Genomic DNA, 72,089 nt, shown 5'->3' on the forward strand with positions numbered 1-72,089 from the left:
TAATATAATAGCATGGAACAATCAAAAATTATAGATACGTTGGAGACGTATCAGCATCCCCAAGCTTAATTCCTGCTCATCCTCGAGTAGGTAAATGATAAAAAAGAATTTTTGATGTGGAATGCTTTCTAACATATTTCTCAATGTAATTTTTTCTTTATTGTGGCATGAATGTTCAGATCCGAAAGATTCAAGATAAAAGTTTAATATTGACATAAAAATAATAATACTTCAAGTATACTAACTAAGCAATCATGTCTACTCAAAATAACATGGCCAAAGAAAGTTATCCCTACAAAATTATATAGTCTGGCTATGCTCTATCTTCACCACACAAAATATTTAAATCATCCACAACCTCGATGACAAGCCAAGCAATTGTTTCATACTTTTTATGTTCTCAAACTTTTTCAATCTTCATGCAATATATGAGCATGAGCCATGTATATAGCACTATATGTGGAATAGAATGGTGGTTGTGGAGAGGACAAAAAGGAGAAGATAGTCTCACATCAACTAGGTGTATCAACGGGCTATGGAGATGCCCATCAATAGATATCAATGTGAGTGAGTAGGGATTGCCATGCAACGGATGCACTAGAGCTATAAGTGTATGAAAGCTCAACAAAAGAACTAAGTGGGTGTGCATCCAACTTGCTTGCTCATGAATACCTAGGGCAATTTTGAGGAAGCCCATGATTGGAATATACAAGCCAAGTTCTATAATGTAAACTTCCCACTAGTATATAAAAGTGATAACACAGGAGACTCTATCATGAAGATCATGGTGCTACTTTGAAGCACAAGCGTGGAAAAAGGATAGTTGTCCCTTCTCTCTTTTTCTCTCATTTTTTGGGCCTTTTTTCTTTTTCTTTTTGGCCTCTTTTTTTCGTCCGGAGTCTCATCCCGACTTGTGGGGTAATCATAGTCTCCATCATCCTTTCCTCACTGGGACAATGCTCTAATAATGATGATCATCACACTTTAATTTACTTACAACTCAAGAATTACAACTCAATTCTTAGAACAAAATATGACTCTATGTGAATGCCTCCGGCGGCGTGCCGGGATGTGCAATGATGCATGAGTGACATGTATGAAGAATTATAAACGGTGGCTTTGCCACAAATACGATGTCAACTACATGATCATGCAAGCAATATGACAATGATGAAGCGTGTCATAATAACGGAACAGTGGAAAGTTACATGGCAATATATCTCGGAATCGCTATGGAAATGCCATAATAGGTAGGTATGGTGGCTGTTTTGAGGAAGGTATATGGTGGGTTTATGGTACCGGCGAAAGTTGCGCGATACTAGAGAGGCTAGAAATTGTGGAAGGGTGAGAGTGCGTATAATCCATGGACTCAACATTAGTCATAAAGAACTCACATACTTATTGCAAAAATCTATTATTTATTGAAACAAAGTATTACGGGCATGCTCCTAGGGGGATAGATTGGTAGGAGAAGACCATCGCTCGTCCCCAACCACCACTCATAAGGAAGACAATCAATAAATAAATCATGCTCCGACATCATCACATAACGGTTCACCATACGTGCATGCTACGGGAATCACAAACTTCAACACAATTATTTCTCAAATTCACAACTACTCAACTAGCATGACTCTAATATCACCATCTCCATATCTCAAAACAATTATCAAGTATCAAACTTCTCATAGTATTCAATGCACTTCTATAAAAGTTTTTATATTATTCCTAAAAGAAAATTTCCATGTTGTTCTAAAGGACTCTCAAAATTATATAAGTGAAGCATGAGAGATCAATTATTTCTATAAAATAAAACCACCGCCGTGCTCTAAAATATATAAGTGAAGAACTAGAGCAAAAACTATATAGCTCAAAAGATATAAGTGAAGCACATAGAGTATTCTAATAAATTCTAATTCATGTGAGTCTCTCTCAAAAGGTGTGTATAGCAAGGATGATTGTGGTGAGCTAAAAATCAAAGACTCAATGCATACAAGACACTCCAAGCAAAACACATATCATGTGGTGAATAAAAATATAGCTCCAAGTAAAGTTACCGATAGACGAAGACAAAAGAGGGGATGCCTTCTGGGGCATCCCCAATCTTAGGCTTTTTGGTGTCATTGAATTTTACCTTGGGGTGCCATGGGCATCCCCAAGCTTGTGCTCTTGTCACTCCTTGTTCCATAATCCATCAAATATTTACCCAAAACTTGAAAACTTCACAACACAAAACTCAAAATAGAAAATCTCGTGAGCTCCGTTAGCGAAAGAAAACAAAACACCACTTCAAGGTACTGTAATGAACTCATTCTTGATTTATATTGGTGTAATATCTACTGTATTCCAACTTATCTATGCTTCATACCCTCCGATACTACTCATAGATTCATCAAAATAAGCAAACAACACATAGAAAACAGAATCTGTCAAAAACAGAACAGTCTGTAGTAATATGTATCAAACGTATACTTATGAACACATAAAATTCTCAAATAAATTGGTCGACCTGAGTAATTTTTCTATTAATCATCTTCAAAAATAATTAAATAAATAGCACTCTCCATTAAAAAATGGCAGCAAATCTCGTGAGCGCTAAAGTTTCTGTTTTTTTACAGCAATATCGCAAAGACTTTCCCCAATTCTTCCCAAAGGTTCTACTTGGCACAAACACTAATTAAAAGCATAAAATCACATCTAAACAGAGGCTAGATGAATTATTTATTACTAAACAGGAGCAAAAAGCAAGGAAAAAAATAAAATTGGTTGCCTCCCAACAAGCGCTATCGTTTAACGCCCCTAGCTAGGCATGATGATTTGAATGATGCTCACATAAAAGATAAGAATTGTAACATAAAGAGAGCATCATGAAGAATATGACTTGCACATTTAAGTCTAACCCACTTCCTATGCATAGGGATTTTGTGAGCAAACAACTTGTGGGAACCATAATCAACTAGCATAGGAGGGCAAAACAAGCATAACTTCAAAACTTTAAGCACATAGAGAGGAAACTTGATATTATTGCAAATCCTACAAGCATATATTCCTCCCTCATAATAATTTTTGAGTATCATCATGAATTAATTCAACAATATAACAATCACATAAAGCATTCTTTTCATGATCCACAAGCATAGAAATTTTATTACTCTCCACATAAGCATTCTCATTCGGAATAGTGGGAGTATCATAAGAAACTCGAATACTATAAAGTGTTTCCATATTAAAATAGTAATGTTCAGAAAAAGGGTAATCATAATCATGACAAGTTTTATAAATATAATCATCACTACTTTTTATAGCATAAGTATCATCCAATAATCATCATAAGTAGCAACTTTGTTCTCATCATAATCAATTGAAACCTCTTCCAAGATAGTGGAATCATTACTAAATAAAGTCATGACCTCTCCAAATCCACTTTCATAATTATCACAATAAGATTCAACACCCTCCAAAATAGCATCAATATAATCATCATAAGTAGGAGGCATGCTATCATCATAAAAAATTTGCATGTCAAAACTTGGGAGGCTAGAAATATCATCTTCATTAAACATAGCATCCCCAAGCTTGGGACAAACATTAATTGCAGAAAATATATTCTCAAACATGTCATTCTCATCAAACATAGCATCCCCAAGCTTGGGCCTTTTCATATCATAAGCATAATCACTCTCATCATTAATAGTATGGATAGCACCAATAGTATAACAATTATCATCATCACAATGAGTAATAGGAGCAACATTATTTGGGAGCGATACATTTTTACCTTTGCTTCTCCGTCTTTTCTTTTTCTTCCTCACATCATGTGTGGGTTTTATCCTCTTTCTGGAGCTCCTTATTAATGAGATTGGTTGAATAGGAGGCTCCTCCTCGTTACCTGATTCATCATAAGAAATAATAGGAGGATATTGGGAGGTCTCTTCCCTTTCATTAGTATTCTCTTCATCCTCTATTTGTTTTCTTTTCTTTATGTAATTGGCAATATAAGGATTTTCAATGCAATTCACCACACAATACATAAAAATTTCTTCTAGATCAATATAGAGGAATTTCTCAAGGTTATATTCTGGAATATGCTTAGTATTACGTTTCATTTCTTCATAACCCAAAAGCAAACTAAGTTCATTATGGTGTGCAAGGGAAATCAAATCATCACAATTTTTGGACACGATACGATCATGGAACAATTTGCATCGAAGATTTAAATGACCATGTTCATTGCAAAGTTCACAAGTATGGTGAAGAAATTTTAAATTTTCAGCACAATCATCTAGCCTCTCTTGCAACCACTTAGTTTCCAAATACTTATGCCTCTTGCAAAATCTATCTTCCCTATTTGGTGTGTACTTGCAAACTCTATGCACTCCACAAAAGTCGACATGGTTATAAGAGACATTTTCATCATGACTAGTCATTACTACTATGGATATTCAAGGAGTTCATACTAACAACATTGCAATGATGCTCATCATTCAAAGATTTAGTGCCAAACATTTTAGAGACTTCTTCTTCTAGCATTTGAGCACAATTTTCCTTTCCATCATTCTCACGAAAGATATTAAAAAGATGAAGCGTATGAGGCAAACTCAATTCCATTTTTTATAGTTTTATTTTATAAACTAAACTAGTGCTAAAACAAGAAACAAAAAGATTCGATTGCAAGATCTAAAGATATACCTTCAAGCGCTAACCTCCCCGGCAACGGCGCCAGAAAAGAACTTGATGTCTACTACACAACCTTCTTCTTGTAGACGTTGTTGGGCCTCCAAGTGCAGAAGTTTTTAGGACAGTAGCAAATTTCCCTCAAGTGGATGACCTAAGGTTTATCAATCCGTGGGAGGCGTAGGATGAAGATGGTCTCTCTCAAAGAACCTTGCAACCAAATAACAAAGAGTCTCTTGTGTCCCCAACACACCCATTACAATGGTAAATTGTATAGGTGCACTAGTTCGGCAAAGAGATGGTGATACAAGTGCAATATGTATGGTAGATATAGGTTTTTGTAATCTGGAAATATAAAAACAGCAAGGTAATTAATGATAAAAGTGAGTGAAACGGTATTGCAATGCGTTGAAACAAGGCCTAGGGTTCATACTTTCACTAGTGCAAGTCCTATCAACAATAATAACATAATTGGATCATATAACTATCCCTCAACATGCAACAAAGGGTCACTCCAAAGTCACTAATAGCGGAGAACAAACGAAGAGATTATGGTAGGGTACGAAACCACCTCAAAGTTATCCTTTCTGATCGATCTATTCAAGAGTCCGTAGTAAAATAACATGAAGCTATTCTTTCCGTTTGATCTAGCATAGAGTTCGTACTAGAATAACACCTTAAAACACAAATCAACCAAAACCCTAATGTCACCTAGATACTCCAATGTCACCTCAAGTATCCGTGGGTATGATTATACGATATGCATCACACAATCTCATATTCATCTATTCAACCAACACAAAGTACTTCAAAGAGTGCCCCAAAGTTTCTACCGGAGAGTCAAGATGAAAACGTGTGCCAACCCCTATGCATAAGTTCACGAGGTCATGGAACTCACAAGTTGATCACCCAAACATACATCAAGTGGATCACGTGATATCCCATTGTCACCACAGATAAGCACATGCAAGACATACATCAAGTGTTCTCAAATCCTTAAAGACTCAATCCGATAAGATAACTTCAAAGGGAAAAGTCAATCCATCACAAGAGAATAGAGGGGGAGGAACATCATAAGATCCAACTATAATAGCAAAGCTCGCGATACATCAAGATCGTACCACCTCAAGAACACGAGAAAGAGAGAGATCAAACACAGAGCTACTGGTACATACCCTCAGCCTCGAGGGTGAACTACTCCCTCCTCATCATGGAGAGCACCGAGATGATGAAGATAGCCACCGAAGAGGGATCCCCCCCTCCGGTAGGGTGCCAGAACGGGTCTAGATTGGTTTTCAGTGGCTACGAAGGCTTCTGGCGGCGGAACTCCCGATCTATTGTGTCCCCCGATGTTTTTAGGGTATATGGACATATATAGGCGAAAAAAGTCGGTCAGGGGAGCCACGAGGGGCCATGAGGGTGGGGGCATGCCCAGGGGGCAGGCGTGCCTCCCTGCATCATGGCCACCTCGAAGCTTCCCTCACGTCTACCCCAAGTCTCCTGGATTGCTTCTGTTCCAAAAATAACTCTCCCGAAGGTTTCATTCCGTTTGGACTCTGTTTGATATTCCTTTCCTTCGAAACACTGAAATAGGCAAGAAAACAACAATTTGGGCTGGGCCGCCGGTTAATAGGTTAGTCCCAAAAATAATATAAAAGTGTATAATAAAGCCCATAAACATCCAAAACAGATAATATAATAGCATGGAACAATCAAAAATTATAGATACGTTGGAGACGTATCAGAAGGTTATACATACATAGAGTCACGGGCCAGGTGCTGTGATTGCTGCTCTGCTCCCCGAAAGGATTAATGTCATCCGCGCTTAAACCAAACCATACGTTCCTTGGGTCAGCTGCAAACTCAGCCCAGTACTTTCTCTCGATTTTTCTCCACTGCGATCCGTCAGCGGGTGCTGTCAACTTCCCGTCTTTCTTATGGCCCTCTCCGTGCCATCGCATCAACTTGGGATGCTCTTCGTTTCTGAACAGACGTTTCAACCGTGGTATTATAGGAGCATACCACATCACCTTCGCAGGAACCCTCTTCCTGGGGGGGCTCGCCGTCAACATCACCAGGGTCATCTCATCTGATCTTATACCGCAATGAACCGCATACCGGGCATGCGTTCAAATCCTCGTACGCACCGCGGTACAGGATGCAGTCATTAGGGCATGCATGTATCTTCTGCACCTCCAATCCTAGAGGGAATACGGCCTTCTTTGCTGCGTACGTACTGTCGGGCAATTCGTTATCCTTTGGAAGCTTCTTCTTCAATATTTTCAGTAGCTTCTCAAATCCTTTGTCAGGCACAGCATTCTCTGCCCTCCACTGCAGCAATTCTAGTACGGTACCAAGCTTTGTGTTGTCATCTTCCAATTGGGGTACAACCCTTTTTTGTGATCCTCTAACATTTGATCGAACTTCAGCTTTTCCTTTTGACTTTCGCATTGTGTCCTTGCATCGACAATGACCCGGCGGAGATCATCATCATCGGGCACATCGTCTGGTTCCTCTTGATCTTCAGTAGCTTTCCCCGTTGCAGCATCACTGTATTCAGGGGGCACATAGTTGTCATCGTCCTCTTCTTCTTCGATGTCTTCCATCATAACCCTTATTTCTCCGTTCCTCGTCCAAACATTATAGTGTGGCATGAAACCCTTATAAAGCAGGTGAGTGTGAAGGATTTTCCGGTTAGAGTAAGACTTCGTATTCCCACAATTAGGGCATGGACAACACATAAAACCATTCTGCTTGTTTGCCTCAGCCACTTCGAGAAAATTATGCAGGCCCTTATTGTACTCGGAGGTGTGTCTGTCACCATACATCCATTGCCGGTTCATCTGCGTGCATTATATATAATTATGTGTTTCAAAAGTAAGAAAATTAGACAAGTATCTATCTAAAGTAAGATATTTTTCTTTTAGAAAGAAGATAAGAACAAGAAGCTCACCACGGTGGTACCGACGACGAGATCGGCGCGGGCGATCGACGGCGGTGAAGACAGGGACGAGGCATGACGGACCGCTAAACCTAGACAAATCTCGGGAAAATGGAGCTCGGAGGTCGAGTTTCGAGAGGAGAAAACTTAACTAGCGTGGCTCGGGCATTTCATCGAACACCTCATGTGCATAGGAGGTGAGCTAGAGCACCCAAATGCCCTCCCCTCGCCGGCCAAAAAAACAGAGCAGTGTGGACTGCTCTGCTCGCCGGCGAGGAGGTATATATAGGCAACTCATTTGTACCGGTTTGTGGCTGGAACCGGGACTAAAGGGCCCCCTTCTGTCCCGGTTCTAGGCATGAACCGGGACCACTGGCTGTGGGCCAGAGCGAGGCTCATTGGTCCCGGTTCATGCCTAGAACCGGGATAAATGGGTCCACATAAACTGGGATAAATGCCTCCTGAGGCCCGGCCGGGCCCCTGGGCGCACGAACCGGGACGTATGCCCCCCATGGGTCCTGGTTCGTGACTGAACCGGGACTAATAAGCTTGGCAGGCTCGAACCAAAGCCCTGTTTTCTACTAGTGTGCCCTACAATTGTACCCTCATCCTGTTCAAGCTGGAAATTTTCTTCTTTCTGTGTTTTTCATTTGCGATCATATGAAAAAACCGTGTATTGTCGTCCCCTTGGATGACCTACCACACTTTAGCTCTAAGTGTCCATTTCATCTCTTCTTCTTTGGGAAGTGTTTGTAATTTATGGCCATCTTCCATGTTAGATGCCGTTCTTCCGCATCTTATAAGATAGATTTAACCTTTAGATCAAGTTTTTTTTATAAGGTGGATAAGCCTATCTTTTTCCACCAGATATATCCCGCTTCATTTTTAGACCAGCCCCTTAGGAATTGTCTCAAATGCCTAATCTTATTTTACCATTGCTTAATATTTCAGTGACACAAAAAATGGCATGCTGTGATTCTGGGACACTTTGCAGGTGAATTCGGTTTATACTCCCTGTGATTCAGTTTATACTCCGGGACATGCAAGTTAAACAAGGAGTAGGTCCTTCACATGTTACTGTAAATTTACATGGTTTGGTTGACTTACAGCAACAGGGAAATCATCCATGTACATTGTAGATGGAGTACAATAGAGATAGGTTGATCCATGATTTCGTTAGCAGACCGTATAGAGCAGCATTGGGCCTGAATCTTCTCAAACTGTGACATATTTCATATTGACTGAGAAAAATTCAGTGCATGCAACATCATTGAGTTGACTTCCTCATAAAAGTTGTAAATAAGAGCCGAATCTGGAACCCTATATGTCCAAGGACGCGCTCACGGACGTTGACCGGACACACATTAAAAGTCCTTCACAAATCGTTAAATCCATAAAAGTTGTAGATAAGAGCCAAATTCGTCCATGGCATAGATCGCCCTCCTTTGCCCCTTCTAGACGATGCGGCCACGGAGGGCTTCCTCCTCCCTGTCTAAGTCGTGAGAATCCGCCGGCTCCTCCTCACATGCTGCCAAAGCCGTCTCCGCCTTGAGGGCTGTCACGACGTCCCGCGCCTATACCTTGCTCGGCGGTCACACCGCACCTCCTAGGCGTAAACCATAGTGGCATTGGCCTCTGTTTCGGCTCTCGATAACGCGGGAACGAGGTGCCACCGAAATGGTTCCACCACTTGAGCCGGGTTGCGCCGCCCTGCGTTGGTCACTGCTTTCAGCGAGGCTGCTATCACGCGCCTTGAGCCACCGGCCCCGACGGATCCTAGTTCTATTTGAGCAGAGGTAATGGATTCCTGTCGAATCAATTTCAACCGCAAACGGGCACACTCCGCCTAGGAGTGTCGGAGAGCCGTGCAGACGGCAATCTACTCGTAGAGACTACATGGCGTGAGGTCTCGATTAACAGATCCGGATCTCTCGGAGTCAGATCCATTGCCAGCCATGCTGGAGACGATCAAAGTTTGCTAGAGAAGAGCTAGGAGGCGGAGGACAGTAAAGTGAAGTGAAGTTGATTGGCTAGTGTTTGGTCCGGAGTGCAGATAGGATTAAATATATGTGGGGTCGTGTCAGGCCATAGTGAGTTGGATCCGACGTGGCGAACGCACCCGAGCGTGCCCGTGTGGGCTAGATACGGGGATTGCCAATTAGAGCATCTCTAGTAGATCCCCCTAACGGCCGGCCCATTAAACTCATTTGAGGCCTCCCACAAAAAAATATGGGACGGCGAGCCCTCCGGCGGAACAGTTCCCGTAAATCCGTCTCGCAAATGTTTTGCGGGATCTATTCCGCGCCGGAGGGCTCACGGTCCAGCAAATACAATAGGCAAATATTGTCAAGTTCATCATCACAAGTGCATAAAAACTAGTTCATCATCATACTAGTTCATCACATCCAAAGTCGTGCGCAATAAACAAGGTATCAAGTTTAGGCTCATGAATGCGTGATAAAACAAGGCAAAAGTTGCTCAAATGACATGGATCAATCAAGCAACATTCTCATTGTTGCGAAGAACGTCGCCACCAACACCGCCCCTAGCACCTCCATCGCCACGATCCACATTGACCGGAGGGCACACTGTGATTACAAAAATCAACGGCCAAAGCTCAAGCAAGTGTTCTGAATGACCGAAACATAGATGACCGGAGCAAAGCAAACAAAAGAATTTTTATTTACCTCAGATCGTTTCATCGAACACGTTGTAGGCGTGGCCAGCGGCTTCGCCGTCAATGTGGATGCCGGGGTCGGCCGAAGGAGGAGCCCGACCCCTGACGTGATTGCCTTCTTCCTCGGGGGCTTCATCTGCTCACTAGCAGGGCGGGTCGAGACGGTCTTCCTCCTCTTGGCCGGGGCGCGTGGAACCAGAGCTGGGCCCACACTAGGTGATGCTGCACCACCTTGAACGAGATGGCTCCCTTGCCTCTTTCTCTTGATGGTGGCGGTGGCGGTGGGAGGAGTTGGTGCCGTGGGAGGCCCGGGCGCACGGAGCGGCAGCGGTGGAGGCGGCGGCGACACATGGTGTGGCGCACCCGGGGGCGCCGAGTACTCCACATCCGGCTGAATTCCGGCGCCGCGTGGCTGGATGGTGGGTCCGAGGACGGATTGGCGGCGGCTACAGCGGGGCGGGAGGCAAGAAGTGAAACCGAAGGAAGTGGGTTCGCGTCAACCGAAACGGGATCTAACAAAATCAGGTGGAATCCCGCACATATGAAAGAATTGGGCTCGCAGATGCAAGATCCCATTTTTTTACGAGACGGCCGAATTTTCTCTGTTCAGACCGGATTTACGGGACCGATCCCGCAAATCGGTTAGCAAGCGGCCATTATTGTAGCAAATGGCCATGTTTGCGGGATCAGCTAGAGATGCTCTTAGAGCAACTCTAGCAGACCCCGCAAAATGCCCGGCCCTCAAAAATTCCGGCGAGTATGCGGGCTCGGGCCAATTTTGCGGCCAGAACAGAGCCCGCATACTCGCCCGGCACGCAAAAACTTTTGCTGCAGCCCGCAAACCGCACGCCCCGAGCACTATAAGTGCCGTTCCGCGACCCTTTTACGGGTCCAAACCCTATCCCCCCGCCGCCGCGAGCCACCCAATTCCCCTTTCTCCTCTCCCAATTTCTCGCCGCCGGCGACCCTCCGCCCCACCTCCAGCCGCCATGTGGGGGCGAATGTGGAGCTGCAGACGCAGCTCCGGCAGCCGATCCGGCCGTGAGAGGGACCCGGAGCGCGAGCGGCGCGTCCGGTCCGACGGCGCGAGGAAGCGCGGCACGCGGAAGTGGACGAACCGCGGGCTTTCGCCGCCGGCGAGCTTCGACCGCCGCAAGACGGTGGAGTACGACCGCCGGCGCGCGTCGTTCTCTTCCGTGCGTTCTTCATACGCCGGATCCTCCTCCTCCGCCGCAGGCTTCCTCCCCGTGAAGAGTGAGTGGTCGGGCGAGGAGGAGCCGGAGCCGCCAGCGCCGTTCCCCTTCGTGCCGGTGAAGGAGGAGCCCGAGGAGCCTGCTCCGCTCGGCCGCCGCGGGGTCGTTGGGCCCGACGACTATGTCGCGGAGTTCGACGCGGTCGCCGCCGCCATCGCCGGGCGGAGCGTGCGCGAGGAGGAGGAGCATCGCTGCCATGCCGAGGAGCTCGAAGCCCTCGAGTGGTGGCAGGCGGTCGCCGCCAACCTCGCCGCCAAGGAGAAGGCCGAGGAGTGGCGCCGCATCTACACGGAGCAGGCGGAGAAGTTCGTCAATCTCTGCAACTCCGGCGAGGAGTGAGCGTCCGGCTCCTCCACGCGTCGTCCAGTTGCCGCGACCTCGCCGCTGTTTAGATCCGACCCCCTAGTACTAGCTTAACGTAGTATGTATGCTTGTAGTGTGATGAACTATGTAGTATGCGATGAACAATGTAATATGTGATGAACTGTGTTTGTGCAATTTCTCCCGCGAAAGAAGTTTTTTAAATTATGCAGGTTCAAATACGAGTTCTGCTCGGACGCGTATGTTTTTGACCCGCAAAAGCGATTTTCGTGAACCCGCAAACGCGTTTTGCGGGTCGTATTTTTACGGGGTCTGGTAGAGTTGCTCTTAGGCCAGGTATTTGTGGTAATTTTGCGTTCAGAGAGTGACCAGGAAGGCCGCTTGGATGTTTGGGTACCCTTGATTGAAATCAATACTATTGACGATGAACTTGATAAGCGGCTCAGCAGTTCTCCGGAGCAGTTTCCCATGTATACAGAAGATGAACAAAAACGGCTCCAAGTTCAAAGCATTAAGCTGATAATCATAATGAGCTAATCAAGCGGCAGGACCAGCTTGGCGGCGTCGAGGCGCGGGTAATGCCGGAGCACGACGCCCTTCATCTCCTCCGCGCCGCTCTCGTACCCTGCCGCGGCGTGCTCGTCGAGCCGCCGCTTGTACTCCTCGGACCCCAGGAACTGCTGCACCGCCGTCGCCTTGGCGCTCTGCAGAGTTGCCCGCTTCACCGCCGCGAGCTCGGCCTTCGCCTTCTCCAGCTCCGCCTCGGTGGCCTGCCTCGCCGCCTTCTCCTTGTCCAGCTGCTCCAACAGGGCTACCTTGTCGCGCTCCCGCGCCACCAGCTTCTCGTCCAGGTCCAGCGCGTAGCCGGAGGAGAAGGACACGTAGTTCGCGGCCTGCGCACGCCACCGTCGCCGCCGCACGGCACACACAAACAATGTCATCCGGGTCCGGTCTGAACACACCTACGGGCGAACGATTTGGTTGGAAGAATACCTGGAGCATTGCTACATAGGTCGACGCGACGACGTCGGAGGGCTTCGACGCCGCGAACTTGTCGTCCCGCGACGGCGTGACGATGCACTCTAGTACCTTCTGCGAGACCTTCCAGTCGGCGCTGTCGCCGTCGTGTGCGTCTGGGACAGGCGAGTGCTGTGGCTTCGGGTCGAAAAAGCCCCGCCGGGCACACGGGTCGGACACCGCGGCCGAGCCGCCAGACAATCCCGGTGGGGAAGCAGGCGGCGGCGTGGTCAGCGCTGAGCGGCAAAGTTCGTCTTCTACAATAGCGGTCTCCCCCTGTTTCCTCTTCTTCCCAGACAACGGCGGCGTGTCGCCGTCCGGCTCCGTGTTCACCTTCTCGGTCTCTGCCGCCTTCTCTTCCGGTGGATTCATGCCTGGCGCATGAACCACAAGAATAAGGAGTATGTGCTAATTGGACAAGGGGAATTGTGTTGGGGGCGCGTTTACCTTTATCACCAGTAGTACGAGGAGAAGGCGGAGGTGGTGGTGGTGATGCGCCGGCGAGGTTGGAGGAGAAGGCCGCCGCTAGATCGGCCTCACGGAGGTAGGTCCGGATATCAACTGCGGCGCCGTGTTTGTACACCAAATCGGCCACCGATTTCTTATCCTGGCTCGATAGCTCCGGGCCTGCGGCGGAGACCTTAGCCGTCGGCGCGCCCCAGCGAACGGGGCACGGCCATTCCTCCGGCGCCGTCAGGAAGAAAAACCCCCTTTTCCACTCTCCGTCGGATTCGGAACTGCCCAGGCCAGTAACCAGCGCGCCGGCACCTTCCTTGCACCGGAAGCAGTACCAGCCCTTCCTGCTTCGGAGCGAGAAGAAATGGCGGAACACGGCGACCGACGGCGGGACGGAGGCGTCGTGGCAGAGCGCGAGGAAGCCGACCAGGACGCGCCACCCGTCGGGCGTGAGCTGGCCGGGCGCGAGGTCGAAGTGGGAGAGCGTCTGGCAGAAGAAGGCGGGGAGCGGGAAGCGCACCCCGGCCTCCAGCGCGTGCGCGTACACGCAGACGGCCCGCGCCGGGGGCGGCGAGCACGCGCGCCGGTCGCCGGCGGGGAGCGCGGCGAGCTTCCCCGGGACGCCGTGCTTCTCGCAGAGGGCCTGCACTTCGGCTTCGGTGGTCAGGGACGAGGTGAAGCGCTCGGCGGCGATCAGCAAGAGGGCGGCCGCGTCGTCGTCGTCGTCGCTGTTGCTGAGGATGATGACGGCGGACGAGGGCGGGGAAGGCATCGCGCTGGCTTACAGGAGAAGCAGAGCGGTCGTATCGTCCCGGCTCTGCTCCCTGCGGTGCGTCGTGCAGAGGGAACGAGATCCTCTGACGTTGGCGATTCCAAGTCAGAGGGACGTCCTTCGCTTGGCACCGTCCATCAACCATCAGACGGCAGCAAATTCCAGCTCTCTCTGATTTGCTCAGATCAGCACCAAAACCAGCGGCCCACTACGGCCCACTACGAACCGAGGGACGCAGGCGAGAGGAAAAAGGGCGCGAGGAGACAGAAAAAGACGCGAAGAATACCCAGACGGCGCCAGCCGACGAAAAAGAGATCGCCGGAGCTCGAAGGTGGACACCCTGCTCTGCTCGTCAATATCACGTAAGTCCTAATACTCTGCTCCTCTCATGTCATCTTTCACATGAATGAAAACACTACAACTGATCGAAGGTCCACCATCAGGTTGCTTTGGAACTCCATCAAGTTTCCATTTTTCTCATGGAAGAATCAGTTTGTTGAACTCGATCAAACATCTTTTCTCCCATGGAAGAAGCAACCGAGATGGACGAACATGCCAACACAATCCACCAGGATTCCGATTCCAATAGGTAATTTCTGCACATAGTCAGATTTACATAATTTCTCAATAGTTCAGTGATAGTTCTATTACATAATTTATGCACATATACAATTCTGCATATATTCAGATTTACATCATTTCTCAATAGTTTAAGTGATACTACTACATAATTACTGCACATATACAAGTCTGAACATATTCAGATTTACCAAATTTCTCGATAGTTCAGTCATACTTCTACAATCCCCTTACTCGTGGTGTTTTTACTTTGCAGAGTTGTATTGCCTAGTTTGGTACCTTATGTTGGCATGGAATTTAGAAGCTCAGACGAGGCTTGGTCATATTGGCTTAGCTACAGTGGGAAAAAAGGCTTTGAGGTTAGGAAAAGGTATACTAACAAAAGTTCAGCCGATGGCAAGGTTACATCATGTAAATTTGTTTGTGCAAATGAGGGTCAGCGAGCACAAGACAAAAGGGATCATTTGACAAAGTGCCCTCGAGCTGAAACTAGAACCAATTGTGAAGTAAACATGAAGCTTAAAATGGACCGGAAGAAGGGAAATCTCAAAGTGTTAGAGCTGGTTTTGGAACACAACCACACACTACACCTAGCAGAAACCTTACACTTAATGGTGTCACAAAGAAAAATTTCAGAGTTGCAAGCTTTTGAAATTGCAACAGCAGATGATGCAGGAATTGGGCCAAAAGCCGCACATGAGTTGGCTAGTCGACAAGTTGGTGGACCACTCAATCTTAGTTATACCCTCCGTGATCACAAGAACCATTTGCGGACCAAGCGCCAACGAGAAATGGCATATGGCCAAGCGGGTAGCATGCTTAAGTATTTTCAAGACAAAATTGCTGAAAACCCATCATTCCAATATGCATTGCAAATGGACTGTGAAGAACAAATAGCGACCATATTCTGGGTTGATGCTAGAATGATCATGGATTATGCACATTTTGCTGATGTTGTTAGTTTTGACACTACTTTTGGAACAAACAAGGAGAGTAGGCCCTTTGGTGTCTTTGTCGGATTCAATCACTTTAGGGAAACTGTAGTTTTTGGTGCTGCTCTCATGTATGATGAAACATTTGCATCCTTTAAGTGGTTGTTTGAGGCTTTTCTAACAACCCATAAAGGAAAGGGGCCAAGAACATTCTATACAGATCAAGATACTGCAATGGGAAATGCAGTTGAGGACGTGTTTGCGGAAGCACGACATGGTTTATGCACCTTTCACATTATGCAGAATGCTGTCAAACATCTACATGAAGAGGATGATGAAGAGAAAAATGGGGAGAAGAAAAAAGGGAAGAAAAAAGGGAAGAAAAAAGGGAAGAAGCAAAAGATGGATGAAGAGAAGGAAAAGAGGAGAATGAAGAAACAAGTATTCTATCAGATTTTAGCACGTGCATGTTTGAGTATGAAGACATGGCAGAATTTGAACAAAAATTTGACCTCATAAGGAAAAAGATGAGCAAGCAAACTTGGTTGGATAGTATATATAAGTTAAAGGAAAAATGGGCTGAATGTTATATGAAGGATGTCTTCACATTAGGAATGAGAAGTACACAATTGAGTGAGAGTTTGAATAATGACTTGAAAATCCATTTCAAATCTGATTTTGATATCATCCGGTTCTTTAAGCATTTTGAAAGGGTGGTGCAAGGGAAAAGGAACAATGAACTGAATTCAGAATTTGAATCAAGGAAAAAGTTGCCTAGAATATTTATGAGGAGACCACCACCTATGTTGGTGCAAGCTAGCAAGTTATATACACCTGGTATTTTTGAAGCTTTTCAAGGTGAATATGAAATATCTTTGTCAGCTTGCACCAAGGCATTAGATGGTTGTAATGAATATCTAGTAGGAGATTGTATCTTTGAGGAGGAGTATAAAGTTATAGGTGATCCTTTGAAGCAAACAGTTGTGTGCGGCTGCCGGCAATTTGATAGAATTGGGATATTGTATGGCCATGCTCTTAAAGTTCTCGATTTGATGAATATCAAGTCACTACCGCCACATTATGTGTTAAAGCGCTGGACAAAGGAAGCACGAAGTGGAACTGTACAAGACAAGGAAGGAAGAGATATCATCTTAAATCTGAATATGGATGCCATGCTTAGCTACAAATATATGTCCCATAAATTTCATAATTTGGTAGATCGAGCAGCCTACTTTCGGGAATGTGTCGTGTTAGTAGACAACACACTTGACATCCTTAGTAAGCAAATTGAAGTAAAAATTAATGCATGTGCAAGCACATTGGAGTATCCATGTACAATTCCGACAGATGCTAGCCCACCAAATGACTTGTTGACTAATGCACGTCTAAAGAAAAAGGAGGTCCAAACAAAGAGTTCAAAACGAAAACAAAATTGGCTCGATAAGAAGCACAAGGCTAGGAAAAGGAGAGAAAGCAGAGCTACATCACAGTTGGGTGAAGAGGTATGTTGCTAAACAATACAGTGCTTTCAGTGTTATCATTATGTCCATTAATTCTCACAGCCTCCAATTTTCTTTCACAACAAAGATGCGGGAGGTCGGGGAAGTGGCAGGTGGTGGTGGTGCACAAGTTGCAAATGATATAGTTTATAAGGATAATGCGGAGGTGCCTGAAGGTTACAAGACCAACCTTAGCTTCACTCAGTTGCTGATGGTATAATCTTGCTCCTGTAGTTTAAAAATCTAAAATGATCCAAGTAGAGATCGCAAAGTCTTGCTCATACGGTATTCTTATTTATTTAATTTTCAGGGGCCAATTACAGATGATCTTTTCACTGGGTCATGGTGAAGTACTGTTGTTTTTGGGCAAATGAATGAGAGAGCAAACAAGCAATGGTGGCCAAGTTCAGTTCTGGGCAACACTTGACATTGAGTTCAGTCCAAGTTCAGTTCTAGATAACATTTTGCCATTCGCTTCAGTCTAATTATGCACATGTACAAGTCGAACTTCTGTACAAGTAGAAATTAAAATGCTCAATCTCCAGCCATATCTCCCAGAGATATATTACCCTGTTTTGGCATCTATTTTGTTCGATGCACCTGCAAGTTATATATGCAAGACCTCGGTTGAAGTGTCACTTTCTATGATAATTGTACTTTCAACAGCCAAATCAAGCATTGTGACTTGCTGGTCTTTGTAGTCCTGGAATCGCTCAACTTCACTCTCAAATGAAACATTCAGTCAAATCAAACTCAACAGCCAAACAAAAATCCAGTCAAACTATTCACTCAACTCCACTCTCAAATGACATTGCAAACTGAATTTAAATTCAGTCACACTATTCATTACACATTACTTTTGATTTACACCAATTACAATCTCAATTTGTCCTTTGGCTTTGTCTCTGCTGCCATTGCTTCCTCTTTTCTGTCCATCTAAATAGCAGGGAAGTGGCAAGTAGCAGGGGAATTTCCAACAGAAGTCCAGAGCCTGAGTAGCCGACGGCGCGACGATGCTTGCTCCGGCGCGTCGCGGGGCAGTGGCTTGCTCCGCCCCCTCCACAGCTATGTGCGTCGCGGCCTGATGGAGACAGCGCGGGCTGCGTGGCCTCGATAGCTCGGCCGTGTCGATGTAGCCTGCTCCGCGGCTCTGGGGCGCAGCTAGGAGGCGTCCCGCCCTGAAGGAGCAGCGGCTGCTCTTCCCCGCCGGCCAGCGTCGCGCCTTGGAGGAGTAGCGGCTGCTCTTCCCTGTCGCGCCCTGAAGGAGCGAGGCCAGAGCGACCGGCCGAACAGATGCAGTGACGCGAGAGCGAGGAGTTCTGGGCGTACTGGGCCGTATGGGCTGCTTGTTTTCGTGTCCATGCGAGTGGAAGTGGCGCTGGTGGCGAGTGTCGTCGGATGGAGATCAACGGCCCTGGGCGTAGGACGTCCCTCGGCAGTACTTTCTTCTAAGTCAGAGGATCTCGTTCCGTGCAGAGGAGCAGCCGACCTACTAGTGGCGACCTTTTTGCTGTCCTGCTTGCTAATGTTCTCCTCTTGTGACTCGAGTCCATGCATCAACTTAATCTCATTTATCACCATACGACTTTAATATCGAATTGTTCACTCTCCTTGGGAGTACCATCACTAATTTGACCATGTTTGTGGAGTCAAGTCTTATTTTTATTGTCACCATCCCATATTCAGATTTCGAGATGCATTGAATCAATGGATGCAACAATTATGAGAAGACTCACCTATGCATGTAAAGTTCTTGATCGTTTATTGATTATGCATGCATGCATTGAAATTAATGCGTTGGTAAACACAACTTTTTTAAAAAAAATGACTCCATTAATTGACTATTTTTGCAAATTACTCTCTCCTTTTCGGTTTATAGAGCTCAATTCAAAAATTTCACCAACCAAGGTAGATAGTGAGTGGTGGAATACTTTTTGTAATTTGCAAAAGCACCAAATTAACGCTCTTGTTTTCCTCAAAAATTTATGTTTACCAATGTAGTAATTGCAATGCATGCATGCATAAAGTACATGCATTGGTTAATTTTCTCTTAATGCTTGCATGCAAAGATTTAATGCACCTTGAAATCTGAACTTGTGATGGGGAACAACCAAATTGAGGCTTATAAAATGAAAAAAGTAAGATTTTGAGATAAGCCCTATAAACCGAAAAGGAGGGAGTACAAATATTATTTCAGCATTCATCATCTATCTTGGTTTTTGAGATTTTTGAATTGAGGCCTTTAGACAGGAAGCGAGAGAGTAAAAGATAGGTACACGCAAAGTCCCCAACTCCTCTGGAGCACAAACAAGCTTGCAATAAGCAATAAATTCAGAAAAACTAAAAAAAGCAAACAAAAAAATTCAGTGCTTGCGAAATTTCATCATCAAGTGACATTCCTGGAAGTCGCTGCAAAAAAATCAGCACTTCAAAATGCTTTAGAAAATGACATTTTGGGAGCATCGATTTTTTTCTCCACGACTTTCACGAATGTAATTTCACGATCAAACTTCGTAAACACTCAAAACATGTGTCAATATTTGGCACAAAACAAATTCAGAATTTTTTTTAATTTTATTTTATTTTATTAGGATTTACTATTCACCCGGGCTCTTTTGAGCTCGAGCTAACAATAGAATTTTGGTGTTCCTTGTTTTACTTCATGCTCTCTCTTTAGAGCATTCGATGTCATGCATCAAAATTGATGCACCACATGTCTGCTAACATGTTCGGCCGTGTCCACAAACAGCTAGGGGGCGGCCATCAAACCCAATGCATCAAATGTATATCTCTGGGTTTTTTATATATCTGAAGCACTTAAAATATTTAAACATGAACACCGCAATCATGATGTGCATATTTTAAAATGCAACCAATAATTCAAATATAAATATTACAATCAAACATAAAGTTTTACAATAGAGTATATCATATTTGAATTCAAATTAATCGGACACATTTTTTACTTGTCCCTCAAAGCATCCACAAATACTTAATCAGATCATTCTGAACGTGCTCATGAGTTCCCCGATGGCGGATCTGTTGATGCATTTGAATAAAATTCTCAAATATCATCGTATTCTGCTTTGGAAGTTGGATATAATCACCCATGTGCTCAACTTCAGATTATGGTGAACCCCGTCACCCTCATCCTCAACAATCTTGTTGCGCATGATCACACAAGTTGTCATCACCTACCACACCGTCTCTACACTCATAGTTGCAGGTCCTCAAATAACCGCAAAACAGGCTTGAAGCACTTGAAATGCCCCTCTTGACATCTTTTTTAACTCCTTGTCTTTGGGCGAAGTGAGATCTTTTCTCACACCTTTGCTCAAAGATGGTATCCACGAAGATCGCCCACTAAGGATAGATACATGCAGAAAGATAATTGCCCATTTATAGTCATGATCATTGACGGCATAGTTGCATATAGGAGCTTCTCCCGCGCACAGCCTTGCAAACAATGGAGGCCACTACAACACTTTTATGTCATCGTGAGACTTGGGCATCCCCAAGAAAGAGTGTCAAATCCAAATGTGTTGGCTGTCGGTGTCAAAACCGGCGGATCTCGGGTAGAGGGTCCCGAACTATGCGTCTAAGGTTGATGGTAACAGGAGACAGGGGACACGATGTTTTACCCAAGTTCGGGCCCTCTTGATGGAGGTAATACCCTACGTCCTGCTTGATTGATATTGATGAATACGAGTATTACAAGAGTTGATCTACCACGAGATCGTAATGGCTAAACCCTAGAAGTCTAGCCTGTATGACTAAGGTATTTAGTATCCCCTATCCGGACTAAGTCCTCTGGTTTATATAGACACCGGGGGGTCTAGGGTTACATAGAGTCGGTTACATAATATGGAATCTTCATAGTTGTTCGACAAGCTTGCCTTCCACGCCAAGGAGACTCCCATCCGGACACGGGTACAGTCTTCGGTCTTCATATCTTCACAGCCCATCAATCCGGCCCATAGATAACAGGCCGGACGCCCAAGGACCCCTTAGTCCAGGACTCCCTCCGTAACCCCTGAACCTGGCTTCAATGACTAGGTATCCGGCGCGTAGTGCTGTCTTCGGCATTGCAAGGCGGGTTCCTCCTCTCGAGTCTTCAGACAAATTGATTGTGTTCGGACCTGTAACACACACCGCACACAACCGTAGAGAGAATATAATAACACACGAGTCCCATCCGTTGACAACTTTAGTAATGTGACATCACGCCTGTCCGGTTATAATTTCGAAGCGTTTTTTGCCCCACGTTTCGAGACACGGTTGTCATTGGCACGTCTTGTCAAAGCAGAGATCATGTCCCCTTATCACGGGATTCTCATCAATACGGGTGTGGGTAACCCAACCGTGCTGTTTACACAGCCCTTGGGAGCGGGCAAATTTTAAGGCGAATGGGGGGGCGTTCGATATTCACCGCCCTTATAAGGAGATAAGATTCCCCTTTCTTCCCCCATGCTTTCCTCCTGCCTCTCCGTCCTCGAGCTCCAATGCCCAAGTCCTCATTCAAACCAGCACCCAACCATGTCCGGATCCGGAGCCGGCGGCAAGTGGATGACCTCCTCCGTTAAGAGGGAAAATATAGAGGAGTTCCGAGAGGCTGGATACCTGGCCAAGGATATCGTTCACCGACTCCCGGCCGAAGGACAGATCGTCCCCACCCCCGAGCCTCATGAGAGAGTGGTGTTCCTCACACATTTTGTCCGTGGGCTGGGATTCCCTCTCCACCCGTTTGTCCGCGGATTGATGTTTTATTATGGTCTAGACTTCCACGATCTAGCCCCTAACTTTATCCTCAACATCTCGGCATTCATAGTCGTGTGCGAGGCCTTTCTTTGCATTCCACCTCACTTCAGCCTATGGCTGAAGACCTTTAATGTGAAGCCAAAGGTGGTGAGAGGCCAACAGGCTGAGTGCGGAGGAGCTATGTTGGGTAAGATGCCCAACGTCACCTGGCTCGAAGGTTCTTTCGTGGAGACGGTGAAGGGGTGGCAATCAGGGTGGTTCTACATCACCGAGCCACGCGACACTAACTGGACGGCGCCCCCCCCCCCCATTTTGATCCGGAGTTCCGATGCGGCTCACCTCCTGGCAAGAGAAGGGCCTAATCTGAGGTGCTCCGGGCGAGCTGACAGGGCTCCAGACGTGCGTCCAGAACATGATATCCAGAAAGATTAAGCTTGTTAATGTGATCCAGGTTATGCTCATCCGCCGGATCCTCCCGTGCCAACGTCGGACCTGTCCTTTATGGGAATTCGATCCAGCCAAGCACCAGACGCTGCTAGAGCTCTTCGACACAACGCACGAGGATATCTGGAAAGTGCTCTTCAAGGCCGGCGAGACGCCACCGCCTACAACCGAGGATCGTGGGCTTAGCTCAAAGCGCCAAGCTAATTCGGTAAGTTTTTTCACGCTCTCAAGGCATAACCTTTACTAGCGTATTGTGAGAAAGAAGTCTAAGCTCTCCTATCATTTTTTTCCTTAGGCCTGGGTCGACATAGCGAGGCGGATTAACTGTCCAGCCCCACTACCCGAAGACGAAGAGACCCCACTCCTGACGAAGATGTTGTTCCCGGCACCTTATGACGTGCCAGAGAAGAATACCAAAAAGGCAGCCAAGGGGACCAGGAGTGGCCTTCGTCGAAAGGATTCTTCGAAACTGTCGTCCGAAGACGAGACCGACCCTTCGGTGGCCGAAGACGGCGACAAGGAGGAGGAGGAAGACAACTTCCCCCCTGAGGGGGGAAGGAAGAAAAGGGTGGCCTCCACAAACCTGGAGGCAAAGGCACCCAAGAGGGGGAAGGGCTCCCTCGTGGATAACTCCGCGTGGGATGTTGATAGCAGTCCAGAACGAATGCCCCGGACCAAGCCTCGGGCCGCTTCATAAGTACCCAAGACCTTATGCTCATCCGAATGTTCGGCCCTTCCCCTTTGCAATATTAATATGTTTAATTTATGCTATTGCAGTCCGGCCCGCGACGGTTCTCCGCAGTCCTCGACAGAGGGCTCGCTAGACTCAAAGGAGATGGCTAGCATGTCGCCGCCACCTGCTCACTCTACCTCACGCAAGAGTGATGACGAGGAGGTGTCCCAAAGGGCCTTCCCCAACAAAGGGGAGGCTCCGGAGATCGTCAGGGTGGCGTCCAAGGGTGACTCCATGGCCGCCGGACACATGGGGGAAGAAACCCCCATGGAGAATGATGGTGGGGGCCGAGTTCCATTTGGCCCTCAGCCGGATATCATTCCGGAGACCTGTGCGGCTCCGGAGTCTAGCGAACGGCCTTCCCCGAAAGGAGGGGGTGTTCCTGTTACGCTGGTGACCTCTGTCCGACCAGAGGCACCAGGTGATCTACTAGAAGTGATGCGAGACGCTTCCATTGTAGATGAGCATCGTGCCCTCATGGGTATGGTGATAAAAAAGGTTCAGTCTGCCAAAAGTGGACTAACTGAAGCCCGCACTAGCCTTTTAACAGGCTTTGAGGTAATAATAATTGTAGAAAGAATATCACAGTGTAGACAGTAGCCCCTGATGCTCTGTTCGGTGTTCGGAAAGAAAAGCCGAACAAAGGATCAAAACAAGTTTCGTAGGAGTCTAACATATGATGTCTATGTGAATAAGCAGGCGTCGTTGCTGGCTACTGCCGCTCATACTGCGGAGGTCTCCAAACTGAAGCGGAGCCTGGAGCGGGCCGAGGAAGAGCTCAGTCTTGTGAGGACGCAGCTGGAGAACAGCAAAGGTATGTAGTAACCTGTGCGTGTATGTTAGGAAGGATGAATACTTCGCGCTGACTAAAGTGTCATGGACTATGCTAGGGGCCACGACCGAGGTGGCGACCCTCAAGAAGGCATTAGCCGAGGCCGAGGACAAAGCGGCCAAGGAACGCGCTGCACGCGAAAAGCACGAGGCCCGGGTCAGCAAGGTGCAACAAGAGCTTCAGGATGCCGTTAAGAAGTACGAGTCCCTGGAGTGTGATTCTAAGACGCAAGCGTCCGAACTTGCCAAGGCTCGCCAGAGCGCACAAGAGGCTCGAGCCAAAGCCCAGAGCGCTCTTCAGGAACTCCAGGCGGCTGAGAAGATTGTGGCGGATAAGTTTTTCACTATGCAAAGCAAGTTGATGAAGGGAGCGCTCCTGTTGCTTACCCGAATTTGGTGCTCCACAGGGGCGTTTACGGATTTGCCGCGCAGCGTACCCGATGCTGCTGAATTCTACCGAGCCGAGGAAGGGAGTTCGGGGGAGGAGCTGTTCTGGTCTCAATATCTTGGACCAGAACATCCAGTATCCTTCAGCGACCAGCTGAAACAGTTGGTCGAGCTGCACAAGGCAGCCGAGCTGGCCATGAGGGACATGATAGTCCGGCTATGGCCTGCCGCCGGTACCCAGCAGCTACTTCGGGCTTGTGAAGCGGCTTGTTAGTGCCTGCCCACGACTTGAGGTCGTAAAGTGGTCGATCTGTATTGAAGGTGCCCAGATGGCCTTTGCTCGCAGCAAGATGTGGTGGGCGAAAATGGACGCCATCGAGCTGACCAAGGGACTGCCGAAGGGCAAGGAGCACCGTACACCCGATCGCTATTTTGCGGATGTCCTCGAGGGGTCTCGTACTGTAGCCACGCAGTGTGGGCAGGACGTTATTTTCGAGTGAATACACTCATATTTTGTCTTATATGATGACAACAAATCCACTTTGTAATATATAATTTTGATTATGTTTTGATTGTTTCCTCCTGTGCGGCCGTGTTGTATGAAATCTAAGGGTTAACCAGTCGTCGGCTTCAGCCCTCGCGTAGGTAGTACGGAGGTGTTCGGGATGGAATCTAAACAATCTTGATCCAATTATATGGTCCTTGAAGGGGTTCTTTAGCGCAACGAACCAGGCAACCAGACTATACGGCTTGAACGCCCTCTGTCGGTGTCAAAACCGGCGGATCTCGGGTAGGGGGTCCCGAACTGTGCGTCTAGGCCGGATGGTAACAGGAGGCAGGGGACACGATGTTTTACCCAGGTTCGGGCCCTCTTGATGGAGGTAAAACCCTACGTCCTGCTTGATTAATATTGATGATACGAGTAGTACAAGAGTAGATCTACCATGAGATCAGAGAGGCTAAACCCTAGAAGCTAGCCTATGGTATGATTGTTTGTTATAGTTGTTGTCCTACGGACTAAAACCCTTCGGTTTATATAGACACCGAAGAGGGTTAGGGTTACACAAGGTCGGTTACAAAGGAGGAGATATCCATATCCGTACTGCCTAGCTTGCCTTCCACGCCAAGTAGAGTCCCATCCGGACACGAGACGAAGTCTTCAATCTTGTATCTTCATAGTCTAACAGTCCGGCCAATGGAGATAGTCCGGCTGTCCGGAGACCCCCTAATCCAGGACTCCCTCAGTAGCCCCTGAACCAGGCTTCAATGACGATGAGTCCGACGCGCAGTATTGTCTTCGGCATTGCAAGGCAGGTTCCTTCTCCGAATACACCGCAGAAGAATTTGAATACGAGGATAGTGTCCAACCCTGCAAAATAAGTTCCACATTCCATCGTAGAGAGAATAATATTTTCGTAGATCTAATTTGCTGGCTTGTTTTGGCAGCATGACGTTACGTCATGGCCCGGTGATTATTCGAACCATTTCTTTTAACCAGCCCCGCACATAACGCGAGGCAGTTTTTCGACACGTCTTGTCAAAGCAGAGATCGTGTCCCCTTATTACGGGATTCTCATCAATACGGGCATGGGTAACCCAACCGCGCCATCAATTGCGGCGCTTGGGGGATAAGCGAGTTTTACCAGGCAAGTGGGGACGCTTAGTTTCATCCGCCCATATAAAGGGATAAGGATTCACCTTTCTATCCACGCCTTCTTCCTCCCTTATCCATCCGTTTTCGCACACTCGAGCTCTAGCGCCCAAGTCCGCACTTCCCACCTCAACCTTCTCCAATCATGTCCGGAGCGGGAGGCAAGTGGATGGTCTCCTCCGTCACGGAGGGAGACATCAAGAAACTTAGGAGAGTCGGATGCCTGCCCGACGACATCGCGCACCGGCTCCTAGATGAGGTGCAGCTCATCCCCACCCCCAGGCCCCATGAGAGGGTAGTATTCCTCACCATTTCCTCTGCGGACTGGGGTTCCCTCTCCATCCCTTCGTCCGGGGGATCATGTTTTATTCCGGCCTGGATTTCCACGATCTGGCCCCGAACTTCATCCTCAACATCTCGGCGTTTATCGTCGTGTGCGAGGCCTTCCTCCGCATCAATCCCCACTTCGGCTTATGGCTGAAGACCTTCAATGTCAAGCCGAAGGTGGTGGGCGGCCGCCAGGCGGAGTGCAGAGGCGCCATGCTGGGCAAGATGCCCAACATAACATGGCTCGAGGGCTCCTTTGTGGAAACCATAAAGGGGTGGCAATCGGGGTGGTTCTATATCAACGAGCCGCGCGACCCTGCATGGGCAGCGGCCCCCGAGTTCTGATCTGGCATCCCCACGCGGCTCACCTCTTGGAAAGAGAAGGGCCTGTCCTGGGGTAGTTCGAAAGAGCTGACCGGACTCCAAACATGTATTCAAAACATGGTGGACAAGAAGCTCAAGCTTGTCAACATAGTCCAAGTTATGCTCATCCGCTGGATACTCCTGTGCCAACAACGGGAGTTCAACTTGTGGGAATTCAATCTGGCACAGCACCGAACTCTGAACAGGCTCTTCGACACAACTCATGAAGACGCCTGGAGGGTGCTGTTCAAAAGTGCCGAGGTCCCCCCTCCTATTACTGAGGATCGCAGATTTAGCGCGAAGCGCCAAGCCAGTGCGGTAAGCTATTTTACCTTTCACAGGATAATTATTTTTTATATAGATTGACTCGATGCGGGGTCTAAACTCCCGTACCTTTGACAGGACTGGCAGAAGATGGCCGGACAGATCGACTGTCCGGCTCCTTTGCCCGAAGGCCCCGCAGACGCTCTTCTGGCGAAGATGCTGACTCCGGCCCCTTATAAGGTGCCGGAGAAGACCAAGAAGGCCAAGGGAACCCGAAAGAGTTCCCGGCGCCAGGCGTCGTCGGACTCACCGTCCGATGACTCTGTGGCGCACTCTTCCCCTGAAGACGAGGAAGAGGAAGAAGAAGATGCTCCCCCACCGATTGAGGGAGACAAGAAAAGTAAGGCCGCCCCAACCGGGGAGGACGGAGGATCCAAGAAGGGAAGGACTCTCCTTCCGGACAGTTCCACCGCCGCCGACGAAGGCGAAGGCGAGTGGTTGCCCAGGGTCAAGCCCCCAGGGAGATCATAAGTATTCAGATACTAGAGTAATTCCTAGGATTCCTTTGTCGCACTGCTTTCCCTAACGCCGAACACAATTATGCAGGCCGCCACGAGCCAGTATCGATGTATCATCGGACGGCTCCTTGGGCTTGTCGGACATGAATAGCGATCCAGTCCCGACCGCCACCTCCCCTCATCCTGCCGACGACACCGAGGTGTTGTCTCAAGAGGCACCGGATCATGGGGAGACAGTCTTGGAGGCGCCTCAAGGCGACCTTCTGGACTTCGGGAGCCGCGGGGACGGGGCCCCCGAGAGCTCCGAGTTCGGCCCTCAGCCGAACACCGTACCAGACCCTCCAGCGGTTCCGGGCTCGGGCAGGCGGCCTCCTTCTAAGAGGGGCAAGACGCCTGTGCCGGTGACGTCTGTCCATCCAGAGGCACCGGACAATCTGCTGGAAGCGCTTCGTAGCGCTTCCATCGACGAGGAGCACCGCACTATCATGAGTGCGGTGATCCAGAAGGTTCAGTCCGCCAAGAGCGGATTGACTGAAGCATGTGCCAGCCTTCTAACAGGCTTTGAGGTAAGTGTTTTAAAATGTAGTAGAAATATTAACGCATAGACAGTAGCCCCTGATGCTTTGTTCGGTGTTCACAAAGAAAAGCCGAACAGAGGATCAAATAATATCGTAGGAGTCTAATATAAGTATGTCAATATGCATATGCAGGCTTCGCTGTTGGCGTCCGCCGCACTAACTGCGGAGGTCGCCGTACTGAAGTAGGACCTCGAGGGGTCCAAGAAAGAGCTCGGCCTTGCCAAGAGGAAGCTCGAGAAGAACAAGGGTAAGTAATACCCCGTCTATAGATATGTATATATAAAAAAGGACGCGATTGCAAGATGACAGGATCATTGTATGTTTGCCAGGGGCCACGATTGAGGTGGCGACCCTGAAGCAAGCGCTGACCAGGGCCGAAGATACAGTGGCCAAGGAGCACACCGAGTGAGAGAAGCACGAGGCTCGGGTGGGCGAGGTGCAGCAAGAGCTCCAGGCTCTTGTGGCGAAGCACGAGGCGTTGGAGCTTGACTCCAAGACGCGGGAGTCTGAGCTTGCCGCGGGCCTCGAGAGTGTAAAAAGTGCCAAGGCCGAAGCCCAAAAGGCCCTCCAAGAGATCGACGCGATGAAGAACATAGCGGCGGGTAAGGCTTTCTATATGCAAAGCAAGCATGTAAAGTAAATTACCGATTACTTACCCGGATCCGGAGCTCTTCAGGAGCATTCGCAGATTTTCCCCATAGTGTGTCCGATGCCGCACAATTTTACTAGGCCGAGGACGGAAGCTCGACGGAGAAGCTATTTTGGTCTCAGTATGTTGAGGCCGAACATTCGGTGCCAATGAGCGACCAGCTGAAGCAGATGGTCAAGCTACATAAGGCGGCCGATCAGGCCATGAAGAGCTTTATAGTCCGGTTGTGGCCTGGCAACGCCCTTCCGAACAGCTTCTTCGGCCTGGTGAGGCGGCTCGTGGATGCCTGCCCGCGGCTGGAGGTCGTCAAGCGATCTGTCTGCATTGAAGGTGCACGTCGGGCTTTCGCCCGTGTGAAATTGCAGTGGGTCAAGCTAGACGTCGTGAAGCTGATCAAGGAGGGGCCGCCAGAGGGCAAGGAGCACCGCCACCCCGAGATGTACTATGAGGATGTTGTGTCGGGCGCCCGTCTCATCACGGACGAGTGTTCAAAAGATGTAATATTTGAATGAGACTTGCTCGTTTTATCCTGTATTTATGAAAACTTGTTTCATATGTGCTATGCAACGCTTGTTTGAATTTAAAATATTACCTTCTGTTTGGCCGTTTATCCAATCTGAGAGATGGCTAGTCCTCGGCTTCTGCCCCCATGACATGAGTGCTGGGGTGTTCGGGATAAACCTGATCACTATTTTTCCCATATTTGGGTCCTTCGAGGGAGGTGCTCAGCACAACGAACAAGGCAACCGGACTAATAATGCTTTATCACTCTCACTTAGCCATAGAATTCTATAATTTTAAATTTCGGCGAAGCCCCTGGTATTCGGAAGGCCGAATTCGGGGCGCGATACACGCCTGTAAGCCGGACAGGGCCGACCCCTCGCCCTAAGCGGCATAAGTCTTTAGGGACTCGAAAAACCTCGCCGAACAGCGACCAGTCTCTCGCCTTATCATGACAGTCGGTTTTAGCTTTCTCTACTGAGGTGCTGAACCCAGCAGAACTGGGGCACAATCGCAGTAGTTCTCCTAGCGCTACCTTAGCCGATAGAGCGGAATGTAAGGTACCAAAACATAGGAGCCGGGCAAACCCAACATTTGACCAAAGACATGATTCGGAGCTGATGCATATAATGCTATAAGTTCGGGGTGCCGCACTTGTGAAAGTGTTCGGACTTTTCACACCGCATTGTGGGGTACGTAAGCCCCTGGTGTATTGGCCGTACCAGAGTGTACGGTTGCAAGGCGTCATTAATGAACACATAGATATATATATAGCAAGAATGCAATAATAGTCGTAATGTCATGCATTGTTTATTGAAAAATTGCGTTAAAGCAGAGTGATACAGATAGTGCGATAAGCAAAGAGTAGGACTATGTCCCTTCCAAGGGCAAGCTGAAGAATGATATGAAATCGAATATTTCGCTCATTACTGTAATCAACCTGGGAATTCCGTGGTATAACGTAGCTGTCTGCCTCCTTGGTTGCTGCATAATGTGTTCGGCAATAGTGCTGCCGGACAGTGTTTCCAGAGATTAAGGTCCTGAAAGAAAAATAAAAATAACCAAACGGGAAGCCCCTAGTGCGGTTTAGGCCGCGTTTTGGGGCGTGCCACAGTTGTGCCCCCCTCCCCACCTGTGCCCATGGTATTTTTAATGCGTAATTATGTACGCGCGTCATGAATATCGCCGTTGGGCTGGGATAGAGGTGGCCGCCGTATTGCTACGCGAGCTCAGATCGTGCCAGGCGGTCTATTTGCCGATTGCCCCGAGCGCGCTTGAAGGTGTCCAGGCTTTGAAGCGCCGAACTGGTTGATTGCCTAGAGAGGCTGCTTTGCGCTTCTGCTGCGAGGGCCGCGGTGTGCTTCTCTGTTCGGAGAGAGCGCTCTGTGTTTCCATTGACTGTAATAACTCCGCGAGGTCCTGGCATCTTGAGCTTGAGGTATGCATAATGCGGTACCGCATTGAATCTAGCAAATGCGGTTCTCCCGAGCAGCGCGTTATAACCACTGTGGAACGGGACTATATCGAAGATTAATTCTTCGCTTCGGAAGTTATCCGGAGATCCGAAGACCACTTCCAGTGTAATTGAGCCTGTGCAATGGGCCTCTATGCCTGGAATGACGCCCTTAAAGGTCATTTTTGTGGGTTTGATCCTTGAGGGGTCTATACCCATTTTGTGCACTGTGTCCTGATAAAGCAAGTTCAGGCTGCTGCCGCCGTCCATAAGGACTCGAGTGAGGTGAAATCCGCCATCCATGACGGATACTAGTGGGGTGGTCCCTGCGATCAAAGGTGATCGGACAGGAGGACCAAGGGTTGAACTTTGGGGCGACTGGCTCCAACACATATACGTCCCTGAGCGCACGCTTCCGCTCCCTCTTGGGGATGTGGGTTGCGTATATCATGTTCACCGTCCACACTTGCGGGGGAAACCTCTTCTGTCCTCCAGTGTGCGGCTGTCGGGGCTCCTCCTCGTCAACGCTATGCGGCCCCTTGTCCTTGTTTTTGGCAATTAACTTGCCGGCCTGCTTGAACACCCAACAATCCCTGTTGGTGTGATTGGCTGGCTTGTCTGGGGTGCCGTGTATTTGACACGAGCGATCGAGTATACGGTCCAAGCTGGACGGACCCGGCGTACTTTGTTTGAATGGCTTTTTCCGCTGACCGGGTTTAGAGCCTTTGAATCCGGCATTGACTGCCGTATCCTCAGTATTTTCGCTGTTAATGCGGCGCTTATGCTTGTTGCGACGTGACCTGCTATTGTCGTCCTTGGTATCTGAGGTACCATGGTTCTTTGATATGTTATTACTGCGAGCCAGCCAGCTGTCCTCTCCCGCACAAAAGCGGGTCATGAGCGTCGTGAGAGCTGCCATAGATTTCGGCTTTTCCTGACCAAGGTGCCGGGCTAGCCACTCGTCTCGGATGTTGTGCTTGAAAGCCGCTAAGGCCTCCACATCCGGATAGTCGACGATTTGATTTTTCTTTGTAAGGAACCGAGTCCAGAATTGCCTGGCCGACTCTTCTGGCTGCTGAATTATGGGGCTTAAATCATCGGCGTCTGGTGGTCGCACATAAGTTCCCTGAAAGTTGTCGAGGAATGTGGCTTCCAGATCTTCCCAACAGCTAATGGAGTCCGCTAGCAAGCTGTTAAGCCAATGCCGCGCTGGCCCTTTAAGCTTTAGTGGGAGGTATTTGATGGCGTCTAAGTCATCGCCGCGGGCCATGTGGATGTGGAGGAGGAAATCCTCAATCCATACGGCGGGATCTGTTGTGCCGTCGTATGATTCAATATTTACAGGGTTGAAACCTTCTGGGAATTGATGTTCCATTACTTTGTCTGTGAAGCATAAGGGGTGTGCGGCGCCTCTGTATTGGGCTATATCGCGACGCAGCTCGAATGGGTCTTGCCCGCTGTGTTCGGCCCGGCCGGATTTGCTTTTACTGTATCCGGCGTGACGTTTGTCGTCTCGCAAAGTGGTGCGCCCTCGTCATCCGTAGATCGATCTTGAATGCTTTGCCTTGTCCTCCAATATGTCTCGCATGTCTGGCATATCTCCCCATGCCTTTTTATTTGAATGGCATTGGGGTGGAGGCTGAGCTTTTGGCTGGAAGCCTCTCTATCGCGGCCACAAGGTGGCCGATCAGCCGTATCATACGCTTCTTCCTCCAGTCGGGGTAGTAACCTGCGCCTTGGGTAACTCTTGGAGGGGCGCTCGAGTTTATATTCCTCGGCCGCGAGGACTTCAGTCCATTTGTCAGCTAGCAGATCTTGATTAACTTGAAGCTGCTGCTGCTTTTTCTTCAGGCTCTTTGCCGTGACCATAAGCCGGCGCTTGAAGCGCTCTTGTTCGACGGGATCCTCTGGTACGGCGAATTCATCATCGCCGAGGCTTGCCTCATCTTCGGAGGGGGCATGTGATTGTCATCCTCCTCTCCGTCTGCCGCTCTCTCAGGAGAGCTGGCTCCTCCATCCTCCTGCTCTAAATCTTGCTGGAGGGGTTTGTTGTTTTCTTCGGCACTATCCGGAGTGTTATTATCTCCTGTGCCGGTATCACCACTTTTTCTTTGGCGGGACTTAGAGCGGCGCCGCTGACGTCGGCGTTTGGGTTGCTTCTTGGACGGGTCATCCTCCGCTGTCCCGTCTCCATTGCCTTCTTTGGGTGTATCCACCATGTATATGTCATATGACAAGGTGGCTTTGCAGTGCCCTATAGGTGCTGGTTCATGTTCGTCTCCTACATCGTCGTCCATACCATCGATGTCTTCGGAGTCGAAGTCGAGCATGTCGGTTAAATCATCGACAGTGGCTACGAAGTGGGTGGTGGGTGGGCGTCGAATTTCTTCGTCGTCCGCATCCCAATCCTGTTGGCCATAATCCGGCCAGGGCTCTCCTGACAAAGAGAGAGACCTTAGTGAATTCAGAATGTCGCCGAAGGGCGAGTGCTGAAAGATATCCGCGGCGGTGAATTCCATGACCGGCGCCCAATCGGATTCGATTGGCAGGGGCGCGGATGGTTCGGAGTCAGAAAAAGAGTCAAGCACATTAGAGTCACGGGCTGCGCAGAGGATTATGCTGGTGTTTGGCTCGATCGTCGTTGAGACTGCAGCCCCTGAGGCGATGTCTAACCACCCGTCCTCGATTGGCACAGTTGGCTCCGAACTAAGGGTCGGAGCTGATGCGGGCACGACCTCTGGGGTACTGTTCGGCGGCAGAGCTAGGTCATACCCATCGCGGTAGTGCGGCGCGCCGGGCTGTGGCTCGAATCCGTCGAAGATCAAGTCTCCGCCGATGTCGGCCGTGTAGTTCAAACTTCCAAATCTGACCTGATGGCCAGGGGCGTAGCTATAACGCCCTCGATGCGGCTATATCTCCCACGTGTCGAAGCACGACTTAGAGGCATAACCACATTGAAAGCAATGTCGCAAGTGAGGTAATCTTCACACAACCCATGTAATACATAAGGGAAAGAGATACATAGTTGGCTTACACTCGCCACTTCACACAATTACATGAATAAATAATTTCATCAACCAGATACAATCAAGGCCCGACTACAGAGCCAAAATAAAAGAAGACTACCCCAAAAGCTAAACAGATCCCGGATCAACCCCAACTGGGCTCCACTACTGATCAACTAGACTGAAACAACACAAAGGACAAGATCTTCATCGAGCTCCTCCTTGAGCTTGGTTACATCATCTGTACGGTATCCTCGGCACCTGTAATCTGGTTTTGGAAGTATCTGTGAGTCACGGGGACTCAGCAATCTTACACCCTCGCGATCAAGACTATTTAAGCTTATAGGAAGGGTAAAACGTATGAGGTGAAGCTGCAGCAAGCGACTAGCATATATGGTGGCTAACTTATTCGCAAAAGAGAGCGAGAAGAGAAGGCAAAAGCACGGTCGAACAACTATGATCAAGAAATGATCCTAGAACAACCTACGTCAAGCATAACTCCGACACCGTGTTCACTTCTCGGACTCCGCCGGAAAGAGACCATCACGGTTACACACGCGGTTGATGTATTTTAATTAAGGTCAACTTCAGGTTTTCTACAACCAGACATTAACAAATTCCCATCTGCCCATAACCGCGGGCACGACTTTCAAAAGTTCATAACCCTGCAGGGGTGTCCCAACTTAGCCCATCACAAGCTCTCACGGTCAACGAAGGATATTCCTTCTAGCGGGAAGACCCGATCAGACTCGGAATCCCGGTTACAAGACATCCTCGGCAATGGTAAAACAAGTCCAGTAAGACCACCCGCTGTGCCGACAATCGCGATAGGAGCTGCACATATCTCGTTCTCAGGGCACACCGGATAAGTTAAGCATACGGGAGCCAACGTAACCCAAGTTGCCAAGGGACGGCCCCGCACGGTGCTCTGGGTTGGGCCAACACTTAGACAAGCACTGGCCCGGGGGTTTAAAATAAAGATGACCCTTGGGCTGGCCTAACCCAAGGGAAAAAGAGGCTAGGTGGCGAATGGTAAAACCAAGGTTGGGCCTTGCTGGAGGAGTTTTATTCAAAGCGAACTGTCAAGGGGTTCCCATTATAACCCAACCGTGTAAGGAACGCAAAATCCGGGAACATAACACCGATATGACGGAAACTAGGGCGGCAAGAGTGGAACAAAACACCAGGCATAAGGCCGAGCCTTCCACCCTTTACCAAGTATATAGATGCATTAATTAAATAAGAGATATTGTGATATCCCCACAAAATATCCATGTTCCAAACATGGAACAAGCTCCAATCTTCACCTGCAACTAACAACGCTATAAGAGGGGCTGAGCAAAGAGGTAACATAGCCAAACAACGGTTTGCTAGGACACGGTGGGTTAGAGGCTTGGCTTAACAATATGGGAGGCATGATACGCAAGTGGTAGGTATCGCAGCAAAGGCATAGCAAAAGAGCGAGCAACTAGCAAGCAAAGATATAAGTGATTTCGAGGGTATGGTCATCTTGCCTGAAATCCCGCAAGGAAGAAGAACGGGTCCACGAAGAAGACAAATGGACGTAGATGAACGGGTCCTCACAAACGCGACGTTACCAGAACAAACCCGAAGAAGCAACACCGGAAAGAAACACACAACATAGTAAACAAACCACACATGAACATGGTATGATATGCGGGATGCGGTATGCGATGAATATGCAAGATTTGACAAGGAATGGTTGAACCTGGCCTCAACATGGAAATCCAAGAGTGCCACTGGAAAAGTGAGGTGATTTCGGTTGAAATCGATATAAAGATCACCGGAATCGGATGCACGGTTTGGTAATGGCAAGCAAAACAAATATCGCACCGGTCTGCGATAATTAGCAAGTGACCATCTAAATGCATCAAAATAAATATGCTACATCACTCAAACATGACAAAACATACATGGCAGGGATCCACTCAGGATGCTTGACAAAAGATGAACACTGAGCTATGGCTAATTCACTCATTAACAGGTTCAAACAAGCATGGCAAAAGTGCAAATGATAACAGGTTTCAGACTTAGTGAAATTAACACAAGTCTGGGATTTATTATCAGGAAGCATACTTTAGAGCATGAAAACTACATGCTATAGGAACTTAACATGGCAAATCAAGGCATGGCATGAAGCTACTCAAAGCACTTAACAAAAGTCCCTTAGTGACCTTGAGCCAAAAGGGATCATAAAATACAAATGCAAGCATGTGAACATGGCAAAAACATAAACAGATACAGACTTAGTGAAAAAAACTGGGGCATGCAAAACAGTTAACAAGTAGGCATGTTTATGAGCTCGATGCACTCACTACAAAGCAAGGAAAGACAAACTAAGCATACACCCATCCAGAAGACATGGCATAGAAGCTAGACATGGCAATAACAACAACATAGCATGCACGGATCAATAGCAACATCCTCGGCAAAATTGCTAATCATGTCAACGATCTGCCAGGAACATTTTATAGCAAAAGTAGAGCTCGATTGACTCAAGCTAGGGTGCTCCATAAATGCAAAAAAAGACATGGATGGATAGAGCACCACAATGTTAACAAAACATCCTTACTGATCATCCTCAAAAGAGGCACGGATCACTAGGAAACAACATGAACATATGGCATAACAACAAAATCAGGACAACGACTTAGTGAAATTCTAAGTTCCTGAAATCAGCATTACCGATTATGCTACTTTGCAAGCTTGTTCTAGTCACCACAAATATCACAAAAATGCATGGCAAGCACCAATGTAAATATGGCATGGCATATAACAAAACACATGTAGAGCTCAGGGTCATAGCATGCACACATTAATCATGGAAAAAATGACAAAATGCCATTTGCTGAAACAGATCAGACAAATTACTCACATGGCTCTCTTCCAACAGCATTTAGGGCTTCAAGATGAGCTCAAATGAAAATGATGCAATGAGATGAAATGATGTACTCGTCGAGACGACCATTTTGATATGCTACATGCATGAATCGGAGCTACGGATGCAGAGTTACGATGCGTTGAAAAAGCCAAAAAAATACTGGGGGGAAAAGGACTTTGACGAATTTTACCCTGCAGATCTAGATCTAGGGCAACGGGGCACGCATCCCGAGGTCAACTCCGGCCAGGGAGGGGTCTTCTCTGGCGAGGACGGCCGCGGAGGAGGTCGGCGAGGAGCGGATCCGGGCGCTCCTGCCCGGATCTGGCCGGAGGCGGGGCTTGAGGTGAGCTGCGGGGCCGGCAGCGGCCATGGCGCGGCGGCGGGATGAGGTGCCGAGCGGCGAGGTGAGGCAGCGCCGGCGCGGGTCGTTGTGGCCGGCGGCCGGCGACCTCGGGCGCGGGGCGGAGGGAGGTGATGCCGCGCGGGCGCGGCAGGCGGAGCGCGTGCGGCGGCGAGGAGGATGGTGCCGGCGGCGAGCTTGCCGCGGCGGAGCGGCGAGGTCCGGCGATGGCGCGCGGTGGTCGGCGAAGGCGGCGGCGAGAAACGCGGCGGCGCGAGCGGGCGCGGGGCGCGGCCCGATTGGCGGCGGAGAGGGCCCGCCCTGGGCCGAGACAGGCCGGCGGCGGGGGAAGGCGGCCGGGCGAACCACGTAGTGCCACGTGGCGGCGGCGGGGCAGGTCGGACGTGTCCGGCGGCGCGAGGAGGGGGAAGGTTAGGGTTTCGTCCGCAAATTTCGGGGGAGGAGGTGTTTATATAGGTAGAGGGAGCTAGGAGTGTCCAAATGAGGTGCGGTTTGCGGCCACACGATCGTGATCGAACGACCGAGATGATGGAGGAGGTTTAGGTGGGTTTTGGGCCAAATTGGAAGGGTGTTGGGCTGCAACACTCACGAGGCCTTTTCGGTTCCTCGGTAAACCGTTGGGGTATCAAACAAAGTCCAAATGGCACGAAACTTGACAGACGGTCTACCGGTGGTAAACCAAGGCCGCAAGACAAGTCTCCGTGCAATCCGAAAACATTTAACACCCGCACATGAAAAAAGGTAGAAAGGGACACCGAGTGACATAGGAGCGCCGGATTGCAAAACGGACAACGGGGAAAATGCTCGGATGCATGAGACGAACATGTATGCAAATGAAATGCACATGATGACATGATATGAGATGCATGACTCGCAAGCAATGACAAGGAAACAACAGCGAATAACTGGAGGACACCTGGCACATCGGTCTTGGGGCGTCACAGTAGCTTTCAATCTGCTCCAGATGGCCAAGCGAATTAGCCCGCAGTGCAAAGCCACCGAATACGAAGATCTGTCTGGGGAGAAAAGTCTCACCCTGGGCCGCATCGCTATCGATGATAGTAGGAGCCATCAAGCCTAACGGCGACGACACAGAGGAACTCTCAATGAAAGCACCAATGTCAGCGTCAAAACCGGCGGATCTCGGGTAGGGTGTCCCGAACTGTGCATCTAGGCCAGATGGTAACAGGAGGCAGGGGACACGATGTTTTACCCAGGTTCGGGCCCTCTTGATGGAGGTAAAACCCTACGTCCTGCTTGATTAATATTGATGATATGGGTAGTACAAGAGTAGATCTACCACGAGATCAGAGAGGCTAAACCCTAGAAGCTAGCCAATGGTATGATTGTTTGTTATGGTTGTTGTCCTACGGACTAAAACCCATCGGTTTATATAGACACCGAAGAGGGTTAGGGTTACACAAGGTCAGTTACAAAGGAGGAGATATCCATATCCGTACTGCCTAGCTTGCCTTCCACGCCAAGTAGAGTCCCATCCGGACACGAGACGAAGTCTTCAATCTTGTATCTTCATAGTCTAACAGTCCGGCCAATGGAGATAGTCCAGCTGTCCGGAGACCCCCTAATCCAGGACTCCCTCACCCTCACTTAGCCATTGGAGTTTTATAATAAAACATAGGCGCAACCCCTGGTATATGAACCAGAGTGCTGTCAGCGTCTGATCGGGAATTACCGATCCTTCGCCAAAATGCGGAAAAATCTCCAACGATTTGAGACTTCCGAATAGCTGACCAGCTCTTGCCGCATCATGACAGTCAGTTTTTGGCTTTCTCTACTGAGGTGCTCATCCGGTTTAGACCAGGACACAATCGCAGTAGTTCTCCCTTTACTACCATAGCCGATGTAGCGGAATGTAGGGTAGCAAGCACAGGAGCCGGGCAACCCAACTATTGACCAAAGACATGATTCGGAGCCAATGCATATAATGCTAAATTCGGGGTGCCGAACTATACTTATAGAAAGTGTTCAGACTTTTGTTGTCGTGAGGTGCTATAAAGCCCCTGGCAAATGTCAAACGTACCAAAGTGTACGGGTGCTACCTGATGGGGTTATCCACACGGAATCTGAAAAAGAAAAGAGAGAAAGAAAACAGACAAGACGTAAAGGTCAAAAGCTGGGGTCCTAAAGCTCCAGCTACAAACTGTTTTTATTATAATGTAATTAGTACATCAAGGCACATTGATGCAAATAGTGCAATAAGAAATAGGCTATTTAACATGCCGAAACCAGGGAAGAGCTGCATATGGGTCCTGGAAAATAGGTAGAGTTATCGTTAACGGAATCACCTAAAAAGTTCCCCATATGTCCGCGCTTCTCGCCGTCTTGGTGTATTTATCCTACAAGAGGACCGATGACCAGACCCCCCGATGGGGCCTGTGGGATTGAGACCTGAAAGGAAAACAAGTAAAAGTGAAAGTATGTGTGTATCCGATGTCGGTTGAGCCGTGCTGAGGGAGTCCTGGATTAGGGGGTGTTCGGGTAGCCGGACTATACCTTCAGCCGGACTCCAGGACTATGAAGATACAAGATTGAAGACTTCGTCTCGTGTCCGGATGGGACTTTCCTTGGCGTGGAAGGCAAGCTTGGCGATGCGGATATTCAAGATCTCCTACCATTGTAACCGACTTTGTGTAACCCTAACCCTCTCCGATGTCTATATAAACCGGAGGGTTTTAGTCTGTAGGACAACTTCATCATACAACAATCATACCATAGGCTAGCTTTTAGGGTTTAGCGTCCTTGATCTCGTGGTAGATCTACTCTTGTACTACCCATATCATCAATATTAATCAAGCAGGATGTAGGGTTTTACCTCCATCAAGAGGGCCCGAACCTGGGTAAAACATCATGTTCCTTGCCTCCTGTTACCATCCGGCCTAGACGCATAGTTCGGGACCCCCTACCCGAGATCCGCCGGTTTTGACACCGACATTGGTGCTTTCATTGAGAGTTCCTCTGTGTTGTCGCCTTTAGGCCCGATGGCTCCTTCGATCATCAACAACGATGCAGTCCAGGGTGAGACTTTTCTCCCCGGACAGATCTTCGTCTTCGGCGGCTTTGCACTGTGGGCCAAGTCGCTTGGCCACCTTGAGCAGATCGAAAGCTACGCCCCTGGCCATCAGGTCAGGTTTGGAAGCCTAAACTACACGGCTGACATCCGCGGGGACTTGATCTTCGACGGATTCGAGCATCGGTTCCGACCATTGATTCGGAGCTTACTGCCGCCGAACTGTCTCAAAGGGCATGATATAGCTCTGCCGCCGAACTGCGCCTTGGAGGCCGCACATGCATCGGTTCCGACCATTGATTCGGAGCCTACTGCGCCGATCGAGGATCAGCGGTTGGACGCTGCCTCAGGGGCTGCGATCTCAGAGGCGATCGAGCCGAACTCCAGCCCCGCACTCCGCATGACCCGTGACTCCGAGGAGACGGATTCCTTTCCGAACTCCGAGCCCCCCGCGCCCCTGACGATCGAATCCGATTGGGCGCCGATAATGGAGTTCACCGCCGCAGACATCTTTCAGCACTCGCCCTTCGGCGACATCCTGAAATCACTAAAGTCTCTCTCTTTATCAGGAGAGCCCTGGCTGGACTACGGTCAGCAAGGATGGGATTCGGATGATGAAGAAATTCAAAACCCACCCACCACCCACTTCGTAGCCACTGTCGACAACTTAACCGACATGCTCGACTTTGACTCCGAAGACATCGATGGTATGGACGACGATGCAGGAGACAACCAAGAACCAACACCTATAGGGCATTGGACAGCCACCTCATCTCACGATGTGTACATGGTGGATACCCCTAAAGGAAGCAACAACGAGGAAAACGGGGATGGAAAGAGGGACCGATCTCTCGAAAAACAATCAAAGCGTCGGCGTAAACACCGACCCAAGCCCCGCCTCGATAAAGACCCAGCCATAGAGCAGGATGAGCCGGTAGACGACGAGCATGCCTTAGAGCAACCGTCCCAATAGGACAACCCGGATAGAGAAACCGAACATCCCTCCCCCGGCGAAAATGGCATTCCGGATGACCCTACGCCGGACAAGCCCACGAAGCAGAAGAACCTCCACAAACGGCTCGTTGCAACCGCACGCAGCCTGAAAAAGCAGAAGCGGAAGCTAAAAACTGCAGAAGATGCACTCAGGATCAGATGGAGTAAAGTAATCAATACCGCAGACAAATACGGCGACAGTCGCCGCACTAAAAGCTATCCGAAGAGAAAGCTACTGCTTTAATTCGACGAGGAGGCCTTAGAGCCCTCGCATTCCAAAAGTGAGAAAGCCACACGGTCGGATAGACGACCCCATGGCCAGCATAAAGCGGCAAGCAGTGCCGCACTTAAGCCGGCATGCGACCCACTTAAGGATTCGCATCATGGCCCAGCCAGGTCCATTTACGGGCCAAGAAAGCAAGCTCTCGTAAGCAATGCAATAAAGCCATTATCAGAATCCGGCACACCCAAATACAGGGGTGCCGTACACCCCCTATGTTTCACCGATGAGGTCCTGGATTATGAATTTCCAGCGGGATTCAAACCCATAAACATAGAGGCATATGATGGAACAACAGACCCTGGAGTCTGGATCGAGGATTATATCCTCCACATACATATGGCTAGAGGAGATGACCTCCATGCCATAAAATACTTACCCCTCAAGCTTAAAGGGCCAGCCCAGCATTGGCTCAAAAGCCTTCCTGAAAACACAATCGGGAGTTGGGAAGAGCTCGAGGACGATTTCCAAGCAAATTTTCAAGGGACCTATGTCCGCCCTCCGGATGCAGACGATCTTAGTCACATAACTCAACAGCCCGGAGAGTCAGCTCGGCAATTCTAGAATAGATTTCTTACTAAAAAGAATCAGATAGTCGACTGTCCGGACGCTGAAGCCTTAGCGGCTTTCAGGCATAATGTCCGAGACGAATGGCTCGCCAGACACCTCGGCCAAGAAAAGCCAAGAACAATGGCCGCACTAACAAGCCTCATGACCCGCTTTTGTGCAGGAGAGGACAGCTGGTTGGCAAGATGCAACACCAGTGACCCAAGTACATCCGAAACTAGGGATGGAAACGGAAAACCGCGACGCAATAAGGACCGTCGCCGGACTAAGTAAAAAAGTCCGAAGAGCACGGCAGTCAACGCCGGATTCAAAAGCTCACGGCAGAATCAGAAAAAGCCGCCCCTCAAAGATAACAGGGACGACCTATCCAACCTAAACAAAATCTTGGATAGGATATGTCAAATACACAGCACTCCCGGAAAGCCTGCTAACCATACCCACAGAGATTGTTGGGTTTTCAAACAATCCGGCAGACTCAACGCCGAACACAAGGGGCTCGACACACCAAGCGAAGACGAGGACGAACCCCAAAAGCAAAGTACCAGGAAACAAAAGAATTTCCCACAAGAAGTAAAAATAGTAAACTTACTCCACATAACAAAACGTGCGGCGCCCATAAAGGTACGCGCCCCACGGCCTATCCCAAAGGAATCCCACCACTGGTTGTCAAAACCAATCATCTTCGATCATCTGGATTATTCTAGAAGTGTCAGGAACCTAGGCTAGACTGCCCTGGTACTCGATCCAATAATTGGCGGACTCCAGTTTTCAAATGTCCTTATGGACGGTGGCAGCGGACTCAACCTGATATATCAGGACTCAATCCGCCACATGGGGGTCGACCCAAAAAGAATTCGCCACAGCAAAACCTCCTTTCAAGGAGTAACGCCGGGTCCGGACACCCATTGCATGGGTTTTCTCCAGCTCGAGGTTATTTTCGGCTCTGCCGATAACTTCCGTCGCGAAAAGCTGACTTTCCACATCGTCCCATTCTCAAGTCGCTATCAAGCACTACTAGGACGCAAAGCTTTCACCCGCTTTAACGCAATACCGCATTATGCATCTCTTACGCTTAAGATGCCTGGTCCACGCGGCATCATCTCCTTAAAGGGGAAGCAGTGAGAACACCTCCCCCAAGCGGAGGATTGTGCGGCCGCTTTAACAGCCCCACAATACAATGGCTTCACCAGCCAGAACATCGGAATAGGTCATTAAGACCACGGACACGGATAGACGAGTCCGGCACAAAAGTATCGTTGATAAAGGCTTAATGGCCATATACCCCCGCACTAGGGGCTTCACACGTATAAAATAAGAGACAATAAAGCTCAATTTTTCATATTTTACTTTACACTTTGTTTATTTCATATAACTTTTGTTCGGCACGCCCCTTTTTCAACTTAGTTGCTCTCTTTTTTTACAGATGAACATCGTGCTGCGCCCGTCCAGGATACGGCACAACGGAGACACAGGCGCAGACGTGCAGTAGGGACCTGTTCCAAGGTTTCTTTTCAGATTAAGACCCTGCGTAAACCTTTTTTACTGTCTCTTGTTGATACACATCCCCTGGTTCTATGACCAAGGAGGAGGCTGGCGTCTTGGCATGTGGCCACGTTAGAATTCTTCCGCGTACCTGGACACTAGGGGCTTATACCTCAGAGCATTACCTTGCCCGCTCTCATAAAGACCGAATACCTTAGGGAGTGTTCGGCGTCGCGAGTTTGGCCTTATATGCATCAGCTCTGAGTCATGATTTTGGTCAAATGTTGGGTTGCCCGGCTCCTGTGTTCGGCCGCCTTACGTTCCGCTCTATCGGCTAAGGCGGCACCAGGAGAACTACTGCGATTGTGCCCTGGTTCGGCCAGGCGAGCACCTCAGTAGAGAAAGCCGAAAACCGACTGTCATGATATGGCGTGAGACTGGTCAACCACTCGATGACTCTCCAGAATCTGTAGGATTCCTCCGTATTAACGAAGGGCCATTTCCCGGCCAGGCACATACGCGCCCCGAATTCAGGCGAGCGCAGTCGCCACCAGGGGCTACCTAAAATAGTCCCATTGTCAAGCTCCTATGGCTAAGTGAAAGTGTTAAAGCATTATAGTCCGGTTGCCTAGCTCGCTATGCTATCACCTCCTTTGTAGGACCAAGACATTGGATTAAGTGTGAAAATGCGCCTTCTGCGAGCACCCCCGCACCATGTGCGTGGGGGCTGAAGCTAACGACTGCAATCTTTCAGATTTTGTATATATATCTTAAAACGGCCGCACAGGAGGTGTTCCAAATACTTGAAGGCACAAGTATAAAAGGCTACTACAATTCATCAAAATATTGCTTTATAATTACATATGCTATCAGAACATAGCATCCTTCGAGCACTGCGTCTCTATTACACGAGCGGCTTCAAGGACTTCCTGAAAATAGTGCTCGGAGGGTACTCGGCTTTTGTCCGAATCTCGGGATGCAACAACGGTGGTCTCCATCTCTGACCAGTATGTCTTGACACGGGCAAGAGCCATATATGCGCCCTCTATGCATGCTGACCTCTTCATCGCATTGATACGTGGCACCGCGTCAAGGAATTGCTGCACCAAGCTGAAATAACTCTTCGGCTCCGATCTCCCCGGCCACAGATGACCCATGACGTACTTCATGGCGATTCCGGACAATCTATTTAGTTCGGCCCATTGAGCCAGACGATCGTCCACTGCCAGTGGAGGCTCTGGATTCTGGAACTGCGACCAGAAAAGCCTTTCCACTTCGCGATCTTCTTGATCTCGAAAGTATTCGGTCGCATCAGCAGCACTCGCTGCCAAATCCAGATAGGTGTCCTCCGCACTCCACATCCGGTCCAACGGAGCAAACTTCGGATCGCAAAACTTCCTCCGCAGCATAAAGGGCTTTCCAGCTGCAATCTGTCCGGCCTGATGCAGCTCCTCCTTCGTAGCTCTCATCGCAGAGTGAGTGTCCTTGGCATCAGCAACGGCCTTCTCTAAGTCCGTCTGTCTCGCCCGGTCTTCTTTCTCAAGAAACTTGCAACGGTCAGCAGCACTTTTTAACTTCATGGCCATCACGGCCATCTCCTTCTTGCTTCGGCGGTGAGCAGCCTGTTCGGCTCTCAGCTCTTCAAGGGCCTTCTCGGCAGCCGCATCACTTTTCCTGGCTTGTTCCTTAGCTCGGGCAAGTTCCGCCCGAAGACTCTCCACGGCGGCCGCACCATCTGCGTCAAGCACACACATTGTAAAATGCTGGCATAAAGCTCCTCTTACCAGATGCCGCCCGAGGAATTGCATACCTTGAGCCTCATCAAGCCGCTCGTTGACGAGCGCGATGTCGGCATCTGCCACGTCAAGTTGCCGCTTTAGTTTGGCAAAATCATCAGTTCGGCTCAATTCCGGACACTTCGCCACCTGTATACAAGGCGACATTTTAGACCTGGGATTATGATCCTATGCGCGCCGTCAATTTTGACAACGCACAGAGTCTCAGGGGCTACTATCTACACAGGGCGCATCTTGTTTATGCGCAACTGGCAAAGAAGTACATTATCAAACGTACCTCAAAACCCGTCAGCAAACTTCTGATGGCCTCATGCAATCCGCTTTCCGCGGACGAAATCCTTCATATCACCGTACCCATCAATGCACGGTGCTCCTCTGAGATAGAAGCTTGCCCCAGCAGAATCATCAGCTCCTCCGACCGCGCATCGGACGGTGCCGGACTCATCCTATGACCTCCATCGAAGGCCGGACGCGGAGAACCTTGGGCGGACATATGGCTACCTTCCACCCCTGCCGGATTCGGAGAAACCCTACGCGACGACACCTCAGGGTCGCCCGCCTCGCCAGGCGGTACGGCAGGGGGAGGCGTTCCACTCTCCATCATCTCCGGAAGAAGATCCCCCGAAGACGAGCTCTGCTGAGAAGGGCTGAGGTCCGAGCTACAAAGTAAAATTTCGGTTAATCTTCTCAGATAAAAAGCAAGGATTTCTCTCATCCCTCTAAAGGAAAATCTTTCTCTACTTACGGCTCGCTGGAGGGCTGATCCCTTTGAGGGCGTAGTTCGGCCGAGGATCTCCCCAGCGTCGGACCCTCTGACGAGGATTTTTTCCCCCCGCTTTGAGGCCATGGTCTCCGGGTCATCAGAGGCGGCCCTCTTCTTCCCCTTAGGAGAGGAATTGTCGGTTCTTCCCTTCGGAGCAGCCTCCTTCGAGGAGGCCATAGTTTCCTTGTCCTCCCCCTCACTTCCCTCCAAAGGCACGATCTTCAACATCCTGACTAGCACGGGATCCGGCCTGGTCTCAGGAAGGGGAGCCGGACACCTGATCAGCTTTGCCTTCTCTATCCACTCCTGTTTAAAAGGACAGCTCTTTTAGGGGCAAATTTATGACAATTTTACGGATAGCGTGTCCGGGCATAAGGTTACTTACCTGAGTATCCGGGCGATTGCAGCTTAAACCTGCATCCTCGGTCAAATCCGGACACATTGCTTGTGATCCGAAGAACATTTTATACATCTCTACGGGCGTTGCGCCCATAAAATGCTGGAGAGCTCGTGGTCCCTCCGGATTAAACTCCCACAGACGAAGGGAGCGACGTTTGCCGGGCAGTGTTCGGCGAATCAGCATGACCTGCGTCACCTTAACCAGGTTGAGGTCTCTTTCTAAGAGATCCCTAATGCGGCCCTGCAACAAGGGCACGTCTTTGGATAACCCCCAATCTAATCCTTTGTTGACCCATGATGCTAGCCGTGGTGGGGGACCCGAGCGAAACGCAGGAGGCGCCACCCACTTGGTGCTCCTGGGAGCGGTGATATAGAACCACTCTCGTTGCCACAAGCCGAGCTCCTCTTGAAAGGAGCCCTCGGGCCATGGAGCATCAGCATTCTTACTTATGACAGCGCCTCCGCACTCTGCGTGCCGTCCCTCGATCATCTTCGGCTCCACTCCAAAAGTCTTGAGCCATAATCCGAAGTGAGGAGTAACACGGAGGAACGCTTCGCACACAACGATGAATGAGGAAATGTGGAGGATGGACTCCGGAGCTAAGTCATGAAATTACAGCCCATAATAGACCATCAGCCCCCTCACGAAGGGATCCATCGGGAAGCCTAACCCCCGAAGGAAGTGAGACATGAACACTACACTCTCACCGGGCTGGGGACTGGGAATAGCATGCCTTTGAGCAGGCAACCTATGCAAAATAAAGGGGACACGATCTCTGCTTTGACAAGACGTGCCAAGGAAACCGCCTCGCAAAACACGCTGAGGTGGAAAAGTGAAAATGATTCGAATAAAGGCTTGGCCGTAGTGTGATGTCACGCTGCGGAATACGTCAGCGGATTAGATTTGTGTTAATATTATTCTCTCTGTGGCAATATGTGGAAACTTATTTTGCAGAGCCGGACACTACTCTTGGTGTTTACAAACTTTTGTGAAGAATTTGGAGGAGGAACCCGCCTTGCAATGCCGAAGACAATCTACGCGCCGGACTCGTCGTCATTGAAGCCTGGTTCAGGGGCTACTGAGGGAGTCCTGGATTAGGGGGTGTTCGGGTAGCCGGACTATATCTTCAGCCGGACTCCAGGACTATGAAGATACAAGATTGAAGACTTCGTCCCGTGTCCGAATGGGACTTTCCTTGGCGTGGAAGGCAAGCTTGACGATGCGGATATTCAAGATCTCCTACCATTGTAACCGACTTTGTGTAACCCTAACCCTCTCCGGTGTCTATATAAACCGGAGGGTTTTAGTCCGTAGGACAACTTCATCATACAACAATCATACCATAGGCTAGCTTTTAGGGTTTAGCCTCCTTGATCTCGTGGTAGATCTACTCTTGTACTACCCATATCATCAATATTAATCAAGCAGGACGTAGGGTTTTACCTCCATCAAGAGGGCCCGAACCTGGGTAAAACATCGTGTTCCTTGCCTCCTGTTACCATCCGGCCTAGACGCATAGTTCGGGACCCCCTACCCAAGATCCGCCGGTTTTGACACCGACACGTGCCATGGATCACAAGTTGTTTATGCCTCCGTCAATGCCCATGGAATTTTAAGTGTGTAGTTATGTACGCGCGGCACGAATGCCACCACTTGATCGGGACTGAGACGGAGGCCGGATTGCTAGCCGAGCTCCTGACGAGACAAGCTCTCCTGCTGCAGAGTAGTTTGGACCCTCTTAAGGGTGTCCGCGGGCTCATCAGCAGAATGAAGGGTCTGCTTGAGAAGGCCGCTTTGTACTTCTGCTGCTAGGGCAGCTATGTGCTCTTCTGTATGGAGAGAGCGTTCCGTATTGCCATTGATTGTTATAACGCCGCGTGGACCGGGCATCTTGAGCTTGAGATAAGCATAGTGTGGCACTGCGTTGAATCGAGCAAACGCAGTTCGTCCGAGCAGTGCATGATAGCCATTACGGAATGGGACGATATCGAAGATTAACTCCTCACTTCGGAATTTGTCCAGAGATCCGAAGACAACCTCTAATGTGATTGAGCCCGTACAGTGGGCCTCTACACCTGGTATGACTCCTTTAAAGGTAGTCCTTGTAGGCTTGATCCTTGATTGGTTAATGCCCATTTTCCGCGTTGTATCCTGATAGAGCAGATTGAGGCTGCTACCCCCCATCCATAAGGACACGAGTCATGTGAAAACCATCAATTATTGGGTCTAAGACTAGAGCGGCTGAGCCCCCGTGATGGATACTGGTTGGGTGGTCCCGGTGATCGAATGTGATCGGGCACGATGACCATGGGATGAATTTTGGGGACACTGGCTCTATCACGTAGACGTCCCTAAGCGCACGCTTGCGCTCCCTCTTGGGGATGTGGGTGGAATATATCATGTTCACCATTTTGACCTGAGGGGGAAACTTCTTCTGTCCCCCTTTGTTCGTCTATCATGCCTCTTCGTCGGCGTCCTCGCTTTGCGATCCTTTTCCCCTGTTCTCGGCATTTAATTTGCCGGCCTGTTTGAAAACCCAGCACTCTCTATTTGTGTGATTTTGAGGCTTGTCAAGGGTGCCATGAATCTGGCATGGACGATCAAGTATGCGGTCTAAGTTGGATGGGCCCGAATTGTTCTTTTGGAATGGCTTCTTCCGCTGACCGGACTTAGAGCCACTGAATCCGGCGTTGACCGCCGTATCCTCGGTGTTGTCACTGCTATTTCGGCACTTGTATCTATTGCGTCGAGACTTGTCTTTGTTATTTTTAACTTCAGGGGTGCCGGCGTCGCTTGCATTGTTTTTGCTACAGGCCAACCAACTGTCCTCGCCCGCACAAAAGCGGGCATTAGTGTCGTGAGGGCCGCCATGGATTTTGGCTTTTCTTGGCCGAGGTGGTCAGCGAGCCATTCCTCGCGGATGCTATGTTCGAAAGCTGCTAGAGCTTCAGCGTCCGGACAGTCAATGATTTGGTCCTTTTTAGTTAGGAACCTTGTCCAGAATTTCCTGGCGGACTCTCCGGGCTGCTGGACTATATGGCTTAAGTCATCAGCGTTCGGAGGTCGAACATATGTACCTTGGAAGTTATCGAGGAAAGCCTCTTCCAAGTCCTCCCAACTGCCAATGGAATTGTCAGGCAGATTGTTTAGCCAATGCCGAGCAGGCCCCTTGAGTTTGAGAGGGAGGTATTTGATGGCGTGGAGGTCATCTCCGCGTTCCATATGGATGTGTCGATCCACACCACGGGGTCCGTGGTCACATCGTATGATTCTATGTTCACAGGCTTGAAGCCTTCGGGGAATTCGTGATCCAGGACCTCATCAGTGAAGCAATGAGGTTGTGCGGGGCCTCTATATCGGGCCGTATCGTGACGCAGCTCTGATGAAGTCCGTCTGCGGTGTTCGGCCTGCGCATGACTGGGTTTGTCACGTCCGGATAGGCGGCCGTTCTCACGTGTCGAGGTGCGTCCTCGCGATCCGTAGATTGATCTGGTAGGTCCTGCTTTATTGTTCAGGTTCTGCTGGAGGTCATATGTATGGTCATGGGCGAATTTCCCTTTGCCTAAGTGATGAGGCAGGACGGGCTGGTGTTCGGCATGGGTTGCCATTTTGTCCCGGCCACGCGGTGGCCGGTCAGCCGCATTGTACGATGGTGGTATATACTCTGGCGCCTCCTTGTCGAACTAAGGTAGCAGTTTACGCTTTGGGTAGCTTTTGGTTGGGCGCTTGAGGCCGTATTCTTCAACTGCTAGGACATCAGTCCATTTATCATTGAGCAGATCCTGGTCAGCTTGAAGCTGCTGCTGCTTCTTTTTCAGACTCCTTGTAGTGGCTATTAGCTGGCGCTTGAAGCGCTCCTGCTCAAGAGGTTCGCCGGGCACGATGAAATCCTTGGTGCCAAGGCTCACCTCATCCTCGGAGAACGGAAGGTAACTGTCGTCCTCCGAATCTTTGTGTGTGGCCTATTTAACAGGGCTAACCTGCGCATCTTCCTGTTCGTCTGGTTTGTTTGTTGTGTCGACGGGGTCTTCGTTGTCTTCGGCACCTTCCGGAGTGTCATCTTCTCCTGTGCCGGTGTTGCTATCTTTACTGCGGTGTAACTTAGAGCGGCGCCGCTGACGCCGGCGCTTGGACTGTATTTTGGAAGGTTTATCCTCAACTGGGTCTTCCTTGTCATTGCCGCTGTTTTCCTTTGGTGCATCCACCATGTATACGTCATACGAGGAAGTGACCGTCCAGCGTCCGGTGAACGGCGGGTTCTGGTCTTCTTCTTTTCCGGCATCATCATCCATACCGTCGATGTCCTCGGAGTCGTAATCAAGTTCGTTGGTCAAATCCTCGACCGTGGCTATAAAGTGGGTGGCGGGTGGGAAGCGAAATTCTCCATCGTCAACCCCTAGTTCGAGCCGGATATAGTTTGGCTGAGAGTCCTCCGCTAAGGACAGACTCTTTAACGAGTTTAGCATATCGCCCAGAGGCGAGTGCTGGAAGATGTCTGCGACAATGAATTCTAAGATTGATAAACGATCATGCTCGGCGTCCGCGGGCTCGCATGGTTCGGAACCTACAGCCGGAGAGGAGTCCGGTGTTCCGGTGGCATAGGCATCGAGTGAGACCAGGTCCATGTGCGGCTCCAACACCGTGGAATCTGCGGCCTCCGTGGTGTGGTTAATCCTCCCATCTTTGGATGGCGCGACTTGCTCCGGCTCTAGGGCCAGGGCGTTTACAGGAGCGATCTCCTGGATGCAGCCCGATGATAGATTTAAGTCATGATCATCGGGGTGGTCGGGAGTGGCTACCGCGGTATCGAATCCGGCGAAGATCAAGTCTCCATGGATCTCTGCGACGTAGTTCAAGCTCCCGAATCTGACCTAATGGCCAGGGGCATAGCTTTCGATCTGCTCCAGATGGCCAAACGAGTTGGCCCGCAGTGCGAAGCCGCCGAACACAAAGATCTGTCCGGGGAGGAAGGTTTCTCCGCAGACAGCGCCAATATTGACGATTGAAGGGGCCATCAAACCTTTCAGCGACAGCACAGAGGAACTCTCAATGAAAGCACCAATGTCGGTGTTAAAACCGGCGGATCTTGGGTAGGGGGTCCCGAACTGTACGTCTAAGGTTGATGGTAATAGGAGACAGGGGACATGAAGTTTTACCCAGGTTCGGGCCCTCTTGATGGAGGTAATACCCTACGTCCTGCTTGATTGATATTGATGAATACGAGTATTACAAGAGTTGATCTACCACGAGATCGTAATGGCTAAACCCTAGAAGTCTAGCATGTATGACTAAGGTATTGAGTATCCCCTATCCGGACTAAGTCCTCCGGTTTATATAGACACCGGGGGGATCTAGGGTTACATAGAGTCGGTTACATAATATGGAATCTTCATAGTTGTTCGCCAAGCTTGCATTCCACGCCAAGGAGAGTCCTATCCAGACATGGGTACAGTCTTCGGTCTTCATATCTTCAGAGCCCATCAATCTGGCCCATAGATAACAGGCCGGACACCCGAGACCCCTTAGTCCAGGATTCCCTCAGTGGCCCAGAGGTGGCCCAGATATTTCCCTTCTTGAGCATATCGACAACTCTTCCATGTCCAATGCATGCAATCCAGAGATTGATACGTCTCCAATGTATCTATAATTTTTGATTATTCCATGTTATTATATATTCTGTTTTGGATGTTTAATGGGCTTATTTATACACTTTTATATTATTTTTGGGACTAACCTATTAACCGGAGGCCCAGCCCAAATTACTGTTTTTTTGCCTATTTCGGTGTTTCGCAGAAAAAGAATATCAAACGGAGTCCAAACGGAATGAAACCTTCGGGAGCGTGATTTTTGGAACAAACGTGATCCAGAGGACTTGGAGTGGACGTCAAGAAATCAACGAGGAGGCCACCAGGCAGGGGGCGCACCTACCCCCCCTGGGCGCGCCCTCCACCCTCGTGGGCCCCTCGTGGCTCCACCGACCTACTTCTTCCTCCTATATATACCTACGTACCCCCAAACCATCGGGGAGCACCATGAAAACCTAATTCCACCGCCACAACCTTCTGTACCTGTGAGATCCCATCTTGGGGCCTTTTTTGGCGCTCCGCCGGAGGGGGCATTGATCACGGAGGGCTTCTACATCAACACCATAGCCCCTTCGATGATGTGTGAGTAGTTTACCTTAGACCTTCGGGTCCACAGTTATTAGCTAAATGGCTTCTTCTCTCTCTTTGGATCTCAATATAAAGTTCTCCTTGATTCTCTTGGAGATCTATTCGATGTAATCTTCTTTTGCGGTGTGTTTGTCGAGATCCGATGAATTGTGGGTTTATGATCAAGATTATCTATGAACAATATTTGAATCTTCTCTGAATTCTTTTATGTATGATTGGTTATCTTTGCAAGTCTCTTTGAATTATCAGTTTGGTTTGGCCTACTAGATTGATCTTTCTTGCAATGGGAGAAGTGCTTAGCTTTGGGTTCAATCTTGCGGTGCTCGATCCTAGTGACAGTAGGGGAAACAACACGTATTGTATTATTTCCATCGAGGATAAAAAGATGGGGTTTATATCATATTGCGTGAGTTTATCCCTCTACATCATGTCATCTTGCTTAAAGCATTACTCCGTTCTTATGAACCTAATACTCTAGATGCATGCTGGATAGCGATCGATGTGTGGAGTAATGGTAGTAGATGCAGGCAGGAGTCGGTCTACTTGTCACGGACGTGATGCCTATATACATGATCGTACCTATATATTCTCATAACTATGCTCAATTCTATCAATTGCTCGACAGTAATTTGTTTACCCATCGTAATACTTATGCAATCTTGAGAGAAGCCACTAGTGAAACCTATGGCCCCGGGGTCTATTTTCCATCATATTAATCTCCCGTCAACAAGCTATTTCTTGCGCCATTGATACGTCCATTTTGCATCATGCTTTTATATCGATATTTATTGCATTATGGGCTGTTATTACACATTATGTCACAATACTTATGCCTATTCTCTCTTATTTTACAAGGTTTACATAAAGAGGGAGAATGCCGGCAGCTGGGATTCTGGGCTGGAAAAGGAGCAAATATTAGAGACCTATTCTGCATAGCTCCAAAAGTCCTGAAACTTCACGGAAGTTATTTTTAGGATATATAAAAAATACTGAGCGCAAGAAGTACCAAAGGGGGGCCGCTCACCAGCCACGAGGGTGGGGGCGCGCCCTACCCCCCTGGGCGCGCCCCCTGCCTCGTGGGCCCCCTGGTGGCCCTCCGATGCCCATCTTATGCTATATGGAGTCTTTCATTGAGAAAAAAATCATAAGCAAGCTTTCGGGACGAGACTCCGCCGCCACGAGGCGGAACCTTGGCAGAACCAATCTAGGGCTCTTGCGGAGCTGTTCTGCCGGGGAAACTTCCCTCCAGGAGGGGGAAATCATCGCCATCGTCATCACCAATGCTCCTCTCATCGGGAGGGCTAATCGCCATCAACATCTTCACCAGCACCATCTCCTCTCAAACCCTAGTTCATCTCTTGTATCCAATTCTTGTCTCTAAGTCTGGGATTGGTACCTGTAGGTTGCTAGTAGTGTTGATTACTCCTTGTAGTTGATGCTAGTTGGTTTATTTGGTGGAAGATCATATGTTTAGATCCTATATTTATATTTATACCCCTCTGATTATGAACATGAATATGCTTTGTGAGTAGTTACGTTTGTTCCTGGGGGGGAAATTTTGTTTTTGCCACTCTAGATTTTGCCAATTTTCCTTATGCCACTCTAGATTTTGACATTTCAGTTTTGCCACTCTTAGCTTTTGACAAATATCACAATTGCCATTATGTGGCAAAAGCAAATTAATTTTGTTTCACTTTTGCCACTCTAGTCTTTGACAATGTATCACAATTGCCACTCTAATTTATTTTGGTTTTGCCACGGAATGGCAATTGTGATAATTGTCAAAAGCTAAGAGTGGCAAAACTGAAATGTCAAAATCTATAGTGGCATAAGGAAAATTGGCAAAATCTAGAGTAGCAAAAACAAAATTTTCCCTTGTTCCTGAGGACATGGGAGAAGTCTTGCTATTAGTAGTCATGTGAATATGGTATTCATTCGATATTTTGATGAGATGTATGTTGTCTCTCCTCTAGTGGTGTTATGTGAACGTAGACTACATGACACTTCACCATTATTTGGCCCTAGAGGAAGGCATTGGGAAGTAATAAGTAGATGATGGGTTGCTAGAGTGACAGAAGCTTAAACCCTAGTTTATGCGTTGCTTCGTAAGGGGCTGATTTGGATCCATATGTTTCATGCTATAGTTAGGTTTACCTTAATACTTCTGTTGTAGTTGCGGATGCTTGCAATAGAGGTTAATCATAAGTGGGATGCTTGTCCAAGTAAGGACAGTACCCAAGCACCGGTCCACCCACATACCAAATTATCAAAGTACCGAACACGAATCATATGAACGTGATGAAAACTAGCTTGACGATAATTTCCATGTGTCCTCGGAGCGCTTTTCTCTATATAAGAATTTGTCCAGGCTTGTCCTTTGCTACAAAAAGGATTGGGCCACCTTGCTGCACTTTATTTACTTTTGTTACTTGTTGCTCGTTACAAATTATCTTATCACTAAACTATCTATTACCTATAATTTCAGTGCTTGCAGAGAATACCTTGCTGAAAACCGCTTATCATTTCCTTCTGCTCCTCATTGGGTTCGACACTCTTACTTATTGAAAGGACTACGATAGATCCCCTATACTTGTGGGTCATCAAGACTCTTTTCTGGCGCCGTTGCCGAGGTGTGAAGCACCTTTGGTAGGTGGAATTTGGTAAGGAAAAATTTATATAGTGTGTTGAAATTTACTGTCACTTGTTACTCTGGAAAGTAATTCTCTGAGGGGCTTGTTCGGGGTATCTTCACCCCGACCAGTAGAGCAAAGAGTTGCTCCTCAACCTACTGAACCTACTGAAAATGAAAATGTCTACTTTGAAATTCCTTCAGGTATGATAGAAAAACTGCTAGCTAATCCTTTTGCAGGAGATGGAACATTACATCCTGATGAGCACCTAATGTATGTGGATGAAGTTTTGGGATTATTTAAGCTTGCAGGTATGCCCGATGATGTTATCAAGAAGAAGGTCTTCCCTTTATCTTTGGAGGGAGATGCATTGACATGGTATAGGCTATGTGATGATATGGGATCATGGAACTACAAACGATTGAAATTGGAATTTCATCAGAAGTTTTATCCTATGCATCTTGTTCATCGCGATCGTAATTATATATATAATTTTTGGCCTCGCGAAGGAGAAAGCATCGCTCAAGCTTGGGGAGGCTTAAATCAATGTTATATTCATGCTCCAATCATGAGCTCTCAAGAGAAATGATTATCCAAAAAAATTATGCTCGGCTTTCTGATAACAATCGCACCATGCTCGATACTTCTTGTGTTGGCTCTTCTATGATGAAGACTATTGAATTCAAATGGGATTTATTGGAAAGAATTAAACACAACTCTGAATATTGGGATCTCGATGAAGGTAAGGAGTCAGGTATGTCAACTAAGTTTGATTGTGTTAAATCTTTTATGGATACCGATGTTTTTCATAAATTTAGCACTAAATATGGACTTGACTCTGAGATAGTAGCTTCTTTTTGTGAATCTTTTGCTACTCATGTTGATCTCCCTAAGGATAAGTGGTTTAAATATAATCCTTCCATTGAAGTAAAAGTAGTTGCACCTATTAAAGTTGAAGAAAAGACTATCACTTATAATGATCCTATTGTTCCTACTGCTTATGTTGAGAAACCACCTTTTCCTATTAGGATAAAAGATCATGCTAAAGCTTTAACTCTGGTTCGTAAAAGCAATATTAGAACCTATACACCTCCTGAGCAAGTTAAAGTTGAACCTAATATTGCTATTGTTAAGGATCTCTTGGCTGATAATAATGAGCATGTTATTTATTTCTGTGATGAAACTGCTAAAATTGCTAAACCTTGTGCTAAAGATAAACATAGACCTGTGGTAGGTATGCCTGTTATTTCTGTTAAAATAGGAGATCATTGTTATCATGGCTTGTGTGATATGGGTGCTAGTGCTAGTGCTAGTGCAATACCTATTGACTTATACAGAGAAATTATGCATGATACTTGCCAATAGAGATACTTTTTCACTAATGGGGATTGTTAGAGATGTTGAAGTCTTGTGTGGGAAAACTAAATATCCTGCTGATTTTCTTGTTCTTGGTTCCTCACAAGATAGTTTTTGTCCCATTATGTTTGGTAGACCTTAAACACTGTTAATGCTAGGATAGACTGCAAAAAGGGTGTTGTTACTATTGGTTTAGGTGATATGTCTCATGAGTTCAACTTTTCTAAATTTCGTAGACAACACCGTGAAGAGGAATTGCCTAGTAAAGATGAAATTATTGGTCTTGCTTCTATTGTCGTACCTCCTAGTGATCCTTTAGAACAATATTTGCTAGACCATGAAAATGATATGTTTATGAATGAAAGAAGGGAAATAGATGAGGTGTTCTTTAAATAGGGACCTATTCTGAAACACAACTTGCCTGTTGAAATCTTAGGGGATCCTCCTCCACCCAAGGGTGATCCCGTGTTTGAGCTTAAACCATTGCCTGATACTCTTAAATATGCTTATCTTGATGAAAAGAAGATATATCATGTTATTATTAGTGCTAACCTTTCAGAGAAGGAGGAAGAAAAATTATTGAAAACTCTGAAGAAGAACCGTGCTGCTATTGGATATACTCTTGATGATCTTAAGGGCATTAGTCCCACTCTATGTCAACAAAAAATAAATTTGGAAAAAGATGCCAAAGCAGTTATTGATCACCAACGACGACTGAATCCTAAGATGAAAGAAGTGGTAAGAAAAGAAATATTAAAGCTCCTTGAGGCAGGTATAATTTATCCCGTTGCTGATAGTCAGTGGGTAAGTCATGTCCATTGTGTTCCTAAGAAGGGAGGTATCACTGTCGTTCCTAATGATAAAGATGAGTTGATTCCGCAAAGAATTTTTACAGGTTATAGGATGGTGATTGATTTCCGCAAATCAAATAAGGCTACTAAAAAAGATCATTACCCCTTACCTTTTATTGATCAAATGCTAGAAAGATTATCCAAACATACACATTTTTGCTTTCTAGATGGTTATTCTGATTTCTCTCAAATACTTGTATCAGCTCATGATCAATCTAAGACCACTTTTACATGCCCTTTCGATACTTTTGCTTATAGACGTATGCCTTTTGATTTATGTAATGCACCTGCTACCTTTCAAAGATGCATGATGGTTATATTTTCTGATTTTTGTGAAAAGATATGTGAGGTATTCATGGATGATTTCTCCGTTTATGGATCCTCTTTTAATGATTGCTTGAGCAACCTTGATCGAGTTTTGCAAAGATATGAAGAAACTAACCTTGTCTTGAATTGGGAGAAGTGCCACTTTATGGTTAATGAAGGTATTGTCTTGGGGCATAAAATTTATGAAAGAGGCATTGAAGTTGATAAAGCTAAAGTTGATGCTATTAAAAAGATGTCATGTCCCAAGGACATCAAAGGTATAATAAGTTTCCTTGGTCATGACGGCTTTTATAGGAGGTTCATTAAGGACTTCTCAAAAATTTCTCGGCCTCTGAATAATTTATTATAAAAATATATACCATTCGTCTTTGATGATGATTGTGTAGAAACGTTTGAAATACTTAAGAAAGCATTGATATCTGCACCTATTGTTCAGCCACCTGATTGGAATTTACCTTTTGAAATTATGTGTGATGCTAGTGATTATGTTGTAGGTGCAGTTCTAGGGCAAAGAGTTGATAAGAAATTAAATGTTATTCAATATGCTAGTAAAACTCTAGACAATGCCCAGAGAAATTATGCTACCACTGAAAAAGAATTTTTAGCAGTTGTTTTTGCTTGTGATAAGTTCAGACCTTATATTGTTGATTCTAAAGTAACTATTCACACTGATCATGCTGCTATTAAATACCTTATGGAAAATAAATATGCTAAACCTAGACTTATTAGATGGGTTCTCTTGCTACAAGAATTTGATTTGCATATTATTGATAGAAAGGGAGCTGAGAACCTCGTTGCAGACAACTTGTCTAGGTTAGAAAATGTTCTTGATGACCCACTACCTATTGATGATAGCTTTCCTGATGAACAGTTAAATGTCATAAATGCTTCTCATACTGCTCCATGGTATGCTGATTATGCTAATTACATTGTTGCTAAATTTATACCACCTAGTTTCACATACCGGCAAAAGAAAAGGTTTTTCTATGATTTAAGACATACTTTTGGGATGATCCACATCTTTATAAAGAAGGAGTAGATGGTGTTATTAGACGTTCTGTACCTAAGCATGAACAGGAACAGATCCTACGCAAGTGTCACTCCGAAGCTTATGGAGTACACCATGCTGGAGATAGAACTGCACATAAGGTATTGCAATCCGGTTTTTATTGGCCTACTCTCTTCAAGGATGCCCGTAAGTTTGTCTTGTCTTGTGATGAATGTCAAAGAATTGGTAATATTAGTAGACGTCAAGAAATGCCAATGAAATATTCGCTTGTTATTGAACCATTTGATGTTTGGGGCTTTGATTATATGGGACATTTTCCTGCCTCTAATGGATATACACATATTTTAGTTGTTGTTGATTACGTTACTAAGTGGGTAGAAGCTATTCCAACTAGTAGTGCTAATCATAACACCTCCACTACTAGGAAAAGGGCTATAGCTAATATGGACATTAAAGGCGCACCACATATGTGGTGCACCACTGCTATATAGCAGTGGCGCACCATGTGCAGGTAGGCCATTAATGTCCATATCACTAATGGCGCACCACACCCACGGTGCGCCACTACTAACAATTTTTTTTCCAAAACTAGTAATGGCGCACCAGGGCATAGTGCGCCATTACTAGTTTTAACTAGTAATGGCGCACCACACACTCTGTGCGCCACTACTAACAATTTTTTTTTACTTTTTTTTCAAAACAAGTAATGGCGCACGAGTGTATAGTGCGCCATTACTAGTTCAAACTAGTAATGGCGCACCACAACCACGGTGCGCCACTACTAACAATTATTCTTTTATTTTTTGCAAAAACTAGTAATGGCGCACCACGTAACATGTGCGCCATTAGTAACCAGGGTTACTAATGGCGCATTGTTAGGTGGTGCGTCATTACTAACTTTCCCCCCCCCCCGGACCGCCTTTTTAGTTTTAGAAAAATAAAAGAAAATGATGGAAATGTCAAAAAAATAAAAGAAAATAAGTTTCCCATGTGATATGTGGTCTAATTGTTGGGAAAATTTACAAATATGAATTTCGACTTTATTTGCAAAATCTCTCTGGAATTTAGTAAAATGGGCATAACTTTTGCATACGAACTCGGATTAAAAAGTTTTTTATATGAAAAATCATCTACTCGAAAAGTTACATCTGTATTGAATTGAGGGGTCCCGTTCAAGATTTTCAGAATCTCCAATAACCTAACAGAATGAAAGATACGGGGCTTTTGAGATTTAGAGGGGGGAAATGGAAAAACAATCAAACTTGGTAGTGGCGCACCATTTGCCAGGTGCGCCACTAGTAACAGAAAAAAATTGGTTTCAAATTTTTTTTATTTTTTTTTCAAAATATGATACGTAATATGACCGGAAAGTTTGAAATATTTTTTCAAAATTTCATCATACTCATGAACATGAACAAAGTCCTAGACATCAACAAGGTTTAATAGGATTAATATGATAGATATATTAACAAGTGCCTGTTAAGTGAGTTGGTTAAGCGTGCTCGGGCTGGAGTAGTGTGAGGATGGGTGACCTTCCGGGAAGTTTGACCACGGAGTGCGATTTGACTTGAGATTAAGCATATTGACCCGAGATTAAGCCATAGTGACCCGAGATTAAGAAAAAACGAAAAAAAAAGTTTGAAATTTTTTTTGATTTTTTTTTGAAAAACAATTGTTAGTAATGGCGCACTTCTATGTGGTGCGTCATTACTATCATAAGTCAGATAGTAATGGCGCACTTCTAGCCATAGTAATGGACAGGTAGTAATGGCACACCTATAGTGCGCCATTACTATTTGTTACTAGTGGCGTGGTAATAGTGGCGCACCTATAGTGCGCCATTAATGGCAAAAATAAGTGCGCCACTAATTAGCCTTTTCGTAGTAGTGCTCTATTAAGATGCTTAAAGAAGTTATTTTTCTGAGGTTTGGAGTCCCTAGTTATTTAATGACTGATGGTGGTTCACATTTTATTCATGGTGCTTTTCGTAAAATGCTTGTTAAGTATGATGTTAATCATAGAATTGCATCTCCTTATCACCCACAGTCTAGTGGTCAAGTAGAATTGAGTAATAGTGAACTTGAATTAATTTTGCAAAAGAATTTTAATAGATCTAGAAAGAATTGGTCCAAGAAACTTGATGATGCATTATGGGCCTATAGAACAGCATATAAAAATCCTATGGGTATGTCTCCGTATAAAATGGTTTATGGAAAAGCATGTCAGTTACCTCTCGAACTAGAACATAAGGCTTATTGGGCTATCAAAGAGCTCAATTATGATTTCAAACTTGCCGGTGAGAAGAGGTTATTTGACATTAGTTCACTTGATGAATGGAGAACCCAAGCCTATGAGAATGTCAAATTGTTTAAAGAAAAAGTTAAAAGATGGCATGACAACAGGATACAAAAGCGTGGGTTTAATATAGGTGATTATGTATTGCTATACAACTCTCGTTTAAGATTTTTTGCAGGAAAACTTCTCTCTAAATGGGAAGGTCCTTACGTTATCGAGGAGGTCTATCGTTCCAGTGCCATAAAAATCAACAACTTCGAAGGCACAAATCCGAAGGTGGTGAACGGTCAAAGAATCAAACATTATATCTTAGATAATCCTACAAATGTTGAAACCAATGTTATTGAAACTATAACCCCGTAGGAATACATACGGGACACTTTCCGGAATGTTTCAGACTCCGAAAAGGAATAGGTATGTGGTATGGTAAGTAAACCGACTCCAAAACAGTTCTAATGGAAATTTTTCTCCGTTTTGGAATATTTAGAAAAATAGAAAAATAAGAAGCAGTCCAGGAAGGACATGAGGGCTCCATGAGGGTGGAGGGCGCCCCCCTACCTCGTGGGCACCTCATGCGCTCTCCGAACTCCGTTTTCTTGCACGTTACGTATTTTGGTCGGTAAAAATTCATTATATAATCTCCTGAAGGTTTTGACTTCCGTATCATGCAATTATCCTCTGTTTGTGTTTTGAGTTGTTGCTGCTGCAGATTAGAACAAGCTGTCTTCGCAAGAGTCAGTCGGGGAGAGCCGGGTGTCTCATCCGGCATCGAGATCAATGACAAATAGCAATGCTGACCATTTTGGGCCAGCAACGGAGGAAGAGATGGAGGCTGATTTGAAGAGGATAGATGACATGGAGGAGGATCAAGAAGTCACTTCTCGCTTCCGAGCTGGATTCACAATGGGGGAACTACAGAGCTCGGCTATCCCAAACTCGGTTATCCCTTACAATGTTAGATTTCTTTCTTATGAAAATATGAAAAAGAGTGTCACTTGTTCTCCCGCAGCTATGCAACACCCTTGGGTGCAAGGAGCTTTGGCTGTTATAGGAAAGCTTCGAAAGGAAATAATGGACCTCAAGCAGCAAGTCAATAAGCTCGAGGAGGAGAATCGTATCCTGAGGGGCATCATCGCCAAAAATATCACATCACCATCCCCGAAAAAGGAGACATAATCACATGGGTATGGGCACTCCCCTTGGCAACTGCCAAGCTTGGGGGAGGTGCCCTGGTATCGTATCACCATCACTTTTATCTTTACCGTTTTTCTTAGTTCGATTCTTTTGATAATATTTTGATCTAGTAGAATAAAGTGTCAGTATGATCTAGTTGTGAGTTTTGCTTTATGATCTTCCTATGTAATCGAGTCCGTGAGCTACATAATAAAGATTAGTGTTGAGTCAAGGGTTTGATTATTTTGCCATGATCTTGAGTGAATAAAAGAAAAGAGAAAATAATAAAAAGAAACAAAAGAGATCATATGGATCTTATGGAGAGTAATGAGCTCACATATAAAGAGTATGATGATTAAAAGTTGTTGAGAGTTGACAGACATAGTTTTGGTCATCGTTGCAATTAGTAAGAAGTAATAAAGAAAGAGAGGTCTTCACATATAAATACACTATCTTGGACATCTTTTATGATTGTAAGCACTCATTAAAATATGACATGCTAAAGAGTTGACGTTGGACAAGGAAGACAACGTAATGGGTTATGTTTTCTTACATCTGAGATAAATTATATTGTCATGGATCATCCAACATGATTGAGCTTGCCTTTCCCTCTCATGATAGCCAATTCTTTGCACCAAGTAGAGATACTACTTGTGCTTCCAAATATCCCTAAACCCAGTTTTGCCATGAGAGTCCACCATATCTACCTATGGATTGAGTAAGATCCTTCAAGTAAGTTGTCATCGGTGCAAGCAATAAAAATTGCTCTCTAAATATGTATGACTTATTAGTGTGGGAGAAAATAAGCTTTATACAATCTTGTGATATGGAAGAAATAAAAGTGACAGACTACATAATAAAGGTCCATATCACAAGTGGCAATATAAAGTGACGTTCTTTCACATTAAGATTTTGTGCATCCAACCATAAAAGCGCATGACAACCTCTGCTTCCCTCTGCGAAGGGCCTATCTTTTACTTTTATCTCCTACCTTACATAAGAGTCATGGTGATCTTCACCTTTCCTTTTTACATTTTATCTTTTGGCAAGCACAATATGTTGGAAGGATCCTGGTATATATGGCTAATTGGATGTGAGTTTTCATGAACTATTATTGTTGACATTACCCTTGAGGTAAAACGTTGGCAGGCAAAACTATAAGCCCCTATCTTTCTCTGTGTCTGATTAAGACTTCATACCCATAAATATTGCGTGAGTGTTAGCAATTATGAAAGACTAAAAGATGGTTGAGTATGTGGACTTGCTGAAAAGCTCTTATATTGACTCTTTCCTATGTTATGATAAATTGCAATTGCTTCAATGACTGAGATTATAGTTTGTTAGTTTTCAATGAAGTTTATGATTCATACTTGAAATTGTGATTTAATTGTTACTTTAGCATAAGAGATCATATGACAATAATTATATAAGCTGCTATTCTAAGAATGATCATGATGCCCTCATGTCCGTATTTTATTTTTATCGACACCTCTATCTCTAAACATGTGGACATATTTTTCGATTTCGGCTTCCGCTTGAGGACAAGCGAGGTCTAAGCTTGGGGGAGTTGATATGTCCATTTTGCATCATGCTTTTATATCGATATTTATTGCATTATGGGCTGTTATTACACATTATGTCACAATACTTATGCCTATTCTCTCTTATTTTACAAGGTTTACATAAAGAGGGAGAATGCCGGCAGCTGGGATTCTGGGCTGGAAAAGGAGCAAATATTAGAGACCTATTCTGCACCGCTCCAAAAGTTCTTAAACTTCACGGAAGTTATTTTCAGAATATATAAAAATTACTGAGCGCAAGGAGTACTAGAGGGGGGCCACTCACCAGCCACGAGGGTGGGGGGAGCGCCCTACCCCCTGAGCGTGCCCCCTGCCTCGTGGGCCCCCTGGTGGCCCTCCGATGCCCATCTTCTGCTATATGGAGTCTTTCGTTGAGAAAAAAATCATAAGCAAGCTTTCGGGACGAGACTCCGCCGCTACGAGGCGGAACCTTGGCGGAACCAATCTAGGGCTCTTGCGGAGCTGTTCTGCCGGGGAAACTTCCCTCCGGGAGGGGGAAATCATCGCCATCGTGATCACCAACGCTCCTATCATCGGGAGGGGGCTAATCTCCATCAACATCTTCACCAGCACCAGCTCCTCTCAAACCCAAGTTCATCTCTTGTATCCAATTCTTGTCTCTAAGTCTGGGATTGGTACCTGTAGGTTGCTAGTAGTGTTGATTACTCCTTGTAGTTGATGCTAGTTGGTTTATTTGGTGGAAGATCATATGTTCAGATCCTATATGCATATTAATACCCCTCTGATTATGAACATGAATATGCTTTGTGAGTAGTTACATTTGTTCCTGAGGACATGGGAGAAGTCTTGCTATTAGTAGTCATGTGAATTTGGTATTCGTTTGATATTTTGATGAGATGTATGTTGTCTCTCCTCTAGTGGTGTTATGTGAAAGTCGACTACATGACACTTCACCATTATTTGGGCCTAGAGGAAGGCATTGGGAAGTAATAAGTAGATGATGGGTTGCTAGAGTGACAGAAGCTTAAACCCTAGTTTATGTGTTGCTTCGTAAGGGGCTGATTTGGATCCATATGTTTCATGCTATGGTTAGGTTTACCTTAATACTTCTGTTGTAGTTGCGGATGCTTGCAATAGAGGTTAATCATAAGTGGGATGCTTGTCCAAGTAAGGACAGTACCCAAGCACCGGTCCACCCACATACCAAAGTACCGAACGTGAATCATATGAATGTGATGAAAACTAGCTTGACGATAATTTCCATGTGTCCTCGGGAGCGCTTTTCTCTATATAAGAATTTGTCCAGGATTGTCCTGTGCTACAAAAAGGATTGGGCCACCTTGCTGCACTTTATTTACTTTTGTTACTTGTTGCTCGTTACAAATTATCTTATCACAAAACTATCTATTACCTATTATTTCAGTGCTTGTAGAGAATACCTTGCTGAAACCCGCTTATCATTTCCTTCTGCTCCTTGTTGGGTTCGACACTCTTACTTATCGAAAGGACTACGATAGATCCCCGATACTTGTGGGTCATCAGCCGTTTATTTAGCTTTCTTTACTTTTAGTCTTTATCATAAAAATACCAAAAGTATTATCTTATCTTCTCTATCAGATCTCACTTTTGCAAGTGGCCGTGAAGGGATTGACAACCCCTTTATCGCGTTGGTTGCAAGGTTCTTATTTGTTTGTGTAGGTGCAAGGGACTTGAGCATGGCCTCCTACTGGATTGATACCTTGGTTCTCAAAAACTGAAGGAAATACTTATGCTACTTTGCTGCATCACCCTTTCCTCTTCAAGGGAAAACCAACGCAGTGCTCAAGAGGTAGCAGAGATCCGAGCATACCAGACCACTCTCTTGCTTCTGACAATGCCATGAGCCTTGCGGTGTCTTTGGCAGTTGGTTCTCTCAAGTAGTCCAGTCCAAACACCTTGACCACCACAGTAGAAAACCTCACCATGGCTTTGAGACATGTGCTTTCATACAGTCGGAGATACTCGTCCCACGAATATGCGGTCGTGTCATAGGCAAGCATCCATGCAACCCTGCACTTCTCGTAACCAAAGAATCCAATGGTTCCAATGGCATCCTTCTTCAAGATGAAGTAGTGATCATAGACTAGGAGACCATTATAGAGACGACCGAACACAGTTCAGTGCATCCTTAATTGATGGTAGAAGAAGGTATTGAATAGCGCATCGGGGACAAAGTAGTCGTCCATCAACATCATATGCTCTCATGTCCTGTGTCGATCCAAAACTCGGTGTCCCTTCATTGATCCCTTGAAATTGAGAGCATGTTACTTCGAGAACAAAGTAGTCGTCCATCAACATCAATGGACTCGGCGTACAAGTACACATCATCCGGATCCATCGTACTTACTTCTAAGTAAACAACAAAAACATCGATAAATTGGCTACGCCATTTGGCCGAACAATTGTCCCGCATGGTACCCGCCATGGACGACAATGTGTAGAGGCAAAGGGTACCTAGGTGGCTGCCGGACTACCGGTGGAAGGCATGTAGGCAAACTGGGCCTATCGCCCAGGTGGATCCACGGAGGTCCAGCAAGGCTTGGACGCCAGTGTGGGTGGTACAGCGGTGGCGTTGGTCTCAGACTAGGTGGATATAGAGCAGGGGGCAGATTGACGGAACCGGTGCTCTGGGTGGGGTTTTTGGGTGGCCCGGGTGTTGGAGGCTTACGTGGCGAAGTTTCGGACGCTCGCAAAACCTCCCCCGGTTTCACTTGCGGTTTGTGGGATTTCGGACTTTCAAACCGTGTCGCGCTTTGTCCTTTGGTACATCACGACATCACGTGCGGGCTACATAATGTGTAGACTAACATTGAGTGAATGGTTCAATCAACAAGTTGAGCAAGAAGAAACAAAACTTACAATCTCCTCCTCTACCGCTTGAAATGGCCACATTGCCTCCAGCCAACCAACTACGTCACAAAACTTGGTGATGGAGGTCTGGATGGCGTACCATTGATAAGATAACGACCTCACATTGCATTGTTGGATGATGTGCATGTCGTACGATGCAATGTGCTTTTGCGCATGAAATGAATCATGCACGCGCTGTCGGAAGGTCCCTCCTCTAATCATGCCTACGAAATCCTTGGATACGTCCAACCACGCATCACACAACAACTCATCATCTATGTTTGAGTACCCTGCCATCCTTCGTACTCTAAAAAACGACACGGCGTTCAAAAATTAGCTCAATGGCATTTGACTGAATACCCCGAGTGTGGTGTCCGCCATGGATGATGTCGACAAGGGGGCGGAGTGTACCTGACTATGGAAGGGTCCTGGGTGGACGATGCTGTCATGAAAGGCGAGTGGGCGCATCGATGCTGGTTGCGGAGGTCCAGTAATGCTGGTGTGCCGATCGGAGAGGTACAATGGCGGCCTCAGAGGAGGAGGGTGTGGATGCAAAGCAAGGGGGGAGGGGCAAAATGGAAGAAAATGGGTCCGTGAGGGGGGATTTAGTGGGCCGGGGGTGTCGGAGTCCCAAGTGGCTGCTTGTGGACTCCCGCACCCCCCCTACTCTACTTCCGGTTTATGGAAAAAAAGTGCGTCTGGATCGTCCGGCGGACCGATACAGGTCTGCGTTGGATGGCACAACACGTCTGGATAGCATGGTCCGGACGTATGCTGGTGGTTAGAGTGTCAGCGGTGGAGATGCCCTAAGGTTACTTTTGGCTTAAGATTAATGTTCATTTCTTAAGATGTTTCGCCACAACGCTTGTTATTATTGTATAAATCTGATAAAAACATGTAGGACCTGGATTGAAAACACTAACATGGGGACACACTTGGGGTAGCATGGGTTGATCAAATGGTTAGTATGGATGAAATAATATCGCCCACACTTTTTTGATAAAAGGGTGAATTTTATTAAAGCATTAAGGATATATATGAACACAATGAGTACATACTCGGTCTTTCCATGACTAAGATGCATACAACCAACAATTGCGCACACACAAAGAATTACATCGGTAAAGGCCAAAGTCATACATGACCATCTATGTTTAGGCGAACGAAAAAGAAAGAACTCCACAGCGATCAGAACAATGATCAACGAATTACAACAGCAATAATCCGCATCAACTATCACATGACATCACAAAAGACAACATGAAAAATTATCCAATAGAAACGCCTATCTCTAGGAAGGGAATGACGCTTAACCATGTACAGAAAAATAATGCTCACTAACTGTAATTATAATCCTCATGTTTGATAAAGAGAATATTTTAATACACAATTTCTTAAGTATTCTCTCATTTAGTTCATTTAATGCTCCCTAATTTTAGAGCACTTTCATTCCATTGAGGTATTTAATTTTGGATTTAGTTCATGGTTTTAACTCGGATAATGATTTTTAGAATTAATTAGTAGCAATCGCCTATAAAAATTATATCAATCATATACACCCTCTCATCACCTAAAAAAGAAGCACCACCATGTCATATTGTAGCACCAATATAGTCCATACAGCCACCGACACAGAAATTTCCCCACATAAATATTAGTTACTTAGCAGATAACATAGAATCATAGCACGATAGACCCACCAAAAACACCACATTATATAAATAAAAATAAAATACACTCCATAATCTTCCCTACTCGCAAATAAAATATAAGATATATTATATTTTGCAAAGTCAAATAAAGAGCCAAAAATATCAACATCCACAATACTAAATAAATAAAATATGAAAACTCATTTCATGATGAATCTAATGTTGTCGATTTGATATTATGGATTTTGGTATACTTATCTACAAATTTGATCAAATTTAAAGAAGTTTGACTTTTCAAAAAAAACTAATACGACTTATGTTTTGAAACAAAGTGAGTAAAAAAGCTATAAAAACCCAACAACCCCAACGGCGTAGCAAAGCGCGCCCAACTGTTCTAGTAATGACTATTCTGACAAATTTGATAATTCATACAACTATGATTATGTTTTACATAATTTCAAAAGTAAACTCAACAATATTCATTCTATTTCGTAAAAGTAAACATGCAACTTTTACATTGTGATAAAGTTTCTCGGTGCCCACACTTCTCCCATATATTTAAAATCTAGGTTTATTTAGCTCTTTTGGTGTTCAATAGTGCATCTAATATTAGTTGCTACACCTCAAATATGTTCAAAAAAATTATTGTAATAACGACATTTGTTTTCTAGGTTTTGTTACGTTCATTGTGCTTGAAAATTGTAGCGACCCGACCTCAAACGGTCAAGGCTCTGTGCTTCAGTGTCATCCCTGGATCGGTAATGCTGACACACACAGTACTCGAGGATTTATAACAGAGTAGCAATCACACACTTATTACATCGAATGTCTCCAAAGAGAACTTATTACAATAAATATGGCTTAAGGCCATCTAATACGATAACAGCGGAAGGCTTGGAAGATAAAGTGAGTCCATCAACTCCAACGGCATAGCTGAGCTACACGGCAACGACCTAACGAACCTTACTCCTCGTCTGAAAACTCCGCAACATAATACGTTGCAGCCCGAAAATGGGTCAGCACATGGAATATGCTGGCAAAGTAACACAGTAGAGCAAGAACAGAATAATGCTATCACTACATGCATATTTAGCTGGTGGAAAGCTCTATGGTTATAGTTTTTGCGAAAAGCCAATTTTTCCCTACAACAAAGGAATAGATTTTAATTTAACTATCATGGTAGTTGAAACATCATTGAGAAGGTTCCTCCAACTCAATCCCAATTAAAGTAATTATCAACCCAACAATATTAAGTTAAAAAGTGATGAGATACTTAAGATACTCCAAGTACTAGATACTCAAGATGTCCATAACCGGGGACACGGCTAACCATGATTACTTGATTAGTTTGTACACTCTGCAGAGGTTTGCGCACTTTTCCCCACAAGACTCGATCGCCCTCGTTGGATTTCTCGCACTACATGGTGTTTGAGAAACGGATGACCGAGACACAGTCTTTCAGGAACATTAACTGAAAGTGCAACTATCCCTGGGTGGTTTTGGTAATTCCTAACAACATATAGCTCATTGAGCTAACATTATTCCAAGATTAATATTTCAGGAAAAGCTCAATGAATGGCATGGCATGGATGAGGAAAGTGGATCAATCAAAATTCTAAGGACAAAAAGTTTGGCTCAAGCTTCAAGATCAAGACTTTACATTTTATATTTTAGTGATCCAAGATCACATTGAGTCTATAGGAAAAGCCAATACTATCAAGGAGGGATGAGGTGTTGCTTAATGGCTTGCTTGCTCAAAGTGCTTAGTGATATGCTCCAAAACCCTCAACTACTCTCCCACGTCCACATATGACCTAAACCAAAAGTCAAACTCGACCCCACCGATTCTTTCTATCCAGCGCCACCAAGTTTCAAATGTCATAGCCACTGCCACAAACCCTAGGAAAATCGGTCTCACCGATAGGGAACTCGGTCTCACCGAGATGGGATTGTAATCTCTCTATTTCCCTTCGTAACGTTTGGGTTTTACCGAGATGAGCGATCGGTCCCATTGAGATTGCAATGTAAACTCTCTGTTTCCCTTTCGTAACATTTCGGTCTCACCGAGATGAGCGAATCGGTCCCACCGAGTTTACCTGACCAACTCTCTGGTTAGCTTATTACCAAAATCGGTCCCACCGAGTTTGTGTAATCGGTCACACCGAGATTACGTTATGCCCTAACCCTAACCATATCGGTCCTACCGAGTTGCATCTCAGTCCCACCGAAAATCCTAACGGTCACTAGGTTTGCTGAATCGGTCCGACCGAGTTTAACCATTCGGTCCCACCGAGTTTGGCAAATTGTGTGTAACGGTTAGATTCTGTGTGGAGGCTATATATACCCCTCCACCCACTCTTCATTCATGGAGAGAGCCATCAGAACATACCTACACTTCCAATACACATTTTCTGAGAGAGAACCACCTACACTTGTGTTGAGGTCAAGATATTCCATTCCAACCATATGAATCTTGATCTCTAGCCTTCCCCAAGTTGCTTTCCACTCAAATCTTCTTTCCACCAAATCCAAATCCTATGAGAGAGAGTTGAGTGTTGGGGAGACTATCATTTGAAGCACAAGAGCAAGGAGTTCATCATCAACACACCATTTGTTACTTCTTGGAGAGTGGTGTCTCCTAGATTGGCTAGGTGTCACTTGGGAGCCTCCGACAAGATTGTGGAGTTGAACCAAGGAGTTTGTAAGGGCAAGGAGATCGCCTACTTCGTGAAGATCTACCACTAGTGAGGCAAGTCCTTCGTGGGCGACGGCCGTGATGGAATATACAAGGTTGCTTCTTCGTGGACCCTTCGTGGGTGGAGCCCTCCGTGGACTCGCGCAACTGTTACCCTCCGTGGGTTGAAGTCTCCATCAACGTGGATGTACGATAGCACCACCTATCGGAACCACAACAAAAACATCTGTGTCTCCAATTGCGTTTGAATCCTCCAAACCCTTCCCTTTACATTCTTGCAAGTTGCATGCTTTACTTTCCGCTGCTCATATACTCTTTTGCATGCCTGCTTGAATTGTGTGGAGATTGCTTGACTTGTGCTAAGATAGCTAAAATCTGCCAAGAACTAAAATCGGGAAAAGGCCAGATTTTTATTTGGTCAAGTAGTCTAATCACCCCCCCCCCTCAATACATACTTTCGATCCTACAAGTGGTATCAGAGCTTTGGTCTCCATTTGCTTTGATTTCCATAGCTTTTGGTGGTCATAGCCTTGGTTTCACAACCTAGGAGAGTATGGTGTCTAGCGAGGGAAATTATCACCGTAGAGGTCCTTACTTTGATGGTACTAATTTTGCTAGTTGGAAGCATAAGATGAAAATGCATATTCTTGGACATAACCCCGCCGTTTGGGCTATTGTGTGTGTTGGCATGCAAGGTGAATTCTTTGATGGGAGAGAACCGAATCGTGAAGCTACCGCGGATGAGTTGAAGATGCTACAATACAATGCTCAAGATTGTGATATCCTCTTCAACGGATTGTGCCCCGAAGAATTCAACAAAATCAACCGTCTTGAGAATGCAAAGGAAATTTGGGATACTTTGATTGATATACACGAAGGTACCGACTCCGTCAAGGAATCCAAATTGGATGTGCTTCAAAGTCAACTTGACAAGTTCAAAATGAAGGATGGTGAAGGTGTCGCTGAAATGTACTCTAGGCTTGCTCTTATCACAAATGAGATTGCCGGCTTAGGGAGTGAAGAGATGACAGATAGATTCATCATCAAGAAGATCCTAAGAGCATTGGATGGAAAATATGATACCGTGTGCACATTGATCCAAATGATGCCAAATTACAAAGATCTCAAGCCAACGGAAGTCATCGGAAGAATTGTTGCTCATGAGATGTCACTCAAGGATAAAGAGGAACTTCACAACAAATCAAGTGGTGCTTACAAAGCCTCATGTGAAGCCCCCACATCATCGAGTGAGAAACAAACCTTTAATGAAGAATTGAGCTTAATGGTGAAGAACTTCAACAAGTTCTACAAGAGTAGAAGCAAAGAGAGAAGCTCCAAGTCAA

General features: G+C 46.7%; 2 protein-coding genes across 2 annotated transcripts; one reads left to right on the top strand and one right to left on the bottom strand.

Annotated features, from left to right (window-relative positions):
• Window positions 1–12,263: 12,263 nt before the first annotated feature.
• LOC125521597 (uncharacterized) lies at window positions 12,264–14,406 on the bottom strand. Its single transcript, XM_048686656.2, has 3 exons — window positions 13,331–14,406; window positions 12,860–13,257; window positions 12,264–12,759 (listed from the first exon to the last, which is right to left on the bottom strand). The coding sequence occupies exons 1-3, from the start codon at window positions 14,109–14,111 to the stop codon at window positions 12,400–12,402; spliced, it is 1,539 nt and encodes a 512-aa protein (XP_048542613.2). The 5' UTR covers window positions 14,112–14,406; the 3' UTR covers window positions 12,264–12,399.
• A 229-nt stretch (window positions 14,407–14,635) lies between these two features.
• On the top strand, window positions 14,636–16,777 carry LOC147958361 (protein FAR1-RELATED SEQUENCE 5-like). The gene is made up of 3 exons (XM_087537089.1): window positions 14,636–14,700; window positions 14,947–15,721; window positions 16,712–16,777. The coding sequence occupies exons 1-3, from the start codon at window positions 14,636–14,638 to the stop codon at window positions 16,775–16,777; spliced, it is 906 nt and encodes a 301-aa protein (XP_087393215.1).
• The last annotated feature ends 55,312 nt before the right edge of the window (window positions 16,778–72,089 follow it).

Source organism: Triticum urartu, chromosome 7A, assembly GCF_056163025.1.
Source record: "Triticum urartu cultivar PI428250 chromosome 7A, HENAU_Tu73, whole genome shotgun sequence".
NCBI lineage: Eukaryota > Viridiplantae > Streptophyta > Magnoliopsida > Poales > Poaceae > Triticum > Triticum urartu.

Excerpts from the sequence above, each read along its gene's own strand:
- LOC125521597 (XM_048686656.2), bottom strand. The coding sequence starts at position 14,111 with ATGCCTTCCCCGCCCTCGTCCGCCGTCATCATCCTCAGCAACAGCGAC. Across the intron at positions 13,258-13,330 it reads TCGTACTACTGGTGATAAAG|GCATGAATCCACCGGAAGAG; the intron begins GTAAACGCGCCC and ends TTCATGCGCCAG. Across the intron at positions 12,760-12,859 it reads CCTATGTAGCAATGCTCCAG|GCCGCGAACTACGTGTCCTT; the intron begins GTATTCTTCCAA and ends TGGCGTGCGCAG.
- LOC147958361 (XM_087537089.1), top strand. The coding sequence starts at position 14,636 with ATGGAAGAAGCAACCGAGATGGACGAACATGCCAACACAATCCACCAG. Across the intron at positions 14,701-14,946 it reads CAGGATTCCGATTCCAATAG|AGTTGTATTGCCTAGTTTGG; the intron begins GTAATTTCTGCA and ends TTTACTTTGCAG. Across the intron at positions 15,722-16,711 it reads TTGTCGGATTCAATCACTTT|AGCGCTGGACAAAGGAAGCA; the intron begins AGGGAAACTGTA and ends ATTATGTGTTAA.